The 72,089-nt window shown below is 44.2% G+C and overlaps 2 protein-coding genes and 1 long non-coding RNA gene across 6 annotated transcripts; 1 reads left to right on the top strand and 2 right to left on the bottom strand.

The window, feature by feature from the left end:
* Positions 1–18,028: 18,028 nt before the first annotated feature.
* Positions 18,029–21,554, top strand: LOC143805971 (uncharacterized). The gene is made up of 3 exons (XR_013221362.1): positions 18,029–18,107; positions 18,778–19,005; positions 19,124–21,554. It is a non-coding gene; the product is annotated as an uncharacterized LOC143805971 (long non-coding RNA).
* ALKBH6 (alkB homolog 6) lies at positions 21,525–31,951 on the bottom strand. 3 transcript variants are annotated; one of them, XM_077285762.1, is made up of 7 exons: positions 31,924–31,951; positions 30,561–30,619; positions 29,999–30,067; positions 29,721–29,781; positions 27,049–27,200; positions 26,858–26,974; positions 21,525–22,869 (listed from the first exon to the last, which is right to left on the bottom strand). In XM_077285762.1, exons 2-7 carry the CDS (start codon positions 30,609–30,611, stop codon positions 22,603–22,605), a joined length of 717 nt encoding a protein of 238 aa, XP_077141877.1. In that variant the 5' UTR covers positions 30,612–30,619; positions 31,924–31,951; the 3' UTR covers positions 21,525–22,602. The 3 variants fall into 3 exon arrangements, with proteins under 3 accessions (XP_077141877.1, XP_077141879.1, XP_077141878.1); XM_077285764.1 differs by lacking the exon at positions 31,924–31,951 and adding an exon at positions 31,884–31,902; XM_077285763.1 differs by lacking the exon at positions 31,924–31,951 and adding an exon at positions 30,700–30,972.
* A 2,127-nt stretch (positions 31,952–34,078) lies between these two features.
* Positions 34,079–71,759, bottom strand: CLIP3 (CAP-Gly domain containing linker protein 3). 2 transcript variants are annotated; one of them, XM_077285760.1, is made up of 14 exons: positions 71,574–71,759; positions 60,512–60,651; positions 60,266–60,405; positions 57,551–57,644; positions 56,840–57,001; positions 56,630–56,748; positions 56,085–56,321; positions 55,052–55,187; positions 54,418–54,546; positions 54,186–54,320; positions 53,977–54,100; positions 53,831–53,895; positions 51,192–51,264; positions 34,079–38,078 (listed from the first exon to the last, which is right to left on the bottom strand). In XM_077285760.1, exons 2-14 carry the CDS (start codon positions 60,645–60,647, stop codon positions 38,024–38,026), a joined length of 1,605 nt encoding a protein of 534 aa, XP_077141875.1. In that variant the 5' UTR covers positions 60,648–60,651; positions 71,574–71,759; the 3' UTR covers positions 34,079–38,023. The 2 variants fall into 2 exon arrangements, with proteins under 2 accessions (XP_077141875.1, XP_077141876.1); XM_077285761.1 differs by having other exon boundaries at positions 71,619–71,758.
* Positions 71,760–72,089: the final 330 nt, after the last annotated feature.

Raw genomic sequence — 72,089 nt, 5'->3', positions numbered from 1 at the left:
TCTGCCCTTCCATTGGGGGTCTTAGCGACCGGACCCCATCAATCAATGCTGCTGATATGACACCAATGCTGCTGTTCTCTACGACATTCCCAAATGTAGTAAGTCACATGGGGTAATATTATTATACTCCATCACATATCCTCATTGTCATTGTTTATAGCGTCTCACATATACAGTAAATAGGTCAGAAAATTGCTAGAAGTTTTCACACCTACAGAAAATATGTTGCAGGTCTTCGTGTGTAGCCTGTGGCTTTGTTAAATGATTGGCGGGTGTCTATTAATGAATTGGTATTAATATATACGTTTATTTTTTTTTTACTTTTACTTTATTTTCACGTGATTGCGGCAGTCGATGCACACACAGGGCTCTTATGAGATCGGGAAAGCAAAAATAGTAAAATAAATAGTTAAAATAAAAAGTTTCTGTCCTAATAGATAAGCCCCAACCCACAATCGCCCGATCTCCCATGCAGTCATTTCTCTATAGAAGGGATTAGCAACCTTCAAACTGTTCCGATACTACAAGTCCCAGCGTTTCCTAACGGCTGTCTGGCCATGTTGAGAGTTGTAGATTCAAGTCAAAAGTTGCTTACGCCCATCGCTGTAAAATAAAATCCATTATTGTCATCTCCGCATACAGTTTCTGCATTCAGCTCCATAATAACTCTGTATGCAGTGTGCTCTCAAGCTCCCTCTAGTTGTGGCTGTAGGTAGATATCATAAAGTCACTTTATTGCTGAGGATTTGGAGCTGTATATCACAAAATCAGAACTTCAATCACAAAAAAAATAATAATTAAGAAATGTATTAGGACAAACTTATGTCACTGAGGCAGCACTATCACTGGTATCCCTAAGGTACAAATGGGACATCCACACCATGTAATCATCTCTAAGAACTACACACAAGGAACACAAGGCTTATTTTAGGGTACAGTAATTATCGTATCAAGATCTTATATTTACAAAACATGATTATAATTATTACAGGGATAATTGGGTGTTATATTGTGACTATATTTGACCTTTGAAGGCACATACAGATGTTATGTATAGCCCCGGTTATCTGGCGCCCTCTGCTGGTAGGGCTTATATTATCATGATACCAGTACCACCACATCGGGGCAACAACATGCTAAAAATCCTAAATAATATGGATGAATAGAGAATACAATGGATGTATTGTAGCCCCACTACGTGTTTAGCCCCCCACACCTTCTCCATGTGCCCATCTTACACATACCCGAATTGTGGAAGTCACCCCTGCTTATGGGTGAAATACCCAGGGTGGTGCCTGTCATCCGTGCGGGAGACGAGGGATTTCCACGTGGACACTGCGGTGATGCGTTGTGAGGTTTCAGTTAGACTGCGACCAAAGTCCAGAGTAACGTTTCCCTGACACCGCACCAAAGCAAACAACATTACAACCAAACACCGCACTGCTCTGCCCGCGCCTCCTGCGCTCGCTGACCTAGAAATAGTGGACACTACTCCCAGGGAGGAGACGAGCACTCACCATGTGCACACCGACAACACATCACACAGAACACTACATCCACAGTGTCCTCAGACCATGCAGCTGACAGTTTGGATGGGGGTCAGTTTTAGGGATGGAAAAGCTGGGCAATTGCCTAGGGCCCCTCTTTTCTAAGGTGTCCCCGAGGTCTGGACACTGAAGAGCCACCTGAGAGTTGTGAATGTAAACGTTCATTGCCACAGACCACCAGGGCCTTGACCACTAGGCCTGTCACTAATTTGTCATTCTATCTTCGTATTGTTCGGAGAATTAATGGCAGTATAGTGTGAGTACTATATGGCGGTGTTATGCAGGTACTATGTACTGCATCGAGTATTGTGTAGGCACTATATGGCAGAGCTATTTGGGTACTATATGGCAGTATTATGTAGGTTCTATATGGCAGTATTATGTAGATACTATATGGCAGCATTATGCAAGTACTATATGGCAGTATTATTATTATTATACATTTTTATAGCACCATTTATTCCATGGTGCTTTACATGTGAACGGGGCAAATATAGACAAGTACAATAAACATGAGCAAAACAAGGCATACACAAGTACAGGAGGAGAGAGGACCCTGCCCGCGAGGGCTCACAGGCTACAGGGGATGGGTGAGGATACACTAGGAGAGGGTATATTATGTAGGTTCTATATGGCAGTATTATGTATGTAATATATTACACTATTATCTAGGTATTTCTTAGCAAAAATGATGTAGCTTCTATATGGCAGTATTATGTAGGTGCTGTTTGGTAGTGTCATGTAGTTATTATATGGCAGTATTATGTAGGTAATGTATGGCAGTATTTAGGTTCTATATGGCAGTATTATGTAGGAAGTGTATGACAGTATTTAGGTTTTATATGACAGTATTATGAAGGCAGTATATAGTAGTATTATTTATGTTCTATATGGCAGTGTTATGAAGACAGTATATGGCAGTATTATTTAGGTTCTATATGACAGTGTTATGTAGGTAGTATATGGGCAGTGTTAAGTAGGTTCTATATGGCAGTATCATGTAGGTAGTGTATGGCAGTATTTAGGTTTTATATGGCAGTATTATTTAGGTTCTATATGACAGTGTTATGGAGGCAGTATATAGTAGTATTATTTAGGTTCTATATGGCAGTGTTATGAAGACAGTATATGGCAGTATTATTTAGGTTCTATATGGCAGTATCATGTAGGTAGTGTATGGCAGTATTTGGGTTTTATATGGCAGCATTATTTAGGTTCTATGTGACAGTGTTATGAAGGCAGTATATAGTAGTATTATTTAGGTTCTATATGGCAGTGTTATGTAGGTAATATATGGCAGTATTATTTAGGTTCTATATGGCAGTGTTATGTAGGTTCTATATGGCAGTGTTATGTAGGTACTATACGGAAACATTATTTATGTACTATATTGCAGTATTATTTGACTGCTGTAAGTCAGTATTATGTAGGTACTATAAGGCAGAGTTATGTAGGTACTACATGGAAGTGTTATGCAGATATGACATACTACCTGGCAGTATTGTATAGCAAAGCTATCTTGGTACTATATATCAGTATTATGTAGGTTCTACATTGCAGAATTATGCATGTGATATATTGCAGTATTATGTTGTTACGACAGTATTACGTAGATACTATATAGCAATAGCAATAAAGTAGATTCTATATAACTGTTATATAGGCACTATAGGCGGTGTTATATAGATACTGTAAGGCATTGTTATGTAGGAACCATATAACAGAATTATTTATGTACTATATTGCAGTAATATTCAGATGCTGGATGGCAGTATTATATAGGTACTAAAATTGAAGTACTAAGTAACTTCTATATGTAATTGTTATGTGGGCACTATATGACAGCATTATGTATGTATTATATTGCAGCAATATATAGGTACTATACGGCAGTATTATGTCGATACGGTATGTCAGTATTATGTAGGTAGTTATATGGCAGTAGTGTGTAGGTACTACATGGCAGTGTTATGCAGGCACTATATGGTAGTATTATGCAGGTACTATATTGCAGAATTATATATGTACTATATTGCAGTATTATTTGAATGCTGTATGGCAGTATTATGTAGGTGCCATATTGCAGTTTTATGTATCTACTATATGGCAGAATTATTTATGTATGTATTATTTATTAATGGCAGTATTATGTAGATGTGGTATGGCAAAATTATGTAGACATTGTATAGCAGTATTATGTCGTCATATATGGCAGTATTATGCAAGTACTATATGCAGATACTATATAGCAGAAATGTGAATGCGGGGTGAATAATTTTGATTACTACGGTATCTATCTAAGAAAATAGTAATAACCCATGAACAGAACTGGCAATGAGAACATATCGGGACCAGATCTGATAACGTGTGGCCTAAGCTGCGCGCCAGTGCAATAAGACAGGCGATTACCATGGTACAATCCATTCATTACGTCCTATAATCCTATGATGAGAACACTAATAAGCATTATCCTATGAGCCATTATCTTTACAGCTTCACGTTCAGGGCAACGAGGAAAGCTCAAACTCCATCTATTAATCCCCGCCGCGCTCATCATGTCATTTTGATGAAGTGGTCACATATTCAGATACCTTCACCTTTCACAGTTCTTCTTCTGCACGTCATGGTTCCTGGCGACTCAGCGCCATGCGACACCGTGTGAGTGAACAGGACCTGGGGCACCTTCCGGTACAGTCAGGTGGATTGGATGTGCCGTCGCACGGGGAAACACTGTGCCGGGGACGCCACAGCAGCACATTAGTTCTCAAGTCAGTCCTTCCACGTAGTCTGACGAGAGCGCCCATTTTGCAGGACAATTTGTCATTTTCATTGGTTTCATTTTTTGGGTACATATGACTTTTTAAGCATTTTTCTTATTTTTGGGTTTGAGGAGACATGAACAAAAAAAACAAACAAACCACTATTCTGGCAATCAGTGTTCAGGTGGGAAAATGACGTGTTATGTTTATTGTATGAGTTGGGTTGTTACAGGTGTAAAAAAAAATTGTTTTTCCAAAAAGTTTGTTTTTACTTGGATTTTTATTGTCATTTATTTTTTACGCTTTTACGGTATTTAAGTAGGCGCCTTGAACATGCGATCCTCACATTGCTCATATAACATAGGCATCGCCATGTATAATTTCAGGTCAGTGTATGGCAGGGGGGGAACCTCAGGCCCCAGGGCAATTTACGGCCCCTCCATGAACTTTTATCAGAGCAGATTCTCAGGGACCGCATTCTTTGGCAGGGAAGATCATTAATTTCTTCTTGCTCTGTTAGCACACATGCAGTGTTCTCTACTGAACACTGAAGGGCATGCAATGAAAGATTACATCCTGACACCAGTGCCAAAGTCAGGATGTACTTTGTGGGCGGAGTTTGTACGGCCCCCGAAGGATGGTATTAATATCCAAATGGTTCTTCACAGAAAAAAGATTCCCCACCCCTGGTGTATGGGCTCATTCACATGCCCGATGTTCTCATACGAGTGCTATTCATAGTTTTGACAGATAGCACTTGTACCTGTGATATTCTATGGGGCTGTGCACATATCCATTTTTTCCTCAGACCGAATTGTCCAAGGAAAATATCGGAGACATGTCTGATTTTGATTCGAGAGTTGGATTGAAATCGACAATGCAAGTCAATGGGTCCGGGAAAAAAAATCGGACCGCACTGGGATGCCATCAGAGTGTGAGACAATTTTCATGGACAGTCAGAAATGAGGAGGTGGGGAAACTTTTTTTTTCTCCACGTATGTGAAAACTGATGGCACTCAAACCACATGCTGACCCAACTCCCACCCAACTCCCACCCAACTCCCACCCAACTCCCACCCAACTCCCATCCAACTCCCACCCAACTCCCACCCAACTCCCACCCAACTCCCACCCAACTCCCATCCAACTCCCATCCAACTCCCATCCAACTCCCATCCAACTCCGCTCAGAATAATTGGTGCATTTTTCTGGAAGTCTTTGTTAGACAACCAGCTGCATGTACAACCCAACATCATGCTCCCAATGGAGTGAAGAGAGACTTCCCTTTGGTTAAAATAGAGGGTCCGAGATGGACCCAGACTGTCCCAATGATTTGAGTACAATCTCGGCAATTTCAGGGCTGTCCCCAATCGAAATGGGGTGAGGTTTATCTAAGCCCCACCTAATAGTGGGTGGTCCCTCACAGGATGGGGATACTCCCTGGCGGGCCGGTCTTTCCTCTAAGAGGATGCCTGGTAGTACCTAATGTCCACATGCTACCAAGTAGAGATGATAAAATGGATTTATAGGACCACGCCAGTCCCTGGAAACTGTCTCCTACCTGCCGGCCCCCTGAGCTCCTCTTTTTATTAGCCGGTCTGGCACAATGCCGCGTATATCATGCCACCATGAATGATTATGGGATGTCGCACTGGACCTACACATCAGAAGAGAGACGAGCGATTCCTGCACGTTGGAGATGGCCTGACGTGAGGAATACCGGGGTCTCGTGACTCAGTACCACGGCGCTGATATAAGAAACTGACAATTTTATTGGATCCTTGTTGCTAATATTTGTCCTTTTCTCTGCTCAGCCGCTGCTCTTGAGAACTTTCAGAAGAGGCTCCAGACTCACGTGTGTTATTTCAAGGGCCGCTGAGAATCGCAGCTTTGTGCCAACAATGCCAAGTAACAGAGATACAACTGTGCCTCTGGGACTGGCAGGAAAACACTGGATTATGTTATGTAAGCAAAGAATCTGCATGACTCAAACCGTCTGGAAAACCACAAATAATTACCTGCCATTCCCATCACAAATAATAACGTACAGACAATGAGGGAGGAGGAGGGGGGACCGATCCTTGAAATCGTCCCACCACTCCCAGATATCACAACGAGGAGGCAGCGTATAAACACGGAGCACAGGAATTATCAGGACGTATCAATAGAAGAACTTTGGAACAAAACAAACAAAAGTCATGGATGACAGTGATCTTTGTGACCGGACACGGTTAGAATTCTTGCAGTAGTTTGCTACTTTATCGTCAATAAGGAAAAAATTTAAGTTGCACTATGTTACCTGAGAAAGAGCCATGATCGAGGGGTGACCATAATTGGTCGCCGAGACATGGAGATAATGGTGGTAATGTCTGATGTGAAGCATACTATAGCAGCGGACAGCTATGGAGGGAGCTTACCATATAAACAAGCTATTACCTCAAGAAGGAGCTTACCATATAAACAAGCTATGGTCTGTAGAGGAAGCATATCATATAATCCAAAAACTATCTGAAGAGGGAGCTTACCATTTAAACCAGCAACTGTCTCAAGAGGGAGCTTACCATATAAACCAGCAACTGTCTCAAGAAGGAGCTTACAATTTAAACCAGCAACTGTCTGTAGAGGGAGCTTACCATTTATTGTCAAACTACTTAGTTTTCTCTTTTTAAAATCATAATGACAACCAAAAACATCCAAATGACACTGATCAAAAGTTCACATACCCCATTTCTTAATACGGTGTTGCCTCCTCTAACATCAATGACAGCTTGAAGTCTTTTGTGGTAGTTGTGGATGAGGTTCTTTATTTTCTCAGATGGTAAAGCTGCCCACTCTTCTTGGCAAAAAGCCTCCAGTTCCTGTAAATTCCCGGACTGTCTAGCATGAACTGCGCCCCTTAGATCTTTCCAGAGTGGCTCAATGATATTGAGCTCAGGAGACTGAGATGGCCACTCCAGAACCTTCACTTTGTTTTGCTGTAGCCAATAACAGGTCGACTTGGCCTTGTGTTTTGGAACGGTCATGTTGGAACATCCAAGTACGTTCCATGCGCAGCTTCCAGGCTGATGAGTGTAAATTTGCCTCCAGTATTTGCTGATAACGTGCTGCATTCTTCTTTCCTTCAACTTTGACCAACTTTCCTGTGCCTTTGTAGCTCACAAATCCCAAAAACATCAGTGAACCACCTCTGTGCTTTACAGTAGGAATGGTGTTCCTTTCATCACAGGCCTTGTTGACCTCTCTCCAAATGTAAATGGTTGTGGCCAAAAAGTTGAATTTTGGTCTCATCACTCCAAATAACATTGTTCCATAAGTTTTGAGGCTTGTCTCTGTTTTGTTTTGCATATTGTAGGAGAGATACTTTATGGAATTTGCGCAGTAATGGCTTTCTTCTGGCGCCTTGACCAAGCAACCCATTTTTCTTCAAGTGCCTCTTTATTGTGCATCTTGAAACAGCCACACCGCTAGTTTTCAGAGAGTCCAGTATTTCAGCTGATGTTATTTGTTTTTCTTTGCATCCCCAACAATTTTCCTGGCAGTTGTGGGCGACATTTTTGTTGGTCTACCTGACCGTGGTTTTGTTTTTACAGAGCCCCTGATTTTCCACGTGTTAATCACAGTTTGAACGTTGCTGACTGCCATTATCAATTCCTTGGATATCTTTTTGTATCCCTTTCCTGGTTTATACTGTTCAAGTACCTTTTCCCGTGGATCCGTTGCCAATTCTTTTGCTTTCCCCATGACCCACAATCCGGAAATGTCAGTGGCTGGATGAAAGATGCAAGAGTCTGTCTGGATCCCAGTAACTCACTCAGCTTTTATACACACACTGATTACAAGCAAACAGGTCACAGGTGAGGATGTTACCTTTAGTAGCCATTCAGACCCATTTGTGTGAACGTCTGTGCATGCTATCAGGCCAAAATCACTAGGGTATGTGAACTTTTGATCAGTGTCATTTGGATGTTTTGGGTTGTCATTATGATTTAAAAAGAGAAAACACAGTTTGACAATAAATGGCTTCACCCAACCACTAACCATGAGTGGAGAAAAGTTTTGGTGTTGTCATTCATATTCTCTGAAAAAAGGCCAAGAAAGCAAAAATTCTGCCAGGGTATGTAAACTTTTGAGCAGAACTGTAAACGAGCAACTGTCTATAGAGGGAGCTTACTATATAAATCAGAACTAGAAAAAACTGTCCAGAGTCAGTTGACGGTTTAACGTTTCACACCACATTGCCAGAGGCAAACAAAAATACCTTATAAAGACCCAAAATACAACTTAACTTTTAATTATTATGATATAAATCACAGAAAAAATGAAATTTTAAAAACACATACTACTAGATTAGGTTAGTCAATCATTAGTTAGCATAGTCGAGTGTAGGTGCTACAAAAATCAATTATATTACTAAGAGCGCAACATCACTGCATATATAATCTTGACACTGCGCCTTATTGGCAAGTGACCACTATTGAGATAAGCACAAGCACTTTAATGAACTAATGATTGACTAACGTAATCTAGTAGTACGTGTTTTTAAAACATATTTTTTCTGTGATTTATGTCATAATTAAAAGTTAAGTTTTATTTTGGGTCTTTATACGGGATTTGTGTTTGCTTCTGGCAATTGGCAATTTGGTGTGATACTATATAAATCATCAACTTTCTCAAGAGGGAGTTTACCATATAAACCAATAACTGTCTCAAGAGGGAGCTTACCATATAAACCAGTAACTGTCTCAAGAGGGAGCTTACCATATAAACCAGCAACTGTTTCAAAAGGGAGTTTACCATATATAGCCAGCAACTGTTTCCAGAAAGTGCTTACTGTATAAACAAGGAACTGTCTGTATGATGAGTTTACCATATAATCCAGCAACTGCCTCAAGAGGGAGTTTACCATATAAATCAGCAACTGTCTCAAGAGGGAGCTTACCATATAAACCAATAACTGTCTCAAGAGGGAGCTTACCATATAAACCAATAACTGTCTCAAGAGGGAGTTTACCATATAAACCAGCAACTGTCTCAAGAGGGAGCTTACCATATAAACCAGTAACAGTCTCAAGAGGGAGCTTACCATATAAACCAGCAACTGTTTCAAAAGGGAGTTTACCATATAAACCAGCAACTGTTTCAAGAAAGAGCTTACTGTATAAACAAGGAACTGTCTGTATGATGAGTTTACCATATAATCCAGCAACTGTCTCAAGAGGGAGTTTACCATATAAATCAGCAACTGTCCCAAGAGGGAGCTTACCATATAAACCAGTAACTGTCTCAAGAGGGAGTTTACCATATAAACCAGTAACTGTCTCAAGAGGGAGTTTACCATATAAACCAATAACTGTCTCAAGAGGGAGCTTACCATATAAACCAGTAACTGTCTCAAGAGGGAGCTTACCATATAAACCAGTAACTGTCTCAAGAGGGAGTTTACCATATAAACCAGCAATTGTCTCGAGGGGGTTTACCATATAAACCAGCAACTGTCTGAAGAGGGAGTTTACCATACAAACCAGCAACTGTTTCCAGAAAGAGCTTACTGTATAAACAAGGAACTGTCTATATGATGAGTTTACCATACAAACCAGCAACTGTCTCAAGAGGGAGTTTACCATATAAACCAGTAACTGTCTCAAGAGGGAGCTTACCATATAAACCAGCAACTGTTTCAAAAGGGAGTTTACCATATAAGCTAGCAACTGTTTCCAGAAAAAGCTTACTATATAAACAAGGAACTGTCTGTATGATGAGTTTACCATATAATCCAGTAACTGCCTCAAGAGGGAGTTTACCATATAAATCAGCAACTGTCTCAAGAGGGAGCTTACCATATAAAACAGTAATTGTCTCAAGAGGGAGTTTACCATATAAACCAGTAACTGTCTCAAGAGGGAGTTTACCATATAAACCAATAACTGTCTCAAGAGGGAGCTTACCATATAAACCAGTAACTGTCTCAAGAGGGAGCTTACCATATAAACCAGCAACTGTTTCAAAAGGGAGTTTACCATATAAACCAGCAACTGTTTCCAGAAAGAGCTTACTGTATAAACAAGGAACTGTCTATATGATGAGTTTACCATACAAACCAGCAACTGTCTCAAGAGGGAGTTTACCATATAAACCAGCAATTGTCTCGAGGGGGTTTACCATATAAACCAGTAACTGTCTCAAGAGGGAGCTTACCATATAAGCTAGCAACTGTTTCCAGAAAAAGCTTACTATAAACAAGGAACTGTCTGTATGATGAGCTTACCATATAATCCAGCAACTGTCTCTAGAAGGAACTTGTCATATAAATCAGCAACTGTGTAAAGAGAGAGCTTACCATATTTTACCATATAAATCAGCAACTGTCTCAAGAGGGAGTTAACAATATAAACCAGCTCCTGTCTCTAGAGTGAGCTTACCATATAAACCAGCAACTGTCTCTAGAGGGACTTTACCATAAAAACCAGTAAACTGTCTCAAGAGGGAGCTTACCATATAAACCAGTAACTGTCTCAAGAGGGAGTTTACCATATAAACCAGCAACTGTTTCCAGAGAGAGCTTACTGTATAAACAAGGAACTGTCTGTATGATGAGCTTACCATATAACCCAGCAACTGTCTCTAGAAGGAACTTGTCATATAAATCAGCAACTGTGTAAAGAGAGAGTTTACCATATTTTACCATATAAACCAGCAACTGTCTCTAGAGTGTGCTTACCATATAAACCAGCAAGTGTCTGAAGAGGGAGCTTACCATATAAACCATTACCTGTTTCCAGAAGGAGCTTGTCATATAAATCAGCAACTGTGTAATTAGGGAGCTTACCATATAAATCAGCAACTGCCTCTAGCAGGAGCTTACCATATAAATCAGCAACTGTCTCAAGAGGGAGCTTACCGTATAAACCAGCTACTGTCTCTAGAAGGAGCTTACTGTATAAACCAAAAAATGTCTATACAGGGAGTTTACCGACAACCTTATGCAATGTATTCCCCCATAAACATTCAGCTAGAATATTTTCTTGTTTAAAGGGATTAATCATCTATAAACCTGTATCACCCCCTTTGGGAGTCTCATGTTCCTCATCTGAATGGAGTGGAGGTCACCTGTGCTCTTCTAAGTTTGCCAGTCTCAATTACATTTACTAGAGCGTTGGTTCATCTTTTTGACTGTCGCTACATTGAAACAGAGGACAAAGGACCCTTATTCGTGTGATTGGAGGATCATATTACAGTATACACATTATTTATGTTATTTAGCGTTGTTTCTTTTAGAATTTTTAAGCCTGTAAGTCCTGATCCATCAAATCGTTATCATCAGAATTATGGATTAAAACCGGTTAAAATGTCAGAAAAATATTTACTTTTATGACTTAATTATTTTATATTTTGATAGACAGGAAGTTTACAGATGTGGCAATGCCAATAATCTTTTCTTTTATATATATTTTTACATTTTTTAACCATTTTTAAAAACTTTTTTTTTTAAATTTTGAACTTGAACCTGCCGATCATTTGATTACTTGTCTCATATACTGCAATGGTTTAGTACTGTAGTATACAGAAAAATTAATGATCTCCTTCAACATCAGAGAACAAAGATGGTGGAAAGGGGGGTCTCTTCAATAGGCCCCCAGCTGCCTGAGCAACCGATCGATTCCCTTACAAATGCATTTTGGGGATTGGAGGTGGAAGCGATGAGCGGACAGGCTGTTCATAACCATTTAAATGCCGCAGACAAAGACTGACAACGGCGTCTAAAGGGTTGAACAGCTGAGATCGGAGCCAGCTCTGGTCGCTGCTATTAGAGGTAGGTGCTGGCTGTGTAACACAGCTGGCATCTATTCTATATGAAGCGGCTCCAGCTCCTGAACCCCCTCCATACACTTGCACCCGACATTTTTTAGGTCAAAGGGTAGCGTGAGAAAACAACTCGTGCTGTAATTTGACAACCTGTAGAGTTGTAGTCACAAACAGCCGGAGAGATGCACATTCTTCCTGTAAATACATTTAATAGCGGCCTCTAGGAGTGGCGGGCAATAAGCGAGGCGGCCATGTGCGTACGTTCCCCTCTTTAGACGCTAATGGAGGCGATGACACTTTTACCTTCTTTCATGTGCGCAGGTTTACGAGGATTGGGCACCTGCTAATTATGTTTACAGGGCGAAACGACATCCAGGACAGTGTTAATGATTACTGGCAGACATGACAATGGTGGGGTAGGAATGGCGGAGGACGGCCATAGGCTGTGCTAGGTGATAGCAGCTACCTGAAAATGACAAAATAGCCCCCTCCATTCCTCATCCAAGCCCCCACGCCCAATGTATTGAACTACTTTAACAAAACAAAAGAAAAAATTTGGTTTCCTTATATTTTCAGGGACTATAATATCCACAAACCTAAATAAAAACAGTGCCCCCTATTGACCAAATTATCATTTAAAAAAAAAAATCCTACAAAATTTAACTAGGCATTCTCTACTGATTTCACACAAATGGCCGTAAAACACAATTATTTAGCGGTATTTTTTCTCTAATAACGTTTTGTGCATCCATTTTTCTTGGTGTATTTCAATGGATCATAAAAGCGTCAGAGAAAAAAAAAATTGGCTGTAAATTGTCCCGCCCCCGAGGGTCCTCAAAGCTCATTTGCATATACTTTTTTTTTTCTCCGCAAGGGCACATCACGCTGTGGTCATACCGGTGTGTAAAAAGTTAGGGGAGTGCTCGTGTCTGGGACGTCTGGCCCGCTGCCCTGGATCTCGAACTTCGGACCTGTACACTGGCATCAACATGACGTCAATACAGTTGGATCCAAGGAGCCGTAGACCCCACTACTCTCTCCGGTACAGGAGGCCCAGTGATGTTATTGCATTGTGCCCCCTGTGCCGCCCCGGTCTGTGTTCAGGGGGAAGGACTCTGTTACTCAAATTCAGTGACTTGAAACTTGAATTTTTTGCGATTTTTTTTCTTTACTATGAAAGGGGGCACTAAGAGGGAATTATTTATTCTATGGGGGGGACTCTGAGCATTATAATTAGGCTAGGGGGCGCAATATTTGATTTCCCCTGGTGCTGACTACCCCCGCTACACCTCTGCACGGTTTAGTTGCACTTAGTGGCCTGACTGGTTTCCTTTAAAATCTGTAAAAAAATAAAATAAAAAAACCTTGGAAAATACCACTGTTTTTATGACTTTTTTTTTTTTTTATTCTAGAAAAATCCTAAATATAACTCTCCTAAGACGAAACCGCATTATTAAGGAAGTTAGGTATGACAGATTAATGTCTGTGCCTAGAGGGGCGTTACAGGGCGCCTTCTAGTAAAGAGGTTCTCTGGAAGTGACTGATAATTTCCTCGTTTCTACAGGACGTGATACGGGATAAGCCGCTTTTTGCATAGTCATAGAAAAAAATACATAATAGTCCATTGTTATCTGCGGTGTAGATTTCCAGCCGGGTGGTCAGACTCTGCTCTCTACACACCCAAAGACTCGCTCTAATGACAGCCATCAAATATACCATTATGTGGTTACACAGGATTTAGATGTCGATTTCCATAAATATGTACTTTTTCTTACTCCGTGTAAACGCCGCTGTTCTCCTGAATCCGACGATGTTTTTCTTTTCTTCCTGCGCCTCTCCGTTCCTGAGATACGGCCTCCTCTTCCTTGTATATAAATCTAGCCCTTATAGCCAAGTGGGTTCGGTTCTCAACGCTTCTGTGGGCGTTTTCTTGGTTACCACACCCACTTGACTAACAAGCCTAGAATTATACACAGGGAAGAAAGGGCCATATCTCAGGAACGGAGAGGCGCAGGAAGAAAAGAAAAACATCGCCGGATTCAGGAGAACAGCGGCATTTACACCAAGTAAATATAAATATATATTTCTGGCAAATGACGGGTCGTATTTAAGGGGAAAGTGTCAATAAAGGATTACGCCATGTATGACTGATATTCTACGTTATATCAAGGCAATGCTCAGGGATCTGAACAAAAACAAACAAATGCTGAGCACGAGGCATAGTACAATACGGTATTACAATGGCGCTAATACTTGTGCACATCCACTGCCATTATGGGACAGATTCATTGAAAAATATACATAAAATCCTGAAGGTGTGAACACACTTTAATAATGGGTAATTAATTTCTTCAGTAACCTCTGTGCACATGCACGCTCAGTTTGGTTGAGTGTACACACGTTTTCAATGGTAAGCGTTCTCTAGCCTTAAGAAAATTAAAAAAAAAGATAAGACATATTACAATCCAACATGCCCAATCATTCCTTCTTACAAAGTTGAGAGGTCAGCAACGTACACCTCAGTGTAAAAATATGAATAAGGGTTTGGCCATCGATTGTAATGTCTGCGTTCAGGCCTGGGGGGGGGGGGATGTTCACTATTGGGGTCAAAATATCCGATTGCTGCACAACAACTTGAGTGTTGCCAGGTAAGGTGGTCCGGCCCGCTGATTTGGGAAAGGCCGGCCGACTATCTTCTGTGTACAAAGGTCTCCAGACAGTACAAGCTGTCAGGATGAAGGATGGGGCTGCTTGGGTCCAACATGCCCAATCTTTTGTTCTGAAGGGAGGTGTCGCCTCTCATTGAGAACCCATGCATGCTCACATAAAGCGAGCGTGCATGTGTATGGGAGATTGGAAGGGCAGCTCACAGTGTATGGGACATCAGGGGTGACAGCTAGATAATGGGTCTGGCCGCCGGCAGCTAATCGGCTTGTGTACACGCGGGGCACACCCGTGTCGTCATTATGTACTGACAGCGGGACAATGCTGCGAGCACAAGCCCGCCATGTGATGGATAAACCGCAGAGCATTGCACAACCCTGCGCTGCAGGCCCAAGCAGGGCATCTGGTGTCATATTGGGCCAAACACACCGGGGAAATATTGGCACTTGGTATCGGCGGCTGCAGACTGGGCGGATGGGACCACCGGGGTCCGTACAGGGATCCGTTACCAGCGCTGACATGACAGGCGCCGCTCGCACCGACACAATCAAGCCTGCCGTCAGTCATCGCCGTCCCCTCACACAGGATCAGTCGCTGCGGGTCGGGTGAAGAGTGCATGGGGCGCCGCTGATCTCCGCGGGATCTATGTGATCATCACTTCTCGCGCCATCAGCGCAGCAGATAACGCAGGATTCAGAAGAGAGAAGTGGCAGGCTGGCCGCTGATCTCCGGAGGAAGAATGGGAATGGATGGGTTAAAAAATATATCAATGGCATATACTGGACGCGGCCAGTGCCCCCTATAGATATTACCGGCCTCCTATAAGCTGAATACAGGAGCAGAGGATAAGGGGCTGCCGGAAGCCAAGTGGATTTCCAGGAGGAACAAATGAGGATCAGCTGAAAAAATCCAAATATGTGAGCCGAGGTCAGCAGGTATAGGGGCAGAAGAACAAACATGATGGCAGTGACATGACGGACCCCAGCGGACCCCAATAACTATGGAGTCTATCATGGTGACCCTCAGAACGTCCCCCAATTAGCTGCCTGGTGTGGAGGTTGGGGAGAATAAGCCCCTTGTATGGAGATACCACCTATACACAGCCCCCACCATGCTTTACCCTGCAGCTGTCCCCGCCGTCCGACTATCCGCCATCTTCCATCAGCACCAGCAGGATGTGTGATGACATCTTGTAGGGTCCGACCCCCCAACCCTGGACCACCGCTTATCCCTGTCTGCTGGAGATCTGCTCTAGGCAGCAAGTGTTCAGAGAATTACATGGGACTGCAGGTGAATCTACGGCATCATCTTACTAAAGAGAGTTACATGGGACTGCAGGTGAATCTTCTGCATCATCTTATGGAGAGTTACATGGGACTGCAGGTGAATCTACTGCATCATCTTATGGAGAGTTACATGGGACTGCAGGTGAATCTACTGCATCATCTTATGAAGTGAGAGTTACATGGGACTACAAGTGCATCTACAGCATCATCTTATGGAGAGAGTTACATGGGACTGCAGGTGCATCTTACTGCATCATCTTACTAAAGAGTTACATGGGACTGCAGGTGAATCTTACTGCATCATCTTACTAAAGAGTTATATGGGATTGCAGGTGAATCTTACTGCATCATCTTACTAAAGAGTTACATGGGACTGCAGGTGAATCTGCTGCATCATCTTATGGAGAGTTACATGGGATTGCAGGTGCATCTACCGCATCAACTTACTAAAGGAAGTTACATGGGACTGCAGGTGAATCTACTGCATCATCTTACTAAAGACAGTTACATGGGACTGCAGGTGAATCTACGGCATCATCTTACTAAAGACAGTTACATGGGATTGCAGGTGAATCTATCAAAGTCATCTTATTAAAGACAGTTACATGGGACTGCAGGTGAATCTACTGCATCATCTTACTAAAGAGTTACATGGGACTGCAGGAGAACCTACCGCATCATCTTACTAAAGAGTTACATGGGGCTGCAGGTGAATCTACCGCATCATCTTACTAAAGAGTTACATGGAACTGCGGGTGAATCTACAGTCATCTTATATAGGACTGCGGATGTATCTACTGAGTCATCTTACTGCAGTTACATAGGACTGCAGGTAAATTGAACTAGTTACCTTAATTCATAGCTTTACATAGGACTCCAAGTAAATCAACTGAGTTATTTTACAAATAGTTACATGGGACTTCAAATAAATCGAATGAGTCGTCTTACTTCAGAAAATTACTTAGGACTGCTGGTAAATTTATTGAGTTACCTTACTTCAAAGCCGTTGCATAGGACTGCTCTTAAATGTGCTGCATTATCATATGGTATTGAGTTTCATAGAACTGCCAATAATCCTACCAAGTCATCTAACTTCAGGGCGTTACATAGGACTGCAGGTGAATCTATTGAATTATCTTATTGTAGTGCGTTACATGGGGCTTCAGTTAAATCTACTGAGTTATCTTACTATAGTGAGTTACGTAGGACTGCAGGTAATCCTGCCTAGTCATTGTACTTCACTGCGTTACATAGGACTGCAGGTAGTCCTACCTACTCATCCAGCTTCAGAGCATTACATAGGACTGCAGGCGAATTGACTAAATTATCTTCTTGTACTGAGTTACATAGGACTGCAGGTAATCCTGCCTAGTCATTTTACTTCAGAGTATTACATAGGACTGCAGGTGAATGTAATACATTATCTTCTTGTACTGAATGACATAGGACTGCAGGTAAATCTGCTGCCTTCTGTTACTTCAGCCATATGACTCTGCCCAGGCGCAGCGGTTACAAGCTCGGCTCTGCTACATCCGCTGCCTCCTGGGTGCAGGTCAGTGATGTCGGCAGATGGAGCAGAGCTGGGCTGTTGTATTCTAGCATCGCCTGCTCATGATAACGTGTTACCTGCAGTCCTATGTAAATCCAGTCCAGAGTGTCAGATCACATTGCGCCAGAAGACAATGTCAGCTCTGCTACGTATGAAGCCATTTCCCTACCTCACAGCCCGGCGTCCTGTAGGGCTCCTCGGCCAGGGATGCTTTCGGAGGATGGGCTTGCTGACATTTGTGGTGCTGTCGGACTCCTGGGGAGGGCGGCTACAGACACACCCCGGGGCCGTGCGCACACTCAGGTTACCTGGCCCAGGTAAGAGGAGGCTCCGCCAGGCAAACACGCGTTTAACCCATTGGGGCCAGAAAACGGGCGGGAAGGGGATCCTTCTAGTATGGCCTCACAGGGGTCCGTGCAGCCGGGGGTCCCGGATCACTCGGGTCTGCTGGAAATGGGCGCTTTGTGCGAAAGAGCCATATAAACCCAACCGTATACAGGTCTGTATTGTAAGCCGATCCCTCAGGAGGAAGTGACAATCCAACACAAAACAGCAACAAAACACAATACTCGCCCTGACCGCAATACTGCTTCTTAAAGGGGCAGTCCACCTGGGAACGATTTTTATTTTTCTAATTCATGTATTTTGGGCTAAAAATAAATTTTGCAATTAACTTTCATAAAAAAAAAGTTTTTTGGTTTTCTGCAGTCTGAGGTCATAAATAAGCTGAGAGGAGCTCAGAAAATTTACATATAAAGACTTATACACGTCATCAGAATGAGCTCACTGACAGATTCTCAGTTAACTCACTCTGCAGCAATACGATTCTCCTACAGTTCAGTTACAACGACACCAAACATGTCATTTGTGGTAGCTAAAAATCATTTTCTGAGATCCATAATGTCTTATTTTTCTGTAAATTAAGCTAAGTTTTGAGTGCTTTTTATTGTGGGTAAAAAACAGGAAATCTGATGTTTGTTTTTGTTTCTTTTTACCAATCAGGTTGATTAACTTAATCTGAACATTTAAGAATGATCATTTTTTTCTATTTCTTTATTTTTAACTGGAAAAAGGGTAAGATATATATATATATATATATATATATATATATATATATATATATATATATATTTAAACTGTTGTATTCCTTATTTTTTTTATATCTTTAGGAGACTTGAACCTGGGATTGTTGCAGTATATAGTATAAATGTTTCCAATGAAGCCTAGTCACGGGTTAAGCTTGAAGGAAGAACAAAGATGATGACAACATGGGCCTCCAATCGTCCAAAAGCTGCCATTGGCATCCCACGATTGTGTTGCAAGGGGACAACAATGGGCGCAACAACCAGTCCATTTAATTTGACAGAGGCATCTAAATGGTTAAACAGCAGTGAGAGGTGGAGCCAGTTTTATATATATATATATATATATATATATATATATATATATATATATATATATATATATATATATATATATTAAACTTTTGTATTCCTTATTTTTTTATATCTTTAGGAGACTTGAACCTGGGATTGTTGCAGTATATAGTATAAATGTTTCTAATGAAGCCTAGTCACGGGTTAAGGTTCAAGGAAGAACAAAGATGATGACAACAACATGGGCCTCCAATCATCTAAAAGCTGCCATTGGCATCCCACGATTGTGTTGCAAGGGGACAACGATGGGCGCAACAACCAGTCCATTTAATTTGCCAGAGGCATCTAAATGGTTAAATAGCAGTGAGAGGTGGAGCCAGCTCTTGTCGCTGCTGATAATGGCGGATGTTGGCTGTATGACACGGCTGAGCTCTTGAATCCGTTACATACAATGGAGGACATAATATTGCAATGAGGCATGTTAATATCAGCTACGTGTGCTTGCAACTCAAAGGTGGCAGAGACAAGTTTGATTTTGCAGGCGGAAAATCTGCAGTGAATTACAGGTTGTGGCTTGATCAATGGAGGCTTAAAAAGTAAGACTCAAGTCTTTCATTTCTATCAGTATTTTTTGGGAGAGAGAACAGGGTTTAGTGAGAACTAGTTCTCCTGATGAACGTAAAACAAAAATACTAAAAGTCTGTAATTTCTTCTTTCCCCCTGGAGATAAGCAGTATCAAATGTGCCTGGCCAACGCTTATCTTTCCCATCCCATTGAAGCAGCGTGTCTGAACCTTTAGACCGTGACTTTCCCATAAGTCCACGTCTAATAAAGGCTAGATACATATTAAAGAAGAAAAGAAAAAATTGGTGTTTAAAGGGGTCATATATATACAAAATGTTCCTCTATAGGGTCGATGCCACTTTATATGTAGTGTACCAAAAATTCTGTTTCATATTGCAGTGGTTAAAGGGGTTGTCCACATTTGGGGACTTTTTTTTAAATTAAAAGGCATGTATTTGGAGTTAAAATTATTTTTGCAATTGGGTTTCATTAAATATCTTGAAATGTTTGGCTTTTACGGGCTTTTTATTTCCTGGCACATTCTACTTTGATGTGGTCTATGGTTATAAATCAGCTGAGAGGAGCTCAGAAAAAGACAGATAACAGAGTTACAGTCTCAACCAATGGATGATGAGAATAAGCTCACTGACAGATTCTCAGTTAACTCATTCTGCAGCCGGCAATAGACAATGCGTCGCGCAGGTAACAGAAGGCAAATGTTGCATAATTTTTAATAAAACCCAATTCTAAAAGTGATATTTAACTAAAAATACATGCATTTACATAAAAAAAAGTCCATAAAACTCTATTAAGGGAGCTTAAAAAAATGTCAGCCAAGATGCACTTACCTGACAGCACTGGCCTGCAGGGGTTAACGTCAGACTAATAATCCGCTGGGTCATAAATGCAAATACAAATGGAAAATAACAGGATGGAAACTGGTAGGAGACGGATTAATCACCGTCCTTGTACTCTTGTTCTGCTCTATTGATCTGCTCACAGCTCATCTTTCATGGCTTTATCACATGAAGCACAAGTGCAAACTGCGACCTCGGGGTAAAAGTGGCTCAGGATCCGGGGGAGTAGAAGACCTCAGGCCCTGGCCGGGTGTAAAAGTGGCGCAGGATCCGGGGGAGTAGAAGACCTCAGGCCCTGGCCGGAGGTAAAAGTGGCGCAGGATCCGGGGGAGTAGAAGACCTCAGGCCCTGGCCGGGTGTAAATGTGGCGCAGGATCCGGGGGAGTAGAAGACCTCAGGCCCTGGCCCTGTGTAAAAGTGGCGCAGGATCCAGGGGAGTAGAAGACCTCAGGCCCTGGCCGGGTGTAAAAGTGGCGCAGGATCCGGGGGAGTAGAAGACCTCAGGCCCTGGCCAGGTGTAAAAGTGGCGGAGGATCCGGGGGAGTAGAAGACCTCGGGTCCCGGCCGGGGGTAAAAGTGGCGCAGGATCCGGGGGAGTAGAAGACCTCAGGCCCCGGCCTGGTGTGAAAGTGGCGGAGGATCCAGGGGAGTAGAAGACCTCAGGCCCCGGCCTGGTGTGAAAGTGGCGGAGGATCTGGGGGAGTAGAAGACCTCAGGCCCCGGCCTGGTGTGAAAGTGGCGGAGGATCTGGGGGAGGAGAAGACCTCGGGCCCCGGCCGGTTGTGAAAGTGGCGGAGGATCTAAGGGAGTAGAAGACCTCGGGCCCTGGCCGAGTGTAAAAGTGGCGGAGGATCTAGGGGAGTAGAAGACCTCAGGCCCTGGCCGGGGGTAAAAGTGGCGCAGGATCCGGGAGAGTAGAAGACCCCACAGCTCCAAAATGGGGATGTCACTGGAAATGAGCATTTTCCCTTAGACTTCTGCTGAAGGAATCGATGGGAGAGGCCTCTATTACACCTAACACCTGGAAATGTGGGAATAAAATGGCACCAGGGAATTACCGTTCTCCGACACAGACAGCACTGACTGTACCGAGAAATATCAATGCAACAACGTTTATTCATGGCAGGACATCCATATTCTTTATTATTCAATCATGTCAGAAATAGGAACATATACAATAGAGAGAAAGAGGGAAGAAAGATAGGAGAAAAAAAGACAGAAAAAGAATGGAGAGAAATAGAAAGAGGAAATGAAACAGAGAAAAGAAGAGAAATAGAAGGAGAGTGAGAAAAAGAAAAGAGAGAAATAGAGAGAAAGCAAGGGAGAGAGGGAAAGAGGGAGAAAGAAGGAAAAAGAGAGGAGAGCAATATATATATAGAGAGATAAAGATGGACAGAGATATTATAGAAAGAGAACAAGGGTGAGAGGGAAAGAAAAAAAGATAAGAAAAAAATGGAAACAGAGAAAAAGAAAGAAAGGAGGGAAAGGACGAGAAAGAGAGAAAAATGGAGGGAAAGGAAGAGAAAGAGAAAAAAAGGGAAAAGAAGAGAAAGAGAGGAAAAGGAGAAAAAAGGAGGGAAAGGAAGAGAAAGAGAGAAAAAAAGAGAGAAAGGAGGGAAAGGAAGAGAAAGACAGAAATAGAGAAAAAAAGAGAGTGCAAGAAAAATAGAGAGAAAGGAAAAAAGTCAGAGAGTGAGAGAACAAAAATAGGGGAGAGAAAGGCAGAGGCAGACAGAAAAAATACAGAAGAAAGAGAAAAAGACTGAAAGTAGAGAGAAAGAGAAAAACTAAAAAGAGAGGGATAATAGAGAAAAAAGGAGAGAAGAAAAAAAAACACAAAGAGCGAGAAAGGGAAACAAAGAAGAAATAAGAGAAACAAAAAGAAAGAAAGTTATAGAAAGAGAGAAAACAAAGTGTGAAAGACGTAGAGAGAGGAAGAGGAAGAGAGCGCAGAGTGACGGGTCCGATCCCTGCCCTAGGCCGTTGGTTCCTCACAGTCCATGGCGTGGGGCCTCGTCATCAGTCCCCACCAATCTGGGCCACGATCTGGTAATGAATCAACTGAATAATTAGAGTCAAAGGAGGATCAGTAATGTCGCCATTCAAGCCTGTGTGGAGGTCCTCATCCAGCTTTCCCGGACTCCTGAATGGCACATATAACGGTCTCTCCCGGCTTGGCGAGTAGCCGCGTTCTTCTTACTTTCTGTTCCCTAGAAAGAGCGCGGCTTTCAGCACTTTGGGGACGAGTCTGACGGTCAGTGAGACCCGTGTCCTCCGGGCCAGCGTCTCCTCCGCCCGGGCCGCGCACTGCCCCAGATTGGCGACTTTGTGGTCTAGCGTGTCCTGTGTCACCGGGCGAATCCCATGGAGGTGAGACTTATACAGGTCCTCGCGCAAAATAAAAAGACTCCGCGGCTCCAGCAGGAGGGAGAGGACGTGGCGCTGCTCTTCTGTCCTAGCGGCCTGGAACATAGAAAGGTCCTCACCCCATCTTCTCATATCACAATCAATAAAATAATTTCACAATAAACATTACTAATCTTACAATTTCCCCACTGACCTCTTAGGGGTTTTTGTTTTAGACTCCTGTATCAGGAACAGTTTTCATCAGGCTCGTTATCATCAGAGGCAGGAATACAACGACAGGTTTCACCCCTATACAGCCGATCACACAGGATCCACCAATCACAACAGGTGATTTCATACACTGGTCAATGATGGGGAGTGAAATTTTTATTTTCTCAAACACTAATTCAGCTGATTATCAGCCCATGGAAAAAAGTCTTAAGGGTCCGTAAATCCATATGGCGGTGATGCGCCCCTGCTGGATGTTCTCATGAACTGCAGCCTGGGAACTTTTTCCCACGCTCCAGGTCATATGAGGACATCCACCAGGGGGCGCACCACCGCGACTGAAGGAAATGTAGGTCAATGACCTACATTTCCTTCATTCGCCGGGGAATTACAAGCACGAGCACAGCTGCATTTGCAGGGCTCCTGCTTGTAAATTATTTTAACCCCTTCAGATGGATTACCTCGTGGGACGTGACGGGTCAGCAGAAGGTATGTATATTGTGTGTTTATTGTTTTGCCAAGCGAGGGTCTGCAAATGGATTGAGAGAGCAATAAAATATTAAAACAACCGCTGTGTTTATTTCATTAAAATAATTTTTAATAATGTGTGTGTGTGTGTTTTTTAACCCTTTCAAACAATTGTATTAATAATGGATAGGTGTCATCATTGACGCCTCTCCATTAATAATCTGGCTTAATGTCACCTTCCAATAGCAAGGTGGCATTAACCCTTCATTACCCCATATCCCACCGCTACAGGGAGTGGGAAGAGAGTGGCCAAGTGCCAGAATAGGCGCATCTTCCAGATGTGCCTTTTCTGGGGTGGCTGGGGGCAGATGTTTGTAGCCACGGGGGGGCCAATAACCATGGACCCTCTCCTGGCTATTAATATCTGCCCTCAGTCACTGGCTTTACCATTCTGGCGGAGAAAATTGCGCGGGAGCCCACGCCAATTTTTTCCTCCATTTAACCCTTTATTTGAGCAGCTACAGCGGCCAAATTTTGCACATACACACTACTAACATTAGTAGTGTGGAATATGCAAAAAAAAGGGGGATATGAGATGGTTTACTGTATGTAAACCATGTCTCATATCCTGTCAGGTTTGTGAAGGAGAAATGCAAAGCCGGCAATTGAATTACCGGCTTTTCTAGAGAACACCGCTGCGTATTTCTCGCAATGCACACACATGGTCCGTGTGTAATCCGATTTTTTCTCGCACCCATAGACTTGCATTGGCGAGTCTCGGCCGAGATACACTGACAATCGCAGCCTGCTGCGAGTTCCCTCGGATCCGAAATACGGTGGAGAAAATATCGGATGATGGGAGCTGGACCATAGGTTAACATTGGGCCGAGTGCTATGCGATTTTTTATCGCATAGCACTCGTCCGTATTACGGTCTAGTGTGACCCCGGCCTAACCCTCACAATAACCTAAGCTGCTCCCGCTCCTGTACAGAGGCTTATCTCATGTGAAAACAAAAAGATGGGGCATGCTAAAATCCAACATGCCCAATCACCTTTTTTTTTCCCTGATTTGAGGAGAGAGGCAGAACACCCACCATTCACAATAGATGGTCGGCCGGTCCTAATAAACAAGTCAGGGCTGACTGACAGATAATGGATATGGAGGTCTTAAAGGGATAGTTTATCTACACAGTCCAATATATTTTATTTTTAAAGAATATAACCTCAAAAGATTAAGATAAATACACAACCCAAAACATCATTATTTTCAGGAAAAAGAGGGTCCATTCAGAGAAAGTTGTTTTTTTAAAAAAAAACAAACAAATATTTTATTTTCAATAATTCATCAATATTAAAAATTCAAGCAGGTGTTACCAACAGTGACAAGTTCAAGCAAAAATTATATATATATAGAAACTGGCTTCATTTTTAGCTCCAAAAAAGGGGGATCTTCAAATTAGGCACACTATTGCAATGTGTATGGGTCTCCAGAATAATCCCTATGTACTGCATGTGCTAAGCAATAGAGGATTTATAATGCCAAATAAACCCTATTGGAGAAGAAAAGGACATTGCCGCTAAAGCTAAAACAGGCTAGAATGTTTTGAAGTATACTTACATAGAATGCCTCTAAGCTTACAATGCCAGAGAAGCTTGATCAAATGTCACCACCCCGACGACACCGTTTCGCCATATGCTTCTTTAAAAAGGGGCGCAGGATCCAGGGGAGTAGAAGACCTCAGGCCCCGGCCGGGTGTAAAAGTGGCGCAGGATCTAAGGGAGTAGAAGACCTCAGGCCCCGGCCGGGTGTAAAAGTGGCACAGGATCCGAGGGAGTAGAAGACCTCAGGCCCCGGCCGGGTGTAAAAGTGGTGGAGGATCTAAGGGAGTAGAAGACCTCTGGCCCCGGTCGGGTGTAAAAGTGGTGGAGGATCTAAGGGAGTAGAAGACCTCAGGCCCCGGCCGGGTGTAAAAGTGGTGGAGGATCTAAGGGAGTAGAAGACCTCAGGCCCCGGCCGGGTGTAAAAGTGGTGGAGGATCTAAGGGAGTAGAAGACCTCAGGCCCCGGCCGGGTGTAAAAGTGGCGCAGGATCCGGGGGAGTAGAAGACCTCAGGCCCCGGCCGGGTGTAAAAGTGGCGCAGGATCCGGGGGAGTAGAAGACCTCAGGCCCCGGCCGGGTGTAAAAGTGGTGGAGGATCTAAGGGAGTAGAAGACCTCAGGCCCCGGCCGGGTGTAAAAGTGGTGGAGGATCTAAGGGAGTAGAAGACCTCAGGCCCCGGCCAGGTGTAAAAGTGTCGCAGGATCCGGGGGAGTAGAAGACCTCAGGCCCCGGCCGGGTGTAAAAGTGGCGCAGGATCCGGGGGAGTAGAAGACCTCAGGCCCCGGCCGGGTGTAAAAGTGGCGGAGGATCCAGGGGAGTAGAAGACCTCAGGCCCCGGCCGGCGGTAAATGTGGCGGAGTGCCTCTAAGCTTACAATGCCAGAGAAGCTTGATCAAATGTCACCACCCCGACGCCGTTTCGCCATATGCTTCTTCAAAAAGGGGTGACATTTGATCAAGCTTCTCTGGCACTGTAAGCTTAGAGGCATTCTATGTAAGTATACTTCAAAACATTCTAGCCTGTTTAGCTTTAGCGGCAATGTCCTTTTCTGCTCCAATAGGGTTTATTTGGCATTATAAATCCTCTATTGCTTAGCACATGCAGTACATAGGGATTATTCTGGAGACCCACACACATTGCAATAGGGTGCCTAATTTGAAGATCCCCCTTTTTTGGAGCTAAAAATTAAGCTAGTTTCTATATATAAAATTTTTGCTTGAACTTGTCACTGTTGGTAACACCTGCTTGAATTTTTTATTTTTTTTAATCAAATAGATTTTTATTGATTTATAAAATGCCATAAACATTTAACAATAACACGTGTTTTTCAATTCCCCCCCCCAGCATTAACCCCCCCTTTACCCATCCCACCCCCCTTCATCCCCATCTCTCCCCCCTTTCCCACTTAGACAGCTCACGTCCTTCTTTTATCATGTCTTGTAGCATTATATACTTTAGTATAATATAATGTCCTTCACTGAGTTTATATACCATTATTTTATAGGTGACACCTCTGCTTGAATTTTTAATATTGATGAATTATTGAAAATAAAATATTTGTTATTTATTTATTTTTTAAACTTTCTCTGAATGGACCCTCTTTTTCCTGAAAATAATGATGTTTTGGGTTGTGTATTTATCTTAAAGGGATAGTGCACAGTGCTCAATTCCGCATGCACAATCGACAGGTACATGCGGGTCTCAGCACACGTGACGTCACCGGCCTCGCTCGTCTCCCATTGAGGAAGCGATTGGAGCCGGAATAACCCCTTTAAGACTGAAAGGATCAGACAAAATGGAACATTTACCTGGTTTTCTTCTTCAGAACCCGGTCCGCTGATAGGAAGATAGAAGTCCAGGAGCGTGTGGGAGCCCAGGCTGATGGTGGTGACCGTAGGATAGTACAGGGGCCCGTCCTCGTGAGGCTGGAGGGTACAGAGCACAGGGCGGTGAGCGGCATACAGCTCACCCCTATATACCCTGCGTATACTGCACTCACCATGATCCCCTCCCCAGGATTGTATTCGTTCACCAGCACGTGATTTGCACGACTCCCCCCAAACACCTCCAAAGACGAAATCTTATCAGTATAAGTCTGCAGCCAGGGTGGAAGCTTTTCAGGCACCATGCCCCGCGGGTGAGGGAGACCTCCTGTACCAAGAATACACAAAAAAAAGTTACCTATACAGGTCCCACCTAATATTTGGGCAATTATAAGTTAGGTTTATACACAATGTGGTGCCTTTTTTGCTGTAATTATCAGCAAATTGCGGCAGAATTTTTTTTTAAATATATTTTTATTGAGGTTTGGGCTTCATTTTTACTGATACAAAGCTCCAAATACACAGCACTGGCATAATAAATTAAGGATACAATTTTGGCCACCACTAGAGGGAGCTCTCGGCATACTGATTACTCATAGAACTCCATAATGTAACAGTATACACTATGCTCCCCCTAGTGGTGGCTGCATGGTACAGCATTAATATCTTATTCAGTGCCGCCTTCTCCATTCACTTCTACGGAAGTTCCCGAAAGATAATGTTCAAAGATAGAAATACCCCTTTAATTAGAATAATAAATAGTTTTACTGCCATAAAGTGAGACTCTGCTCCTATGGAATAAGGGTGGAGATCGAATCAGACATGTAAAAACCTATAGGATAAATACCATCCATAAAGATCCAATCAATAACTTAATTTTTTATTTTTTTTTAATTTTGGCGATTATGTGATTTCATATGATAATTAATTAACTGTGCGGCTGCCAAACAAAGCGTCTCCTTTCATCTCCCACAGATGTCTGGGCTGTGCCAGGCCCCGGAGGGCACGGTTGGACATGCCAGGGCTGGATATGCCGTGCATGGCAGTAATACTGTACCCCGAGCCAACAATCTGCAATCATTGCACTCTGACACGTCAGTGAGTTAGTCTACGTCCTGTCTGGATGATCACTGCAGTCCACGATTAGATAAAAATGGCTGCTTTCCTCCAGGTGGTGTGTGATATTGCAGATCAGCCTCTTTTTTTTACTAAAATAGAGCTGCAGTACCGGACATGACCCATAGTCAGGGTGGCGCTGTTTATGGAAGAAAGCAGCCATGATTTCTAAACCCCATTAACTGAAAGCAAACAAGTCTTCTGCATTTATAGAAACATTTCTGCAGGTTATCGGACACTCCGTCTTATTACAGTTAAAGGAGTTGTCAAATACTTAGACCTTCAGGATAAGCCATCAATATCAGATCAGTGAGGGTCCGACACACGACACCCCCCACCTACTATCCGTTGTTAGCAGGGCCCATAAGGGTCAGAAGAAAAAGTTATATAAAGCAGGAACAGCACAGGGTGAAATGAATGAGAGCTGAGCTGCAGTACTGAGAGTGGCCACTAAATAGTGGGTGGCGCTGTGCTGCTCTGGTTCTGTTCACATTGGAATGTAGGAGCTGAAAACAGCTGATTGGTGGGTTTCAGACAAAGCACTGATCTGATACTGACAGCTTATCATATGGGCGCAGTCAGGTAAACTGGAACAAGATCGGAACGGAGAGCACGGACTGGCCGGCGGCTCTCCCACCCAGAGCATGGCAGCTTCATGTATTTCTATGCAGCTTCCAGATGATCACATGATCAAATGACCTGCAGGTTCCCGGCAATCACATGATCAAATGACCTGCAGGTTCCTGGCAATCACATGATCAAATGACCTGCAGGTTCCTGGCAATCACGATCGGAGGACCTGCAGCTTCCCGGTGATCATGATTGGAGGACCTGCAGCTTCCTGGCAATCACATGATTGGAGGACCTGCCGCTTCCTGGTGATCACATGATTGGAGGACCTGCCGCTTCCTGGTGATCACATGATCGGAGGACCTACAGCTTCGTAACGATCACATGATCCGAGGACCTGCCGCTTCCTGATGATCACATGATCCGAGGACCTGCCGCTTCCTGATGATCACATGATCAAAGGAGCTGCAGCTTCCTGGCAATCACATGATCGGAGGATCTGCCGCTTCCTGGCGATCACATGATCAGAGGACCTGCCGCTTCCTGGCGAGCACATGATCAGAGGACCTGCTGCATCCTGGCGATTGCATGATCAGAGGACCTGTTGCTTCCTGGCGATCGCATGATCAGAGGACCTGCCGCGTCCTGGTGATCACATGATGGGAGGACCTGAAGTTTCCTGGAGATCACATGATCGGAGGACCTGCAGTTTCCTGGTGATCACATGATCGGAGGACCTGCCGCTTCCTGGCGATCACATGATCAGAGGACCTGCCACTTCCTGGCGATCACATGATCAGAGGACCTGCCGCTTCCTGGCAATCACATGATCGGAGGACCTACAGCTTCCTGGCGATCACATGATCGGAGGACCTACAGCTTCCTGGCGATCACATGATGGGAGGACCTGAAGCTTCCTGGAGATCACATGATGGGAGGACCTGCCGCTTCCTGGCGATCACATGATCGGAGGACCTGCAGCTTCCTGGCGATCACATGATCGGAGGACCTGCATGGTATATCTGGTGCCATGCATACAGCAATCATGGCGACAGTGACCGCTTCCAGTATGGGGGTCCATGGTGCCGCTGCAGAGACATCTGGAGAGAAGCGCACAATCCATAACTGGGTAAAGAATCTTTACGGCGCGATCTTCACTGACCCCAGTTCTGCAGCTTCCTCCCCGAGAGCTGCGTCCATTTTGGCTTTGGAGCATTGTAGACCTGAAGAAGAGAAGGAAATAGTAAGATAGGATGCTACATTCAGCGCCCAGCAATGATGTCATCAGTGGCTCCGCCCAGGGACCGCCCCCGCGGATCTAGCCCTGCTCACACAGCTGCCGGTGTGACACCATGTACCGCTCTGTACAGATAACACTTTTTCTGTACTTTTGTCCTTTATGCAAAGTTTTACTTATTTCCATAAACTCTGTGACACTACCTGACGCAGCAGATACTCCTCCTCCGCCGCAGTGATGTACTCCGGGATGTAATAGGCGGCACGAGGAGCCTGGGAGGAGAGAACAGATACTTATAAAGGTTTTCAGGATGGACCCTCAATATCAGATGGGTGGTGGTCCGACTCCCGGGACCCCAACCAATCAGGTGATCGAGGGGGCTGCAGTGCACTGGAAGCTCAACAGCGCCATACAGTGTATAGTGGCTGGGAGCGGTACTGCAAGCTCTATCTCCCATGCAAAAGAATAGGCGAGAACTCGCAGCACCATTCATGGCTATTAGGTTGCATTCACATGTTGCAGATTTACATGGAAAAAAAATCTGCAACGTAACCGAACCAATTTAATGTACATGTTACTGAAAACCTCTGTGCTAAAATTGACCTTAAAGGGGTTGTTCCCTATCTGGACCTCTTTAAATTCGTTCTAATGATACATTCATGGGACATAATACAGGAGACAACCCCTTTAATGCAGTATATGCAGCTGCAAAAATACAGCCACGGCTTTCTGCTACCGGGGACTGACTGGTTAATGCTCGGGTACCTTGTCTATAAGGAAGTTTTCCAGGTCGGCCGCACAGATGTTGGCTTGCATTTCCGCAGCTGTAGAGGAGAAAAAATAAGACGGGTTACAGACTGTATGGGAAGAAAAGAAGGAAACCCCGGCCAGTGGGAATCATCACCTGCCCCATTGTCACAAGGGATCAGTACGATGGATTACAGACGGTGCGGGGAAGCTGCTCCGGGGACATACGCCATTTCTTACTCTTAAAGGGGTTGTACTAAGCCGTATCCTATAGGATTGGTAATAACTTGCCGATCACTGGGGGTCTGACATGAATGGCGGCTGAGCATGTGCACCCAGCTCCATTCATTCTCCATGGGATTGATTTCAGAATACGCTGCAATACTATAGTATTAGTGCACTGCATAGGTGATTCACAGGTCCAAGCCCCCTAAAGGGGCCCAATTGTAAAAAAAAAACCACAAAAAAACACAAAAAAACAAGAAAAATACTTTTCAAATATTGTATACCCCCCAAAATATACACACACAATTATTAAACATATTTTCAACATTTTTTTTCCCATATATACACACAACATATTATTTATTTCCAACATTTTTTTTTAACCACACTGAAGTAGAAAAAAAAAGTTGAAAATATTTTTCAAAAACATAACCCCAACATACAAAATTATAATATTAAACTATAATATATACATATGATTAAATGAAAAAAAATGTCAAAAAAATAGTATATTTGTTATAATTTATATTTAATTATTTATATATATATATATATATATATATATATATATATATATATATATATATATACACACACACACACACACACACACACACACACACACACACAAAAATTAAAGAGTTATATTAAAAAAAAATAAAGCTATTTGGTCTGCAATGTACATAATTGTCTGAACTAATAAAATATGAAACTATTTATCTCATAGAGCGAGCGTCGAGACATTACAATCCAGGAAGGAGTTGCAGACTTATTCCGTGCTGCTGATTATTATTATTAAAAAAAAATGCAATAAAAAATATAAGTAACCCAGAGTGGTACCAATAAAAACTACAGCTCGTTACCCCCAAAAAAAACAAGTCCTGAGGTCTACAAAAATTGATTGATTTTGCCATTTTTAAAAACTTGTAGGCCACCAGAGATCTACAATGTGCAGCAAAACTACAACTCCCAGCATGCTATGACAGCTGCACAATGCAGAGGCACGCTGGGAGTTGTAGTTTTGCAATAGCAAGTGAGACACAGATTAGAAATCCGCTGTGATAACGCATAGTACATAGTAATAAATAATTGTATCACAGTCTCCCCGACACTGACAGACACGTCCTCCTAAAAATGTGAATGGAAATTGCATTACCTTCCCACAATCCTTTTCGTTTATTCACTTCCGGTGAGTAGGGTCTTAGAGTGAGTGACACCTGATTGAGCCAATCAGGAAGGGAAATGGACTACTCGTGGCTGAACCAATGAAATTGCTGGAACGTGTAAGGGGCGGGACTAAGAGATCGCTCGGTAATCTTCGGCATTAGTCGGGAGTCTTCGGCATTATTCCGTCCAGTGGGTTGTTGTAGGTATCAATGAGGCAGCGAACAGGCAGAGCTGAACTCGCTATTGCTCGCTGTTATCAGCCTGGAAACAGGCAGACCGTAGTCTTTTTTTTAACCCTTTCTTTCCTTTCCCTAGCTTTCTTCCAAATGCCATAACTTTTTTGTTTTTTCGGCCCACATTGGTGTACGAGGGCTCGTGTTTTTTTTTTAATGACACCGTTCACTTTATTATATAATATAGTGGAAAATGAGGGGGGAAAAACTCCGCAAGTGCTGTGAAATGATGAAAAAATGCAATTACGCCATTATTTTTATTTAATGGGTTGATTTTATGACCTTCTATGCGTGGTAAAAATGACCCGATTCTCCAGGTCGGGACGAGTGCGACAAGTTTTTTTTAAAAATAATTGTAGTTGCTAAAAAATTTTCCGAAAGTAGTATAAAAAAAAAAATCATATTTATTTTTGTATGGGGAAATAATGCAACTTCTATGTTATCTTTTTTTATTTTTAGATTTTAAATATTTTTTATTAATTATTTTTCATTTTATTTTTTAATCCCTGTTGGGAAAAATTAATCATTAGATGGCTCTCTACAATATACTAGGGGTGGAAGGATATCAATCTACTATGAAGCTCATTCCATAGCTGGTCTTTACAGGAGAACCAAAATGGCGGCGATAGGGGCTTTCAGGCATGGCATCCCATTGGCACCACTCAGTTGCAACACTGGGTGCCTGAATGGACACCCCACCAGATTACACCACTACAAGATAACCTGTCACCAGGTCAAAAGTGTTCAGTTTTTCCTCTTATTTTATCCCCCCTTGAATAGCCGTCTAGTTTTGTTTTTGTTTTTTTCAAATCTGTCATACGGTTCCAGAGATATGGGCCTTTTTTTATGCGGTGTGGCTCACAGGTTCCTCTGGGGCGTGTCTTTGGGCTGCTTTGCATAATTATCCTGTGAGCTCCACCCCTTTTTAAAGACCTTAAAAATGAACACTAAATAAAAAGGCCTATATCTCCGGAACCGTAAGGCGGATTTAAGAAAAACAAAATACTCAGGAGGGGTAGCCTGAATAAAATAAGAATAAAACTGGACACTTTTGACTTGGTGATGAGTCTTCTTGTTGCTGTTAAGAGGCAGGTGTTAGCTGAATAACAAAGCCGGCACCTGCCCCGATCGAGCATCTAGTAGTCAGTAGATGGACCGATGCCAGTAATCCAGTAATGTTGCTGCATCTTTATCTTGTATGAGTCTTGTGGCTAAATCTCCAGGGTTGATTCATTTATTTCATATTGCTTGGATAGCACCAACATATTCCATAGCGCTGTACAGACGGTTTCCCTGGCCCAACTAGGGCGAATGCTCTAAATTCTCAATTTTACCCCCCACACGAGAGTCTGTTTCATAGTAGAAAATCAATGCCCCCCAAATCCTCTTTTGCACATTATTTTATGTTTTTGGTTTCTTTCTTGTCTTTATTTTAGTGCTCTTAGATTTAGTAATCTTTCTGTATTGTTGCTGTTTTTGATTAAGAAGTTACAGGATCCCTTCAATAAGATGTAAAATGTCATGCAAACATTTTTGTAGAATTCCACTGGAGCCCATTTGCACACGGAGTTTGCAACATTTCCATGTCTCAAATGTTGAATTTGCTGTAAGCATCTAGAAAATTGAAAATACAATGCAGCTTCATTGAAGAAATCCCAAAAATGCAAAAAAAAGGACTAAAAAAAACTTGTCTAAAAGAAAAGTGCAAAAATGAATTTGGCACAAACATAAAAATACCTAAAAACTTTTTTAAAAAAAAAATCACAAAAGGAAAAAAGTTGAACAGTGACAAAACTGACAAACACTTTCTAGAACAGAAAGATATCAGGACCAATTGTCGCCTCCCATCTCCCACCTCCGAGAAGCGAAAATCATGAATATTCCACGCCACAAAGACTCGTCACAAGGGTCAGTAGTTAAATCAGTTTATTATCTGACGTACATCCATGTGTCCCGTGTACAGGGTTAGTAAGAGCACGAGTTACAGGCAGATCACAAGATTTTACTCAGGGTTACAGGAAGGGGCCCCAGAACACGATTCAAAGGTGGGGTCCGCTATACGAGAGAATTAGTGATGTCCCCCACCCACCGGGGGTCATATAATAAAACACATCCTCACAAAGGTGTCCTATAAACCTGCACATATATCTGTATACAGGTAGGCTGTAAGTATATATATCTATACAGATCACTGCTACTGTGAATGTGTTGTGTGTGTTAGTCCAGATATGTATTGTGTATATGCTGCCATCTGTATATAGGTTGTGTATGATCCCCTCCGATTCGCCCAGTGAGCCCTCGGATGGGGTTGTGCTAGCTAATATTTAGCACGATGTACAGAGATACTTACTACTCACGGCACACAGAATACCCCATGCTACTATATACAGAGGAGGGGGCTGCATGCAGTGACCAGTTATACGGGACGGGAGCGAGAAATCCAGTGGGCAACTTCTTGACCGCATACCGCTAGGAATATACAACACTGACCCAATAGCCCTCCGCCTTTTGGATGGATTGGAACGAGACACTGGAGGATGATGGGAGGAAATTGGATATAAGATGATGAGAAGAACCGACAGAGAGATAAGAAAACACGGCAATCAAAAACACAGAAGGCATAACGAGTGGTGAAGGAGAGGCAACAACCAAAGATAAGAAGCTAGGAAACATTCAACATGTCAAAACCTTGAGGCCTCCATACGCGTGAAAGTTATCCAACTCTGGTGTACTATCGTGTGTATGGGGCCAGCCGACTCTTCCCTGCCAGATCTTAGCTGTATCTAGCCATGGCTTACTCCCCTCCACTAGCACGCTGATCCAAATTATGTATGGGTATGGTAGTAGTCAGAGTAGATGCCAATCGATTTGCAGGAGCAGGACCCAGTAACCTGTGGCCACTGTACGGGATCACTGAGAATCGACTCCTACCTCCCAGTATTTGTGACTCATCTTGCCATACGTGACATGACGCCAGGCCAACTAATTAAAAGAGAAGTCGCGGGTGCCGACCAGGAAGAGGTGGTTCTCAGGGCTCAAGTACACTGGCCACAGATCACTGACATGGCCGATGGACTGGGTCCTGAGAATCCATTTGCACCAACCCTAGCGGTAGTTGTCATCTGGACAAGGTTATGGGCACCTCAGGACTCGGAGGATTATAGATCTAGGCAGCAGACCTCATACTTTGGAAGAAACTTAAGGTACTGATATAAATTGGACTAAAGTTGACAAAAATAGATGATTCCAACCATAAAGAAGCTTTGTCTGGTGGAATACAACAATGAATAATCTTTTTAGCCAACTGGTAACACACCATTATCTTTTGGAATGAGGTTGGGATACAACAGAAGAATACCAGCTACGATTAACCATTTTTTTTAATGGTTCTACCATCAACCAATTTCTGTCTAATGTCTATGGCCTCCTTGGGGTGTGATGGACTATGGGCAAACTATAGAAGGCAACTGCAAATATAATTGAAGGAGGACTAGAAGATACAGTTTCAACATGAAGTGATGGGATGAGTGAGCAAATCGCACCCTAAGAAGACAATCCTTTGACGAGAAAAATTGGACAATGTCTTCAAACCATCAGTAGTTAAATAAACATTAAGGCATCATAAAACTACCGACATACAATAGCTATCAAGGGACTACAGGACTGGAACCAACGAGAAAGAGTGAGACACTACTAATTATGGTCGCTCTTTAACTATCACAAATTTCAATTAGAGAGTTGAGTAGCGGAAGACTATGTACAGTACATGACAAAATAATGTTCAATGTGACCTGATTTCTTCCATCATCCATGGAGACCAATTGGTGTCTTTACAATAGGACACATTGGCAACGTGTGTGGTGACTTGGGAAAGTCTAGAGATACAGTGATGTATACAGAAGAGTCTATAGAAAATGGATATGGTGGAGCTTGGGCATGCTACAGTATATACATACATCAAATCTCATTTTTTAGGTTTAACTTTACATTACATTCACTGTTTACAACCAAATATCCATTAATATCATAAAACTGGTCTTTCTCAAGTACTGTGTGATGACTACGTGGGATGGATTTCCAACCATGACTATATGAAGACATGGTGACATGGTGGACCATTGTTGGTCTCACTGTCCATTCCTAGTCATGGGCTGTGACTAGTGCTTGAGAATTGGATAAGGCTTATAAAATCTTGATGGGTCACCAAGGTTCCTCCACATTCCCAGCGATATCATACAATGGTCTTGACCACATGGAATGGATTTCCACCCAAGACTACATCACTATCTTTACTTATGAAGACCTGGTGGACCATCGTTGGCCTCTGTGACATTACCATTCCTTGTCATGGGCTCTGACTGGTGCTTGAGATTTGGCCATGCTTTGTATGATCTTGATGGGTTAGTGAAGTCCAACCACTTAACCGGTGATATCAAACAATCGGTCTTGATCAAATCCTGGGTGATGACTATATGAAATGGATTTCGGACCATGACTAAATCAATATAGAGATGTCATTAATTATGAAGACATGGTAGATCATTGTTGGTCTTAAAAACCATGGGTTGCAACTAGTACTAGAGATTTGGACAGGCCCTGTGTTTTCTTGATGGGTAAGCAAGATCCAACAACATGCCCAGGTATATCATACTTGGTGTTGGTGAAGTACTGTGTCATGACTACGTGGAATGGATTTCCAACCATGGCCACATCACTATTTTTAGTCATGAAGACATGGTGGACCATCGTTGCCTTCATTGGCAGTACGAGTCCCTAGTCATGGGCTGTAACTAGTCCAAGAAGTTTGACCAAGCCTTGTTTGATGTTGATAAAGCACTTTCTCAGCAATATCACACATAGTCTTGCTCTAGCACTGTGTGATGACTACTTGGACTGGATTTCTGAGCACAACTAAATCACTGTAGAGATGAGTTTAGATTAGAAAATATGGAAAACCATCTTTGGCCTCAGTGACATTACCAAATTTTAGTCATTGGTTGCAACTAGTATTAGAGATTTGGCCAAGACTTGTGTGATCTTGCTGGGTAGGCAAGGTCCAACCACTGACCCAGCTATATCATAAAATGGTCTTTATCAAGTTTTGGGTGATGACTATTTGGAATGATGGATTTTCAAACCATGATCACATCACTATCTCTAGTTATGAGAACATGGTGGACGATCGTTGGGTTCAGAGACATTACCAGTTTCCAGTCACGAGTTCAAACTAGTCCTAGAGATTTGGTCAAGCCTTGATGGGTCAGAGAAGTCCAAGCGCTTACCCAGCGATATCACACAACGGACTTGCTTCACTATTGAGTGATGACCACGTGGAATGGATTTCTGACCACAACTATAAAGATGACTTTAGTTACAAAGACATGGAAGACCATCATTGGACTCGGTGGAATTTGGCCAAGCATTGTATGATCTTGATGGGTCAATGACCATGAATGAACCAATTATACGAAGTGACTATTAGTTTCTACAGATTACAGGCCTATGAACTATTATTGTATCTCTTCTAGAAGTTTAATAGAAAATGAATGGCAGCTAGAGAAAAGCTTGGATAGTAATGTAGGGTCCTGCACTTGGTGTCCAGTTGAAGGTTCTGTTAAGGGAAGGAAGCAAGTAAAAACCTTCACTAGTACAAAGCAGGAACATCCTTACCCCCTCCTCCGGCATTTATTTTTGCACTGAATGAGACAGTGACACACAGAGGGGCCCCTGTTTTCAGAGGAACATTAGACAAGGCACTGGGGGAGTCAAGGGATGCAGACACAGACAGAAGGAGACGGAAGTCTGTGGCTCCAAATGACAGGGCTTAGGAGATGCAGGGTTGATTGGGAGAAAGGGTTAAGATTGCATCTCAGCCCGAAGCAGCCAGGGAAACCAACAGCAAAACAGCAACCTGAAGGAGAACAGAAAGGACAGTGAGTGCAGTGCAGAAAGAAAGCAAGCGCCCCTGCAATGACACGATGAACGAGATCTGCAGAGCTGATCAATGCATACAACTGAAAATAACGAAAACGCTTAAAGGGGTTCTCCTGCTTCAGCACCATCGGAAGACTAAAATACTGAGGTCTACAATTGGCAACCCAGTGCTTGGACCCCCGTGGTGCAAAAAACCATTGGTTACAAAGCACCAACCAATGAAATCAATAACATAACATAGCTGATCAGGGCATTCTCCAATGCTTCATTAGATGTCCTGAGCTAAGAAGTCCCAGAATTAGCTTTTAAATTGTTCAATCCTGTTTTGCAATATGGGTCGCCTTGCAATACGTGGATCACATGGTGTCTCGTTTTTGAGACCTCATCGATCAGCACTAAACTGTTATAGAACCTGGTGTTCAACTATCCTACAGTGCCTCCGCAGGAGAGACAAGGTATTGCACAGTTCACCATTGAAATTAATGGGCTGAAGTGCAGGGTCCTCCAGAGCGAAAGATGTTTTTGAAGCTTCTCTCGTCTCCAGTCAATACAGAAAAATCTAAATTATTAAAGAGTTAGTCCCAACATTTAAAGTTCTCACCTATCTACTGGATAAGTGAGAAGATCGATCAGGGTCAGATCAATGGAAACCCCACTGATCCAGAGAACGGGACTCAAACAATCCCATAGAGACTGAATAGAGCAGTGCCGAGTGGAGGCGACACCACCGCTTGGTTCCCTCTTGGCATTTTGTAGCTCCACTCTCAGGATCGATGGGGGTCCTAGTGGATGGGAATAACCCTTGGTTCTTATACCCCTCAATAGCCCACCAATGTCTCTATATTATGGCAGCAGATGAAAAAGCATGTGCCAAGAGGTGTCCATCCCAGCCGCCGATGTACCCTACTGCACATGCGCTAGTAATATCCAGGACTTGTGTGTGCAAGAATTTCATTAGAGGTTGCATGGTCGCTTGTTTTATAAAATTCTATGCGCCTGGATATATCCTGGTTTAACGTATCAGGTAGAAGCGGAGGACCCCTTTAACAAGAGAGTACGGTACATTTACAACATTTGATTAAAAAATATAAATGCAGAGCAAAAAAGCAAAAAAAAAAAAAGAATAATGAACGTAGTACAGATAGACAACGCAAATGGATGGAAATAGTAAGTGCAGAGCAGATAATGCATACAGAGACAGACATACAATCCAGGGAGGGGGCTAGTGCTAAACAATCGTGGAAGGTCATGTGGACTGAAACACCAGTGGAAATGAGTACAGTGGTGTTGCCGATGGCAACTAATCAAGTTCTAGATCTTAATCTGGAAATAAAAGCTGATTGGTTGTTATGGGTAACACCGGAGTTCTTGTTTGCACTGCCAATCATATAACACATGATACAAGAAATGCATGGATATAGTATATAACAAGTGCGTACAATGCATAGTGACTGAATACAGTAGACAGATACAGTTTAGGCCGTGTATTTAGTGCAGACACATAAGAATGTTATTTCCTTTATACATGTATACAGCTCCCATTGACTTCAATACGAGCTGTATAAAACCACATACTATTAGCTCCCCCTAGTGGTGGCTATATGCAACCAGAATTCTATAATATATCATATCAGAAAAGCAGAGCTCCCACTAAACCTATACTGGAAAATTAATGAGTGTCTCTGTCACTACCAAAGGTACAGAGTCGAATCTGGAAAAACCACGAAAAGGCCGCTCTGCTCTGTACTTTTGCAGCCTTTTCATAGTTTACCATACTCATTCACCTGATTGGGGAGTCATATCCCCATTTATTTGATATTGATTACTTATCCTAAGAATAGGCCATCAATAATTAAACTTCTGGAAAAATCCCTTTAAGAAAGGTGAACTCCATTTCATGGGGTTCCCAATTGGGCCTGTTTTATGAGAACCCTATGATTTTGACGTTTGCCACTTTCAGATACTATTTAGGGGCCAAGTTATTAAAATTGTCTAAAAGGAGCAGCCTGCATCACAATAGTTACAGTGTAACCGTCATTTACATGTATATTTCTGAAATGAATAGTACACAACGTTGTGATAGATCTTATCAGGGAAATCTGCTTCTTTCTTCTCCTGGACTGATGTTTCATTCTAGGTTCTAGGGTAAAATTAATAAAATCTGCGTTCAGTGCTGACAGATTTTCAAACTACTGAGATAAGAGGTGACAGTTGGTGCTCATAAAGTTCTATGGAGGGGGAGGAGCCTGGCGGAGAGACAAACATTCCGCTGAAACGACAGTTACAATTTAAATAAAAGCTGAGCTCTGATTGGTTGATATTGTTAAACAGTTTTTCTTTTAGAGAGTTTCTAAAATTATCCCATAAATAAAATATATCACCTATCCATAGGAGATGTGATAAATGTATTATCGCTGGGGGTCCGATTACTGAGACCAATCAAGAAAACTGGGGGTACCAAAACTTCCTGTATGAACGGAGCACTGCGTGTTTATCATGCAAATTCACTGCCATTCAACACATAGGGCTTAAAGGATTTGTCCACTTTCATTTTTTTTTACTTAAATGCTTGTAATTTGGGCTAAAAATATTTGTGCAATTGGGTTTCATTAACAAATTGTCACTGTTTGTCTCCTAGTCATCTATAACCTCCATATTATACAGTCTATTACTGGCTGCAGAATGAGTTAGCTGAAAGTCTGTCAGTGAGCCCGCTAAGATAAGGAGTTTGTAACTCTGTTATCTGTCTTTTTCTGAGCTCCTCTCAGCCTATTTATGAACACAAAACGCATCAAAGATGAATGTGCCGGGAAATAAAGAGCCTGTAAAAGTGCAATATTTTTAATGAAACTCAATTGCTAAAATTATTTTTAGCCCCCAAAATATGTATTCAAGCAAAAAAAAATCCACAAAAATCAACAACCCCAGCTTCAGACCATGGACTTATCATACCGTACATTTATAATCTATCCAGAGGATAGGTGAGGGTGATAAATATTGTTTTTGGGACAACCCCTTTAAATTTTTTCTAGCTGCCACTATTCTCTTAAAAAAGATAAGCAAATCTACAGAATATAGTAGAATCAATCCAGATAAGAAACCCGCAAATCAGTTCAGCCAGCACATTGCAATGGTCGCCAAACAGCTGAAAAACCAATTGAATTTGCTCCTCTCTAGCTGTGTTTCTGTCTTGAAAATATTACTTTGGATGAAATAAAACTCTTGCACATTTTATTTCCTACCATATTCTTGAAACAAGATTTAGCTGTTTCTGAAACTATTGAGAAAAAAACATTTACTAAACTGTAACAGTACTAGTCTCACAAGTGGTGTTAGATGGCATTCAACTGAAAAGGATCTGAGAGAGAAGCATTGCGAGGAGAGATCTGGCAATCTGTAAGATTCTTCTGTTTACCATTCTCCTGTTTTTATGAAATCGGTACCTGCCATGAGAGGTTGTATAGGAAAACTGGCATCCAACTAAAAAAGGACATAAGGGAGGAGGGCTGTGAGCAATACTGGTATCCAACTAAAAAGGACATAAGGGAGAAGGGCTGTGAGCAATGCTCATATCTAACTAAAAAGGACATAAGGGAGGAGGGCTTTGAGCAATACTGGTATCTAACTAAAAAGGACATAAGGGAGGAGGGCTGTGAGCAATACTGGTATCTAACTAAAAAGGACATAAGGGAGGAGGGCTGTGAGCAATACTGGTATCTAACTAAAAAGGACATAAGGGAGGAGGGCTGTGAACAATACTGATATCTAACTAAAAGGACATAAGGGAGGAGGGCTGTGAACAATACTGGTATCTAACTAAAAGGACATAAGGGAGGAGGGCTGTGAACAATACTGATATCTAACTAAAAAGGGACATATGGGAGGAGGCCTGTGTTATGATCCGGTGACCTTGGAGCCGCATGAAACTTTCTCTGGAGTAGGTGGAAACTATACTGACCGCAGATCCTGAACTAACACCGCAACTAGAAGTAGCCGTGGGGTGTGCCTAACAAACCCTAGACACCTCGACACAGCCGGAGGACTAAATACCCCTATAGATGGAAATAGGAATACTTCCATGCCTCAGAGCAGAACCCCAAAGGAAAGGCAACCCCCACAAATATTGACTGTGAGTAGGAGAAGAAAAGACACACGCAGGCAGAAAACAAGATTTAGCAAAAGAGGCCACTCTAGCTAAATAGGAAAGGATAGGACAGAATACTAGGCGGTCAGTATTAAAACCCTTCAAAAAATATCCACAGCAGATAATACAAAAAATTCCACAATCTAACTAAAGACGTGGAATGAATATCTGCAACCCCAGAGAATCCAACAAGACTGAGAAAATACTGACACAATCTAAGCTGGACAAGAAAACACAAAAGAATAGCACTGAATCATGAAGCACGCAGCATGTGTGCCACAGAAAAAAAAACAGACACTTAACTTTGCTGATTTGGCAGAAAGGCAGGAGGAACCAGGCAGATGTCCAACACCTCCCAACAACAATTGACAACTGGCAAGGACTAATGGATCCTGCACACCTAAATACCCCAGTCAGAACTGCAATCAGCAGAAACACCTGACCAGGACTGCAACTCAGGGACAACTGCATTACCACCTACCACCACCGGAGGGAACCCAAAAGCAGAATTCACAACAGTACCCCCCCCTTGAGGAGGGGTCACCGAACCCTCACCAGCGCCCCCAGGCCGATCAGGACGAGCCAGATGAAAGGTACGGACCAAATCAGCAGCATGGACATCAGAAGCAAAAACCCAAGAATTATCCTCCTGGCCATAACCCTTCCATTTGACAAGGTACTGAAGCCTCCGCCTCGAAAAACGAGAATCCAAAATCTTCTCAACCACATACTCCAACTCCCCATCAACCAACACAGGGGCCCGAGGATCAACAGAGGGAACAACGGGCACCACATATTTCCGCAATAAAGATCTATGGAAGACATTATGGATAGCAAAAGAGGCCGGAAGCGCCAATCGAAAAGACACCGGATTAATAATCCCAGAAATCCTATAAGGACCAATAAACCGAGGCTTAAACTTAGGGGAAGAAACCTTCATAGGAACATGACGGGAAGACAACCAAACCAGATCCCCAACCCAAAGCTGGGAACCAACACACCGACGACGGTTAGCAAAACGTTGAGCCTCCTCCTGAGACAACACCAAATTGTCCACCACATGAGCCCAAATCTGCTGCAACCTGTCAACCACAGAATCCACACCAGGACAGTCAGAAGGCTCAACCTGCCCAGAAGAAAAACGAGGATGAAAACCAAAATTACAAAAGAAAGGCGAAACCAAAGTAGCTGAACTAGCCCGATTATTAAGGGCAAACTCGGCCAATGGCAAAAAGGCCTCCCAATCATCCTGATCAGCAGACACAAAGCATCTCAAATAGGTCTCCAAGGTCTGATTAGTTCGCTCGGTCTGGCCATTTGTCTGAAATGCAGAAGAAAAAGACAAATCAATGCCCAGCCTAGCACAAAAGGCCCGCCAAAACCTAGAAACAAACTGGGAACCTCTGTCGGACACAATATTCTCCGGAATACCATGCAAACAAACCACATGCTGAAAAAACAACGGAACCAAATCTGAAGAGGAAGGCAATTTAGGCAAAGGCACCAAATGAACCATCTTAGAAAACCGGTCACAAACAACCCAGATAACAGACATCCTCTGGGAAACCGGAAGATCAGAAATAAAATCCATAGAAATATGCGTCTAGGGCCTCTCAGGGACCGGCAATGGCAAAAGTAACCCACTAGCACGGGAACAACAAGGCTTGGCCCGCGCACAAGTCCCACAGGACTGCACAAAAGAACGCACATCACGCGACAAGGAAGGCCACCAAAAGGACCTACCAACCAAATCTCTGGTACCAAAAATACCAGGATGACCAGCTAATACGGAACAGTGAACCTCAGAAATCACTCTACTAGTCCATCTGTCAGGAACAAACAATTTCCCCACAGGACAGCGGTCAGGTCTGTCAGCCTGAAATTCCTGAAGAACCCGCCGTAAATCAGGGAAAATGGCAGAAAGGACCACCCCTTCTTTCAGAATGCCGACCGGTTCAAGGACCTCAGGAGAATCAGGCAAAAAACTCCTAGAAAGGGCATCAGCCTTAATATTCTTAGAACCCGGAAGATACGAAACCACAAAATCAAAACGGGAAAAAAACAAGGACCATCGAGCCTGTCTAGGACTCAGCCGTTTGGCAGACTCGAGGTAAATCAGATTCTTATGATCAGTCAGGACCACAATACGATGCTTAGCTCCCTCAAGCCAATGTCCCCACTCCTCAAACGCCCACTTCATAGCCAACAACTCCCGATTGCCGACATCATAATTGCGTTCAGCAGGCGAAAACTTGCGGGAGAAGAAGGCACACGGTTTCATCAAGGAACCCACAGAATCCCTCTGAGACAAAACGGCCCCTGCCCCAATCTCAGAGGCGTCAATCTCAACCTGAAACGGAAGGGAAACATCCGGTTGGCGCAACACCGGAGCAGAAGTAAATCGGCATTTAAGCTCCTGAAAGGCAGAGACAGCCGCAGAGGACCAATTCGCCACATCAGCGCCTTTCTTCGTCAAATCGGTCAAGGGTTTAACCACGCTGGAGAAATTAGCAATGAAACGGCGATAAAAATTTGCAAAACCACAAAATTTCTGAAGGCTCTTCACAGATGTGGGTTGAATCCAATCATAAATGGCCTGAACCTTAACCGGATCCATCTCCATAGATGAGGGAGAAAAAATGAAGCCCAAAAAAGAAACCTTCTGCACCCCAAAGAGGCACTTAGACCCCTTCACAAACAAAGCATTGTCACGAAGGATCTGAAATAACATCCTGACCTGTTCCACATGAGACTCCCAAACATCAGAAAAAAATCAAAATATCGTCCAAATATACAATCAAGAATTTATCAATATAATTCCGGAAGATATCATGCATGAAAGATTGAAAAACAGATGGAGCATTAGTGAGCCCGAACGGCATCACAAGGTATTCAAAATGGCCTTCGGGCGTATTAAACGCAGTTTTCCATTCATCACCCTGTTTAATACGAACAAGATTATATGCCCCCCGAAGGTCAATCTTAGTAAACCAACTAGCCCCCTTAATCCTAGCAAACAAATCAGAAAGCAAAGGTAAAGGGTATTGAAACTTGACCGTGATCTTATTCAAGAGGCGATAATCAATACAAGGTCTCAAGGAGCCATCCTTCTTAGCAACAAAAAAAAATCCCGCTCCCAACGGTGAAGAAGATGGCCGAAAATGACCTTTCTCCAAAGACTCCTTAACATAACTCCGCATGGCGGTATGTTCAGTGTTGTGAAATTGGATTTTGGGCTCCCCCGGTGGCCACTGGTGGAATTGAACTGGTGTGCATCATCCCCTCTGTTCACCTGTTTCCATCAGGATGTGGGAGTCGCTATTTAACCTTGCTCCTCTGTCACTTCCATGCCGGTCAACATTGTAATCAGAAGCCTTTCTGTGCATGTTCCTGCTGCTAGACAACTCCCAGCTAAGTTGGACTTTAGTCCTCGTTTGTTTTTGCATTTTGTTCCAGTTCACAGCTGTAGTTTCGTTTCTGTGTCTGGAAAGCTCTTGTGATCTGAAATTGCCACTCTGATGTTATGAGTTAATACTAGAGTCTTAAAGTAATTTCAGGATGGTATTTTGATAGGGTTTTCAGCTGACCATGAAAGTGCCCTTTCTGTCTTCCTGCTATCTAGTAAGCGGACCTCAATTTTGCTAAACCTATTTTCATACTACGTTTGTCATTTCATCTAAAATCACCGCCAATATATGTGGGGGCCTCTGTCTGCCTATCGGGGAAATTTCTCTAGAGGTGAGCCAGGACTATATTTTCCTCTGCCAGGATTAGTTAGTCCTCCGGCCGGCGCTGGGCGTCTAGGGATAAAACGCAGGCTACGCTACCCGGCTACTGTTAGTTGTGCGGCAGGTTTAGTTCATGGTCAGTTTAGTTTCCATCCTTCCAAGAGCTAGTACTTATGTTTGCTGGGCTATGTTCTCTTGCCATTGAGAACCATAACAGTTCAGGCACAGACAGGTTGAAAAGTCGGCCCTTAGGAATCTTACTGCCTGGAATCAAGTCAATCGCACAATCACAGTCCCTGTGTGGTGGAAGGGAACTGGACTTGGGCTCATCGAATACATCCTGAAAATCAGACAAAAACTCTGGAATTTCAGAAGAGGAAGAAGAGGAGATTGACATCAAAGGAACATCATTATGAACCCCCTGACAACCCCAACTAGTCACAGACATAGACTTCCAATCCAACACAGGATTATGTACCTGCAACCACGGGAAACCCAGCACGATAACATCATGCAAATTATGCAACACCAGAAATCGACAATCTTCCTGATGGGCTGGCGCCATGTGCATGGTCACCTGTGTCCAAAACTGAGGCTTATTTTTAGCCAAAGGTGTAGCATCAATCCCCCTTAAAGGAATAGGGTTCTGCAAAGGCTGCAAGGGAAAACCACAATGCCTGGCAAACTCAAAATCCATTAAGTTCAAGGCGGCGCCTGAATCCACAAACGCCATGACAGAAAATGATGACAATGAGCAGATCAAGGACACCGATAACAGAAATTTAGGTTGTACAGTACTGATGGTAAATGAACTAGCGATCCTTTTTGTCCGCTTAGGGCAGACTGAAATGACATGAGAAGCGTCGCCACAATAATAACACAACCTATTCTGACGTCTGAGTCCTTGTCGTTCTGTCCTAGACAGAATCCTATCACACTGCATTGGCTCAGGAATTGGCTCTGAGGACGACGCCACAGCGCGCACAGTTCTACGCTCCCGCAAACGCCGATCAATCTGAATGGCCAGACATAGAATCACTCAGACCGGAAGGCGTGGGAAACCCCACCATAACATCTTTAACGGATTCAGAAAGACCCTTTCTGAAAATTGCCGCCAAAGCATCATCATTCCATTTAGTCAACACAGACCATTTTCTGAATTTCTGACAATACAATTCTGCCGCCTCTTGACCCTGAGACAGGGCCAACAAGGTCTTCTCCGCTTGATCCACAGAATTCGGTTCATCATATAATAATCCTAAAGCCTGAAAAAAGGAGTCTACATTAAGCAAAGCAGGATTCCCAGATTCCAGAGAAAATGCCCAATCCTGTGGATCACCACGCAGCAGGGAGATGACGATTTTAACCTGCTGAATGGAATCACCGGAGGATCGAGGTCTAAAAGCAAAAAACAGTTTACAATTGTTTTTAAAACTCAAAAATTTGGACCTGTCACCAAAAAACAAATCAGGAGTAGGAATCTTTGGTTCTTAAACAGGAGTCTGAACAATATAATCAGAAATACCCTGTACCCTAGCAGCAAGCTGGTCTACACGAGAAGCTAATTCCTGAACATCCATGCTAGCACAAGACTCCTCAGCCACCCATAGATAAAGAGGGAAAAAAAGACAAAACAGACTGCAGAAAAAAAAAATGGCTCAACACCTTTCTTCCCTTCTTCTGAGATGCATTTAGCTCATTATTGGCCAGTTGTACTGTTATGATCCGGTGACCTTGGAGCCGCATGAAACTTTCTCTGGAGTAGGTGGGAACTATACTGACCGCAGATCCTGAACTAACACCGCAACTAGAAGTAGCTGTGGGGTGTGCCTAACAAACCCTAGACACCTCGACACAGCCGGAGGACTAAATACCCCTATAGATGGAAATAGGAATACTACCTTGCCTCAGAGCAGAACCCCAAAGGAAAGGCAGCCCCCACAAATATTGACTGTGAGTAGGAGAAGAAAATACACACGCAGGCAGAAAACAAGATTTAGCAAAAGAGGCCACTCTAGCTAAATAGGAAAGCATAGGACAGAATACTAGGCGGTCAGTATTAAAACCCTTCAAAAAATATCCACAGCAGATAATACAAAAAATTCCACAATCTAACTAAAGACGTAGAATGAATATCTGCAACCCCAGAGAATCCAACAAGACTGAGAAAATACTGACACAATCTACGCTGGACAAGAAAACACAAAAGAATAGCACTGAATCATGAAGCACACAGCATGTGTGCCACAGAAAAAAAACCCAGACACTTATCTTTGCTGATTTAGCAGAAAGGCAGGAGGAACCAGGCAGAGGTCCAACACCTCCCAACAATTGACAACTGGCAAGGGCTAATGGATCCTGCACACCTAAATACCCAAGTCAGAACTGCAATCAGCAGAAACACCTGACCAGGACTGCAACTCAGGGACAACTGCATTACCACCTACCACCACCGGAGGGAACCCAAAAGCAGAATTCACAACAGGCTGTGAGCAATACTGGTATCTAACTAAAAAGGAAGTAAGGGAGGAGGGCTGTGAGCAATACTGGTATCTAACTAAAAAGGACATAAGGGAAGAGGGCTGTGAGCAATACTGGTATCTAACTAAAAAGGACATAAGGGAGGAGGGCTGTGAGCAATACTGGCATCTAACTAAAAGGACATAAGGGAGGAGGGCTGTGTGAGCAATACTGGTATCTAACTAAAAAGGACATAGGGAGGAGGGCTGTGAGCAATACTGGTATCTAACTAAAAAGGACATAAGGGAGGAGGGCTGTGAGCAATACTGGCATCTAACTAAAAGGACATAAGGGAGGAGGGCTGTGTGAGCAATACTGGCATCTAACTAAAAGGACATAAGGGAGGAGGGCTGTGAGCAATACTGGTATCTAACTAAAAAGGACATAAGGGAGGAGGGCTGTGTGAGCAATACTGGCATCTAACTAAAAGGACATAAGGGAGGAGGGCTGTGTGAGCAATACTGGCATCTAACTAAAAGGACATAAGGGAGGAGGGCTGTGAGCAATACTGGTATCTAACTAAAAAGGACATAAGGGAGGAGGGCTGTGAGCAATACTGGTATCTAACTAAAAGGACATAAGGGAGGAGGGCTGTGAACAATACTGATATCTAACTAAAAAGGACATAAGGGAGGAGGGCTGTGAGCAATACTGGTATCTAACTAAAAAGGACATAAGGGAGAAGGGCTGTGAGCAATACTGGTATCTAACTAAAAAGGACATAAGGGAGGAGGGCTGTGAACAATACTGGTATCTAACTAAAAAGGACATAAGGGGGGAGGGCTGTGAACAATACTGGTATCTAACTAAAAAGGACATAAGGGAGGAGGGCTGTGAGCAATACTGGTATTTAATTAAAAGGGACATAAGTGAAGAGGGTTGTGAGCAATACTGGTATCTAGCTAAAAAGGACATAAGGGAGGAGGGCTGTGAGCAATACTGGTATCTACGGTAATTAAGAGGGAAGAGGGTTGTGAGCAGAGATCTGACATGTTGGAAGACTCTCTTCTACACAATGATTCTTAAATTAGTTAGTCTGACTGTCATGAGAGGTATAGGATGCTGGCATCCAACTAAAAAGGACATAAAGGAGTAGGGCTATGAGCAATACTGGCATCTAACTAAAAAGGATATAAGGGATATAAGGGAGGAGGGCTGTGAACAATACTGGCATCCAACTAAAAAGGACAGAAGAAAGGAGGGCCGTGAGCACTACTGGCATCTAACTAAAAAGGACATAAGGGAGGAGGGCTGTGAGCAATGCTGGCATCCAACTAAAAAGGACAGAAGAAAGTAGGGCTGTGAGCAATACTGGTATCTAACTAAGTTCGAAAACTCTGTAAGACTCTCTTCTTTATAATCCTTATTAAATTGGTAAGTGTGACTGTTACGAGATGTTGTATAGGAATGCTAGAATCTAACTAAAAAGGACCTGAGGGAGGAGCATAAGAGGCGGAGATCTGACAATCCATAAGACGCTTTTCTTTACAGTGCTCCTTATTCAATATGTAAGTGTGACTGTCATGAAAGGTTGTATAGGATTCTGGCAACCAACTAAAAAGGACATAAGGTAGGAGCACAGATCTTATACTCTGTAAAAAATCTCTTCTTTATAATCCTCCTCATTAAATCTGTAAGTGTGACTGTTACAAGATGATGTATAGGAAAGCTACAATCCAAAAACAACCTGAGAAAGGAGCAAAGTGGGCAGAGATCTGACAATCTGTAAAACTCTTCTTTACAATGCTCCTTATTAAATTTGTAAGTGTGGCTGCCATGAGAGGTTGTATAGGATTCTGGTATTCAACTAAAAAGGACATAAAGGAGGATAACTGTGAGCACAGATCTAATACTCTGTAAGACTCTCTTCTTTATAATCCTCCTTATCAAATCTGTGAGTGTGACTGTCATTAGATGTTGTATAAAATGTTGGCATCCAACTAAAAAGGACCTGAGCAAGGAGCATAGTGAGCAAAGATCTGACAGTCTGTCAGACCAGACTCTCTTCTATACAATTGGTAAGTCTGATTGTCATGAGAGTTTGTATAGGATGTCGCCATCCAACTGAAAAGGACATAAGGGAAGAGCACTGTGAGCACAGATCTAATACTCTGTAAGACTCTCTTCTTCATAATCCTCTTTATCAAATCTGTGAGTGACTTTTCATGAGATGTTGTATAAGATGTTGGCATCCAACTAAAAAGGACCTGAAGGAGGCGGATTGTGAGCAGAGGTCTGACAATCTGTAAGACTCTTCTATACAATTCTCCTTATTAAATCGGTGAGTCTGACTGTCATGAGAGGTTGTATAGGATGTATATGATACTAGAATTCAACTGAAAAGGACATAAGGGAGGAGCAAGTCTACTTTTACAATGCTCCTCCTTCAAGTCCTTTTCAGTTGAATTCCAGCCCACTATATAATTAGATGCCAGTGGATAGAATCTCAATGTTCGCTTCTTTATCCTGCAGACAATCAATATTTTCAGCTCATAAGAATGTGGGTCTCTGAGACGGCGGTTGTTCCATCCGTCACTGCTGCATTTGATATAATATTAGCGCACAGCTTGGTTCTACAATTGACAGTTACAAGAAAAGCTCCGCAGCCGACTGATACAAGATGCGCTGACACGAGCGGTATACAGAGGTCTCAGATACATTGCTAGGTGTGTGTGCGTCCTATGGGCAGCAGTGATACCTGGACAGAGAATTTTCCGATGCGAGTTCTTTCGGTGTCCGCACAGTGTTGAAGTTGCGTTTTGGTTGCGACACTGGAGAGAACAAAAAATCGGGAGAAAAGCAAAAGATGAAATATTCTCCGATACATATTCAGGATGGCAGTGCCCGCTGGAAAAGTATAATCCTCATTTCATGCTCCCAACTCATCCTACCTCATTGGTGACAAGTTTCTTTTATCCCGACTCTCAAGGGAATTTGTCATCAGAAAATGACCCGTGTCATGAAATCAGGTATTGCTGAACATTTTTTATGTTTTTTGATATCAATAATAAAAAAAAAATGCAGTTTTCCTACTGCTCACTAGGCCTAATACTAGACTCTGACTTCCTGTTCTTCATGTGAATATCAGCAGCAGTAGACTGACTCAGACTCTAATTGTTTATATAACAGTATAAACTAGGCATGCTCCAATCTCATAAAAGTTAATTGAGAAGGGAGAGGGAAGAGGTGAGCTGTGACATCACCTATTGTGAATGGCGGATCCTATGTTATCTACTGTATATAGAGGCGTTATCAGTCATTGTACAGGAGGAGGTGAGCTGTAATATCACCTATTGTGAATGGTGGATCCGGTGTTATCTACTGTATATAGAGGAGTTATCAGTCATTGTACAAGAGGAAGAGGAGGTGAGCTGTGATATCACCTATTGTGAATGGTGGAACCTGTGTTATCAGTCATTGTACAGGAGGAGGAGGAGGTGAGCTGTGACATCACCTATTGTGAATGGTGGATCCTGTGTTATCTACTGTATATAAAGGTGTTATCAGTCATTGTAAAGGAGGAAGAGGAGGTGAGCTGTGACATCACCTATTGTGAATGGTGGATCCTGTGTTATCTACTGTATATAGAGGTGTTATCAGTCATTGTACAGGAGAAGGAGGTGAGCTGTGACATCACCTATTGTGAATGGTGGATCCTGTGTTATCTACTGTATATATAGAGGTGTTATCAGTCATTGTACAGGAGGAGGAGGTGAGCTGTGACATCACCTATGGTGGATCCTGTGTTATCTACTGTATATAGAGGTGTTATCAGTCATTGTACAGGAGAAGGAGGTGAGCTGTGACATCACCTATTGTGAATAGTGCATCCTGTGTTATCTACTGTATATAGAGGTGTTATCAGTCATTGTACAGGAGGAAGAGGAGGTGAGCTGTGATATCACCTATTGTGAATGGTGGATCCTGTGTTATCAATCATTGTACAGGAGAAGGAGGTGAGCTGTGACATCACCTATTGTGAATGGTGGATCCTGTGTTATCTACTGTATATCGAGGTGTTATCAGTCATTGTGGAGGAGGAGGAGGTGAGCTGTGATATCACCTATTGTGAATGGTGGATCCTGTGTTAACACCTCTATATACAGTAGATATCAGTCATTGTACAGGAGGGGGAGGAGGTGAGCTGTGACATCACCTATTGTGAATGGTGGATCCTGTGTTATCTACTGTATATAGAGGTGTTATCAGTCATTGTACAGGAGGAGGAGGTGAGCTGTGACATCACCTATTGTGAACGGTGGATAGTGTTTTATCTACTGTATAGAGAGGTGTTATCAGTCATTGTACAGGAGGAGGAGGTGAGCTGTGACATCACCTATTGTGAATGGTGGATAGTGTTTTATCTACTGTATAGAGAGGTGTTATCAGTCATTGTACAGGAGGAGGAGGTGAGCTGTGACATCACCTATTGTGAATGGTGAATCCTGTGTTATCTGCTGTATATGGAGGTGTTATCAATCATTGTATAGGAGAAGGAGGTGAGCTGTGACATTATCAAGCTGCTAAAAAGTCATCTGTGCAGAGCAGCAAGTAGGAGTCTAATATTTGGCCAAGTTGCCAGCATGAAAATTTCTACATTTCTGACTGTTTCATACAGATAATGATATGGAAATTAAAAAAAATCGAGCATTTAAAATAAATACATGTAACGTAAAAACTGACATTGGTAATTTTCTGCTGACATTACAGCATTTTTGTGATGTAGACAGTAGGCATCAGAGAGGGTGGGATCTACAGACAACGTTCTATGTGCCGGGGCCGAGAGCCGCTGACATGTAGCTGTTACTCCGCGAACTACGATAAACCCCTGGAATCGTATCTCTCACCTATGGCCTTTCACTGTTATGAAACTACAACTCCTTCCTGTGACTGATGGGAGTGGTAGTTTGTTATCTGCTAGATTGCCAATGGTTAGAGATCAATGTTGTTTGTGGTAGTATATGAGATCGTGACATTCGGGTGTCAGGCCAGTCTCGTTCACATTTAATACTTTGGCCATTTCGGCCAAAATGTTCAGAACTGGCCAACGTTCATCTACTATATGGCCATTTTTAGAAGTATGAACCAAGATTTGAACTTTTTTTTCCCATTTGGACTCCATTCTATAAGTGTCTACTAGAGACGATCAAAAAGATTCGAAGGAGCATGGTCCAGCGGCCACGTTTATAGTCTGTGACTCCCAACATGGCTGCTGGACAACGGTCTTGTGAATCTTTTTGCTCTAGTCTCTGATATTCTAGTGAAATCTTCAATGAATCAGTAGGACCAGAAATCTCACAAGCACCACCCCCGAGGATCCATTCTAGGTACACTTACTAGTAACTTGATGAACCTTTTTCACACCATTGTTCTCCACTTGAGGCTCTTTTGGGCCACCAATCCTACAAAAAATATCCAGATATTTAGATTATGACTCTAAAGCCTTTCTGCAAAGTATGTGGGGTGCCTTATACCCAACTCACCTCTGAACCCTTGAGGGGGGAGCAAATACACCATGTTTTGGGGAGCAGGTAAAATACCGGACCCCGAATACTGAACCATCATGTTTTCCTGTTGGCTTTTCCAACTCCACTCCGAACCAGTACCCTGATTGAGAAGGCAAGATCATCGTACACTTGAACACCTTGGCCTCCATCACTTTTTACTGACTACAACATATAATAGACCTTACCTGGCGCAAAGTCTGTCTTGCCGTAGAAGCGTACCAATCCCTGCTTTTGTCCAGCCACCAGCACCTGGTCCCCCAGATCGATGTTGAGCCCCTCTTTGTCTAAGCTGCCCACGCTGACAGACTTTTTTTGTATCGCTGGATGGAGACAACATACATGGCATCGTTACAGTAGTAGTGGACCTTGGTGTAGCCGAACCCTCCAACCCGCTGATCACTTCCAATGCTTGCACACCTTTTTTCTCTTTTTTCCCTTTGCCGGTGACTCTGGAGAAGTCCATTCGTGGGGTCTTAGGTGTAGAGGTGACAGAGGATGGCGCCTGATCTGGAGCTTTACTGATTTTGGAGACGGAAGCAAAAAGTCCTAGGAAGCAAAGAGAGTATAGAATAAGTGTGTGGGACTACAACAGGCGTGAAAAAGCAATTAAAGGACGTTTAGTATTATGTAAGGTCCTGTAAATTTATGTACTGATATCATATATAGTGGAAATAATTAAACTGATCCAGATTAATTTATGGATCCGATAGTATAAAAGGCACAGAAATGGTTGAACCCAACAGCACAAAAATTAAAAAGGCAGAAAATAAATATCTGCTGCGCTCCCAGGCAACATGTTTCAGACCTGCATGGTCCTTCGTGAAGGCTCGACAAAGGACAATGTAGCTCTGAGACATGTTGCCTGGGAGCGCAGCAGATATTTCTTTTCTGCATTTTTCATTTTTATGCTGTTGAGTTCACCCATTTTTTGTGCCTTTTATACTACCGGATCAATAAAGCAATTATACTAAGAAAATTTGAGTGCCGCACCGCTTGCACCGTTAGTGTCCAAGTAATGTCCCCTCCTCTGTCGATACATTGGAGTACTAACCATGTTTGGGGGGACAGATGAAGTAGCGGATGCCCCCCACGCTGCCGTCATTCTTTCCATCTGGCTCGTCCAGCTCCACTCCTACCCACTGACCACTGGCAAATTCAGTTGTGCCGCAGAAACGCAGCGTGCCAGCCTGTAATAAAAGCACGCCATGTTAGGATAAGCATGGGGGCTCCCCGATCCCTGACATGAGGACCACAAGTAAGAGGATGGGAATTCGATTTTTCTCTATCACCTTTAGACTATAATTGATAGAGCAGCAATCGTGCAGTAATCATGTTTTAAGGTATCACCTTGGATAACTGTTAGATTAATATGGTTGCTTGTGGTGGGACTCTCACGATCACCAGAACGAGACCTTGCGCCCAGGAGGAGCTGAGTAGAGCCGCTAGTTGTGCATATGATAAGCCGTTCCATTTCTAACAATGGCGCAGACACCAGAGCTATGGACTATCCTGCGCTCGGCTAGCTTCAGATTTTCAGCGCCACAGACTTGCACGTACTTCCAGGTCACAGTGGTGCAAGCAGGCAAATGGGAGCCCCATCTTGAAATATGGTGCAAATATTCAACATCGGTTCAATTCTTGGTCTATGGGACTGCCGGGAAAAGCAAAGTACAGCACTATTTCCACCAGTCCCGTAGACAGTTATTAAAACATGGAAGCTCTGCTCCTCTAGAGGTAGGGCAAAGCCCTGTTTTTGGGATCGCTTAGGGTCCCAGTAGTCAGACCCACTGTGAACAATACGTTTTCCCATATCCTAGGATAGGAGATAACTTTTTTTCGCTTAAACTAGGAAACCTCTATAACTAACGTTCTCCTTTTATGTGTCCTCCATGGATTGCTAATCATGGTTTATGGGGCTTCCATAAATCTCCCATAAACATAAGATAGTTGGTGCCTAGAAAAGACAACGTGTACGGAGAGAGGGAGATAAGCGTCTGTGGGACAACCGCAGTGCCACTTATCTCAGCAAAGCAAAAAGATCTGACGGGTGGAATCCAACCCCGCTGATTTGGACAATCTTGTACCTTCTCGAGGTCCAGCAGTACCCGGTCACCGAGCCTCAGCCCAATAGACGCCAGCATCAGGTTACCAGGGATGTTGTCATAATTGGGCAGCGTGACTTTGGGCAGGTTGCAGGTCAGGGGCACGGCATCCAGAAGCAGCTGCTTCAGTTCCTTTGCAATCATGGCTGACTCGGCCTTGTCTAGTCCCATATCCATAGGGTCGGGAACCACATCTGCCGGGACCTGGCCTTTACTGTTCTGTGAAGGAGAAGCAAAAATACATTACAGTAATAGTAATGGGGCATGGAGGACACCATTTAGATTGATGTAACAGCCGAAAGGGCCAGCTTTGATGCTGTAGATGCAGGTTGGGCGTTCAGAGGGTCATCATAGTTTCTGCTCTGAAATATATCTGTTCCTAAATTTTTCGAAACCTTTTCCAAGTTAAGGCTTCCGTAAATGGAGACACACGTACGTCACCACATTGCCGCTCAATTTTGGATATTTTGGAGATCCCTCGTGCTCCATCCAGACTGGTGATCTTAAGCAGATGAGACATTACTTACCCTGACCGAGGGGTTGGCGCCATGTTCCAGGAGACATTTAACAGCCCCCAGGCACAGATTAGAAGCCGCGATGTGCAGAGCCGTCCCATGGTTGAAATCGCTGCAGGTGGAATTGAGCACTGACGGGTGAAGAGAAGAGAGGGGTTGGGTATTGAGAATCTTCAGAAGTGATCATTCCTGGATGTGGTTTTTCACATCTTTTATTCTCACCTTTAGGCTTGGAGGCTTTCAGTAAGATGCGTAACAGCTCTGGGACGTCGAAATAGGCCGCGTAGTGCAGGGCGTTCATGTTGGTCCACCGGCTGCGCAGGGTCACGTCCGCTCCCAGCTGGAGAAGCTGATTGGTCAGTCGTACGGCGGCCGCGGGGTCTCCTGAGGAAATGAACACACCCTGCGTGAAAAGTTTTGCTCCCATAGTGGCGCCATTTGCCCAACTCACCCTTTGGTGAGCACAACACTAGAGCCATTGGATGGTGCGGCCACAATGACTAATGGATGTGTAGTCACTGGTCACACGTCACCATAGTGGGTTAACAGTACCAATGGGCGACGGCACCTATGATACATTGGTAGAAACTTATAGAGGCCAACTTGAAAACCAAAATCAATGTTCTCCTTTCAAGTGGATGTCTTTGGTTCCACCATCCGATCTATCTGCAGCCTGACCTCCTCAATGACATGTGCAAAATGCCAAGGGGAAAAATGAGAGATCTCTCGGACTCCCAGTAGAGTTGGCAAATCTCCCAGTCATTGGGAAGCCTCCTGGTAGGTGGGACCCCATGGAGACTTTCCCTTTGGGTAGGGCTGGGACCTATACACCCACCCCCAATAGTAATGCCTCTGCAGCTGGATTGTGACTAGTAATATTGAGACAGTGTCCACCGTGTCGTATACAGTTTGCATTATATGACCCATACATACCTACACCATGGGCTCCGGCTTTACACGCATAGTGTAATAGCGTCATGTCCGTTAGTCCATCCCTGTCATTCACATGGCAGCCCCTTTTCAAGATCTGTAAGGGTATAAGCAAACCAATAATGTAACCCTTTGTCAATGCAACCCATGTGATCTTTATGGGGAGAGAGGAGTAAGCCTTGGAAAGACTCATCTGGCACAAGGGTCGAGTGAATAAAATGAAACCACACGATTCTTATCATGCCGGAGGAGAGTCGGGAAGATGGTCTGCCGATCCTGGAGAAATCGGCATATCCAACGTGTATGGTGGTCTTAACTGCATCCCGATATTTTATATGAAAGGATCAGAAGATCCTGAGACGGTCACCAGTGCTGGTGGTGGAGCCTGGTACTCCAGCTTCACACAAAGAAATGTCTCCAAACCCCATGGGTAACATTGAGCCATAATGTGGTTTACCGTCCTCACTTTCAAGCTCCTATTCAGAGTTTTAGCAATAAAAGTCTATGAGGTGGTTCCAATAAGTAGTATGTGAACTCTGGACACAATAATGGTGATCACTGGAATCGGTTTTCCAAATTATTCTGCACTACTAATATTTTATTGTTTCAATGCTTCAAAAATAAAATAAAAAAGCAGAAAAATACACTTTTTTGGTATACAACAACTATATAGACATAGATGTGTCTCCTTGACTACATCCATGTGTAGCCTGATTCTGCGGTCACTAGCCACCTCGCTCCAGCTACTGTAGGTAGACACACCATCACATTAAGTTTTGGAAATCATGAGACTCATATTCTGTTTTTGTTCGAGGTTCCTCTTTCGTTGAATCAAAGATAGTTAATAAGAATATTTGCTCCGGTAAAGTAACCTACACATGACTGAGGCTGTGACTTGTTCATCTTCTGAGAATCAATCATTTTTGTTTATATACTAGAATTTATTGAATGTGTGACAGTACACCAAGAGACCATGACTTTTTGACATTCTGAGAATAATGGTTCCAAATCATCAAAGTGTTTACGCCTCAAAGCTGGCTTGAAAAGTAGCAAGTTTTGCGACTTTTGGTGTCTTCATGCCAGTTTCTAAATTAATGACGAGTTGTGGTTGTGCCTGACTGGAGTAAGATTTTTGGCGAGGCACACACCACTTTTAAGTCATTCATAGAATCACAGAAGTTAGAGATGGAAGGGACCATCAGGGTCATCGTGTCCGTAAACCATCGCAGACAGCCTCTGTTTGAAGACTTCCATTGAAGGAGAACTCACCACCTCTCATAGGAGCCTGTTCCACTCATTGATCACCCTCGCTATCAAAAAGTTTTTTCTAATATCTAATCTGTATCTTCTCCCTTTCAGTTTCATCCCATTGCTTCTCGTGTTTCCATGTGCAAATGAGAATAATGATGATCCCTCTACACTGTGACAGCCCTTCAGATATTTGTAGACAGCTATTAAGTGTTCTCTTAGTTTTTTTTTTGCAAGCTAAACATTCCCAGATCCTTCAAACGTTCCTCGTATGACATACTTTGCAGTCTGCTCACCATCCTGGTAGCTCTTCTCTGAACTTGCTCCAATTTGTTGATGTCTTTTTTTAAATGTGGTGCCCAGAACTGGACACAGTATTCCAGATGAGGCCTGACCAAGGAGAGGGGTGATAATTACTTGACGAGATTTAGACTCTGTGCTTCTCTTAATACATCCTAGGACTGTGTTTGCCTTTTTTTTTTGCTGCTGCTGCATCACACAGTTGACTCATGTGCAGCCTGTGATCTATTAGTATACCCAAGTCTTTTTCACACATGCTGTTGCTTAGTTCTATTCCTCCCATTCTATAAATGTAATTTTTGTTTTTGTTGCCCAGATGTAGAATCTTGCATTTCTCCCTGTTAAATACCATTCTATTAGTTATTGCCTATTGTTCAAGCTTATCTAGATCCTTCTGAATATGTTTTCTGTTTTTCCTTTCTCTGTCATTTGCCTCTTTATGAATCAGGAGCGTCTGACTCTGACATGCCATCTCATCACGACTGGCGTGAGCAACGCCAGTTTTAATGAATCAGTGCTAATGATTTTTGTTTATTTACCAAAATTTACTATGGCATGTGTGACAGTACTCCAAGAGACAGTGACTTTTGTCCTTCCGAGAAACAATGAGTCTTGTATATTCACTAGAACCTACTATCGCATGTGTATCACTATGTTAACAGGCCCAAGGTTTGAACTGCTTGGCATAAATAAATGCTGATTCTAGGACTTCCCTCAAAGCAATACTGACCTGATCCTTAAGTGTGTTGTCTGTGTGGAAGCCCAGCTGCACCTAGTGAACCTGAGCTGAAGAGTTGACCCTTTATAGAGTAGGTCTGGCTACTCTAAACAATGGAAACACCTTGAGTTTCAAAGGTGATGCCAATAAGCAACGGTAGAAGATTTTTTAAGGCTGAATTACGATGAAGTTCCTTCATTTTTCATTTTAGATACCTTGGAGCAAAATAAATGTAATGGCCATAAAACAGACCCCGTGTCATCACCTTGTGAAGTATATTTTATAGCAGAACTATATGACACTGATGGAAACCCACGGCACATGTCACAATATTCCTGGCAAGCTAGGACGCAGGATGGGTGAAGAGGACCTCTGCTTTCATGGCACCATAGGGTGATGCCAACTTGAAAGCACATTCTCTATAATCACTCGTTCATTCACCAGGAACTTACCTCACTGCCAATAACGTCTATCTTGTGCTGGACCTGGGGCACCCACTGCCGGATGATGGCAAAGAGTTCCGGAATACTAGTTTGGGGGTCAAACAATATTTCCTGGCACGCAGGGTCGTTGGGATCAAAGAAGGTGAAAGCTGAAGTAGAACATGAGGACAAGAAAGAAAAATTCAGTCAACCCCACTAAAAATATACTAAAACCAGTCAAACCAGTTTTGGGTATGGAATGGTATCAGTAGTTACCATAATCCTTAGGAAGAGGAGCCGGGGCTGAGGAGTGAACCACTGGTCTTTTCCGTTTCTCCAGAATAGGACTCTGGAAATCGATAGGACGCTGGTTCTCCTCCGACGCACAATCTAGAGGGTCCTCTCTAGTCATAATTCTGTGGGAACCGGTGGGATTGAATTGAATAAAACACAAGGAAGACCGTTAATCCTGTCCTGTGGCTGTCACTGTTATAGGGGGTCCTGTGGCTGTCACTGTTATGGAGGTCCTGTGGCTGTCACTGTTATAGGGGGTCCTGTGGCTGTCACTGTTATAGGGGGTCCTGTGACTGTCACTGTTATAGGGGGTCCTGTGGCTGTCACTGTTATAGGGGGTCCTGTGGCTGTCACTGTTATAGGGGGTCCTGTGGCTGTCACTGTTATAGGGGTCCTGTGGCTGTCACTGTTATAGGGGGTCCTGTCACTGTCATAGGGGTCCTGTGGCTGCACTGTTATAGGGATTCCTGTTATTGTCACTGTTATAGGGGGTCCTGTGGCTGTCACTGTTATAGGGGTCCTGTGGCTGTCACTGTTATAGGGGGTCCTGTCACTGTTATAGGGGGTCCTGTGGATGTCACTGTTATAGGGGTCCTGTCGCTGTCACTGTTATAGGGGTCCTGTTGCTGTCACTGTTATAGGGGGTCCTGTCGCTGTCACTTTTATAGGGGTTCCTGTCGCTGTCACTGTTATAGGGGTCCTGTTGCTGTCACTGTTATAGGGGGTCCTGTTTCTGTCACTTTTATACGGGTTCCTGTCGCTGTCACTGTTATAGGGGTCCTGTCACTGTCACTGTTATAGAGGTTCTGTGGCTGTCACTGTTATAGGGGGTCCTGTGGCTGTCACTGTTATAGGGGTCCTGTGGGTGTCACTGTTATAGGGGTCCTGTGTCTGTCACTGTTATAGGGGGTCCTGTAGCTGTCACTGTTATAGGGGGTCCTGTCACTGTTATAGGGGTCCTGTGACTGCACTGTTATAGAGGTTCCTGTTATTGTCACTGTTATAGGGGGTCCTGTTGCTGTCACTTTTATAGGGGTTCCTGTCGCTGTCACTGTTATAGGGGTCCTGTGGCTGTCACTGTTATAGGAGGTCCTGTGGATGTCACTGTTATAGAGGTCCTGTCGCTGTCACTGTTATAGAGGTCCTGTGGCTGTCACTGTTATAGGGGCTCCTGTGGCTGTCACTGTTATAGGGGGTCCTGTGGCTGTCACTGTTATAGGGGGTCCTGTTGCTGTCACTGTTTTGGAGGTCCTGTCGTTGTCACTTTTATAGGGGTTTCTGCCGCTGTTACTGTTATAGGGGTCCTGTGGCTGTCACTGTTATAGGGGTCCTGTCGATGTCACTGTTATAGGGGTCCTGTGGCTGTCACTGTTATAGGGGGTCCTGTGGCTGTCACTGTTATAATAGGGGGTCCTGTGGCTGTCACTGTTATAGGGGTCCTGTTGCTGTCACTGTTATAGGGGGTCCTGTGGCTGTCACTGTTTTGGAGGTCCTGACGTCACTGTTATAGGGGTCCTGTGGATGTCACTGTTATAGGGATCCTGTGGCTGTCACTGTTATGGAGGTCCTGTCGCTGTCACTGTTATAGGAGTCCTGTGGCTGTCACTGTTATAGGGGGTCCTGTGGATGTCACTGTTATAGAGGTCTTGTCACTGTCACTGTTATAGTGGTCCTGTCACTGTCACTGTTATGGGGGGTCCTGTCGCTGTCACTGTTATAGGGGGTCCTGTCGCTGTCAGTCACAGTATCGGCCCATTTGTGGCCAAATATTTTCTACCTGGGGAATTCTAAATGCGGCCATGAAAATAAGGCATGGTGGGAGGAGTAGTTTAGTAGTTACATCAGTGCGGGAGGAAGTAGCTAAATTCCCATCCTACGTGATCTTAATAAATCAATATTTATTAGATAACAAAATTTACTGTATTTTATAGGGCCCGTAGTGACAAAAAGTGCGGGTAATTTTAAGTTTCAGTCTGCAATCTTCATTTCTTCATTGCAGTTTCCAATAAGATACCAGATTTTAGATTTTTCTCATGCGGGAGTCCCCTCTCAGTAATGTAGGCTGGATGTGAGGTTTGTGTGTGTTTGAGGTGTTACTGCGTTCACGTCTAAACTATCATCAGAGATCCATAATTTTACTAATTTCCTCTCCGTGTTCTTTCCACCTTGTCTATAGTCTATTTTCTCTGCCCTCCCTGAGACTGTACATGCTTTCTTTTTCATATGGTTTAGTGTACAACAGGTGCAAAGAGATGTAGCTTAACAACAGCTGCAGAACCATAGGTTGGAGTCTTGGAGATCATTGTTCTGTTACGTCCTGAAAAAAGATCCTGTCAAATATTTTTATTTAATTATTAGCCTTAGCAAAGTTCTGGTTTTTTTTTGTAAAATACTCCATTATCTTATTTTGCTTCCTTTTCTCGCCTTATTTTACTTCCTAAAGTAAGAATGTATGTTACAAAGATTCCTAACTTTGCAAAGGATAATCAATGATTAAATAAAAAGACAAAGTTTAGTTATTCTTCAACATTCCCGTAAGTCCCCATTTACCAAACAAAGAATAAAAGAGTGTCCATTTGGCCTACGTCTAGTCGGTATGCATCTGCATACTTTTTCATTAAAAATGTGGCATTATTTGCCCTTTATAGCCTCTGTTCTGCACTTGTTTTTATTGCTGGCTGCAGAATGAGTAAACTGAGAATCCGTCAGTGAGCTTGTTCTCACAGGAGAGTTTTCATAATGTCATTGGCTACAACAGAACAAAGTGAAGGTTCTGCAGTGGCCATCTCAGTCTCCTGACCTCAATATCATTGAGCCACTCTGGGGAGATCTCAAGAGCGCAGTTCATGCTAGACAGCCCAGGAATTTACAGGAACTGGAGGCTTTTTGCCAAGAAGAGTGCGCAGATTTACCATCTGACAAAATAAAGAACCTCATCCACAACTACCACAAAACACTTCAAGCTGTCATTGATGTTAGAGGGGGCAACACCGTATTAAGAAATGGGGTGTGTGAACTTTTGATCAGGGTCATTTGGGTGTTTTGGGTTGTCATTATGATTTAAAAAGAGAAAACACAGAAGTTTGACAATAAATGGCTTCACCCAACCACTAACCGTGAGTGGAGAAAAGTTTTGGTGTTATCATTCATATTCTCTGAAAAAAGGCCAAGAAAGCTAAAATTCTGCCGGGGTATGTAAACTTTTGAGCACAATTGTATATGACAGACCAGCACTGTAATAACAATGTAATCATGCAATTCCGATGGTCCCTTTAATAAACGTCTGGCGTTTACAATTCTGCAGCTATAATGTGACCACAAGACGCTGATTGTGTCGCACACAATGGTCCCGTCTGTAGCCACAGAGAGGTGGGACAGAGCCAGGCTCGCGGCCAGGGACCATCATGGACTGTTCTCAGGATGCTAGATTATTCCATGGGAAGGAAGGCCATGTCTGAAAATGTCCGCAGGCACCGAGCCAGGGCTCCTAGGGGAGGGCTGGGACAGAGCCGGCTCAGCACTCACAAAGAACAAAGAGTCGCACGGCTACAGGATAGGAAAGGGACCGAAAATCAGAGCTAAGGAGCAAGCCAACAGAAACGTCCGGGGAAGCGAGAATATGGGGAAGCGAGAATATGGGGAAGCGAGAATACGGGGAAGCGAGAATACGGGAAAGCGAGAATACGGGAAAGCGAGAATACAGGGAAGTGAGAATATGGGAAAGCGAGAATATGGGAAAGCAAGAATATGGGAAAGCGAGAATATGGGAAAGCGAGACTATGCGAAAGCGAGATTATGGGAAAGCGAGACTATGCGAAAGCGAGATTATGGGAAAGCGAGACTATGCGAAAGCGAGATTATGGGAAAGCGAGACTATGCAAAAGCGAGATTATGCGAAAGCGAGAATATGGGAAAGCAAGAATATGGGAAAGCGAGAATATGGGAAAGCGAGACTATGCGAAAGCGAGATTATGGGAAAGCGAGACTATGCGAAAGCGAGATTATGGGAAAGCGAGACTATGCGAAAGCGAGATTATGGGAAAGCGAGACTATGCAAAAGCGAGATTATGCGAAAGCGAGAATATGGGAAAGCAAGAATATGGGAAAGCGAGAATATGGGAAAGCAAGAATATGGGAAAGCGAGAATATGGGAAAGCGAGACTATGCGGAAGCGAGATTATGGGAAAGCGAGACTATGCGAAAGCGAGATTATGGGAAAGCGAGACTATGCGAAAGCGAGATTATGGGAAAGCGAGACTATGCGAAAGCGAGATTATGGGAAAGCGAGACTATACGAAAGCGAGATTATGGGAAAGAAAGATTATGCGAAAGCGAGATTATGGGAAAGCGAGACTATGCGAAAGCAAGAATATGGGAAAACGAGAATATGGGAAAGCAAGAATATGGGAAAGCGAGACTATGGGAAAGCGAGACTATGCAAAAGCGAGATTATGCGAAAGCGAGAATATGGGAAAGCAAGAATATGGGAAAGCGAGAATATGGGAAAGCAAGAATATGGGAAAGCGAGAATATGGGAAAGCGAGACTATGCGAAAGCGAGATTATGGGAAAGCGAGACTATGCGAAAGCGAGATTATGGGAAAGCGAGACTATGCGAAAGCGAGATTATGGGAAAGCGAGACTATGCGAAAGCGAGATTATGGGAAAGCGAGACTATGCGAAAGCGAGATTATGGGAAAGCGAGACTATGCGAAAGCGAGATTATGGGAAAGCGAGACTATGCGAAAGCGAGATTATGGGAAAGAAAGATTATGCGAAAGCGAGATTATGGGAAAGCGAGACTATGCGAAAGCAAGAATATGGGAAAACGAGAATATGGGAAAGCAAGAATATGGGAAAGCGAGACTATGGGAAAGCGAGACTATGCAAAAGCGAGATTATGCGAGAGCGAGAATATGGGAAAGCGAGAATATGGGAAAGCGAGACTATGGGAAAGCGAGACTATGCAAAAGCGAGATTATGCGAGAGCGAGAATATGGGAAAGCGAGAATATGGGAAAGCGAGACTATGCGAAAGCGAGATTATGGGAAAGCGAGACTATGCGAAAGCGAGATTATGGGAAAGCGAGACTATGCGAAAGCGAGATTATGGGAAAGCGAGACTATGCGAAAGCGAGATTATGGGAAAGTGAGACTATGCGAAAGCGAGATTATGGGAAAGCAAGAATATGGGAAAACGAGATTATGGGAAAGCGAGACTATGCAAAGCGAAAATATGATAAAATGAGAATTTGGGAAAGTGAGAATATGGGAAAGAAAAATATGGGAACAAAAAATATGGGAAAGCGAGAATATGGGAAAGCTTGTAATCAGAATGATGGAAATAGAGAAGAAGCAGAAAAAGGATTGGGAAAGAGGCGAGACCAACAAGGATATTGAAAAACACAAGGGGAAGGGTAATTATATAGGATGAGATGGGGATGCTTGTGCATCGGCCGTGCGGGAGAAAACAGGAAAAAGAAAGGGGAGACAAACAGTAAAAGCGAGCAAAGGAAATAAGAGAAGGAGGGAAATAAGAGGAGGAGAGGAGTGATGGCTTCCTCTACATGGCTGGAGGGGGAGGGTTTGGATGTGAAGTAATTTGGAAAGTGCTAGTCACTAAATCATAGTCACTATTGCTATTGACCGTGCGCTGTATCATCAATCAATACACCTGTCATCATCTACCACCACGTGTTACTGCCATATATAGGTCAGTCTCACCAGGCCTTGCTCTGACAAGTGTATGGTCAGTCTCACCAGGCCTTGCTCTGGCAGGTGTGTGGTCAGTCTCACCAGGCCTTGCTCTGGCAAGTGTGTGGTCAGTCTCACCAGGCCTTGCTCTGGAAGGTGTGTGGTCAGTCCTACCAGGCCTTGCTCTGGCGTGTCTGTTTTCAGTCTCACCAGGCCTTGCTCTGGCAGGTGTATGGTCAGACTCACCAGGCCTTGCTCTGGCAGGTGTATGGTCAGTCTCACCAGGCCTTGCTCTGGCAGGTGTATGGTCAGTCTCACCAGACCTTGCTCTGGCAGGTGTATGGTCAGTCTCATCAGGCCTTGCTCTGGCAGGTGTATGGTCAGTCTCACCAGGCCTTGCTCTGGCAGGTGTATGGTTAGTCTCACCAGGCCTTGCTCTGGCAGGTGTATGGTCAGTATCACCAGGCCTTGCTCTGGCAGGTGTTTGGTCAGTATCACCAGGCCTTGCTCTGGCAGGTGTATGGTCAGTCTCTCCAGGCCTTGCTCTGGCAGGTGTATGGTCAGTCTCACCAGGCCTTGCTCTGGCAGGTGTATGGTCAGTCTCACCAGGCCTTACTCTGGCAGGTGTATGGTCAGTATCACCAGGCCTTGCTCTGGCAGGTGTTTGGTCAGTATCACCAGGCCTTGCTCTGGCAGGTGTATGGACAGTCTCTCCAGGCCTTGCTCTGGCAGGTGTATGGTCAGTATCACCAGGCCTTGCTCTGGCAGGTCTATGGTCAGTCTCACCAGGCCTGGCTCTGGCATTTGCATGGTCAGTCACACCAGGCCTTGCTCTGGCAGGTGTATGGTCAGTCTCAACAGGTCTTGCTCTGGCAGGTGTATGGTCAGTCTCACCAGGCCTTGCTCTGGCAGGTGTATGGTCAGTCTCACCAGACCTTGCTCTGGCAGGTGTATGGTCAGTCTCACCAGGCCTTGCTCTGGCAGGTGTATGGTCAGTCTCACCAGGCCTTGCTCTGGCAGGTGTATGGTTAGTCTCACCAGGCCTTGCTCTGGCAGGTGTATGGTCAGTATCACCAGGCCTTGCTCTGGCAGGTGTTTGGTCAGTATCACCAGGCCTTGCTCTGGCAGATGTATGGTCAGTCTCTCCAGGCCTTGCTCTGGCAGGTGTATGGTCAGTCTCACCAGGCCTTACTCTGGCAGGTGTATGGTCAGTATCACCAGGCCTTGCTCTGGCAGGTGTTTGGTCAGTATCACCAGGCCTTGCTCTGGCAGGTGTATGGTCAGTCTCTCCAGGCCTTGCTCTGGCAGGTGTATGGTCAGTATCACCAGGCCTTGCTCTGGCAGGTGTATGGTCAGTCTCACCAGGCCTGGCTCTGGCATTTGCATGGTCAGTCACACCAGGCCTTGCTCTGGCAGGTGTATGGTCAATCTCAACAGGTCTTGCTCTGGCAGGTGTATGGTCAGTCTCTCCAGGCCTTGCTCTGGCAGGTGTATGGTCAGTCTCACCAGGCCTTGCTCTGACAGGTGTATGGTCAGTCTCACCAGGCCTTGCTCTGGCAGGTGTATGGTCAGTCTCACCAGGCCTTACTCTGGCAGGTGTATGGTCAGTCTCACCTAGTTTTGCTCTGGCAGGTGTATGGTCAGTCTCACCAGGCCTTGCTCTGGCAGGTGTATAGTAAGTCTTCCCAGGCCTTGCTCTGAAAGGTGTATGGTCAGTCTCCCAGGCCTTGCTCTGACAGGTGTATGGTCAGTCTCACCAGGCCTGGCTCTGGTAGGTGTAAGGTCAGTCACACCAGGCCTTGCTCTGGCAGGTGTATGGTCAGTCTCACCAGGCCTTGCTCTGACAGGTGTATTGTCAGTCACACCAGGCCTTGCTCTGACAGGTGTATGGTCAGTCACACCAGGCCTTGCTCTGGCAGGTGTATGGTCAGTCTCACCAGGCCTTGCTCTGGCAGGTGTATGGTCAGTATCACTAGGTCTTGCTCTTGCAGGTGTATGGTCAGTCTCACCAGGCCATACTCTGGCAGGTGTATGGTCAGTCTCACCAGGCCTTGCTCTGGCAGGTGTATGGTCAGTCTCACCAGGCCTTGCTCTGGTAGGTGTATGATCAGTCTCACCAGTCCTTGCTCTGACAGGTGTATGGTCAGACTCACCAGGCTTTGCTCTGGCAGGTGTATGGTCAGTCTCACCAGGTCTTGCTCTGGCAGGTGTATGGTCAGTCTCACCAGGCCTTGCTATGGTAGGTGTATGGTCAGTCACACCAGGCCTTGCTCTGGCAGGTGTATGGTCAGTCTCACCAGGCCTTGCTCTGGCAGGTGTATGGTCAGTATCACCAGGTCTGGCTCTGGCAGGTGTATGGTCAGTCTCACCAGGCCATACTCTGGCAGGTGTATGGTCAGTCTCACCAGGCCTTGCTCTGGTAGGTGTATGATCAGTCTTACCAGGCCTTGCTCTGACAGGTGTATGGTCAGACTCACCAGGCTTTGCTCTGGCAGGTGTAAGGTCAGTCACACCAGGCCTTGCTCTGGCAGGTGTATGGTCAGTCTCACCAGGCCTTGCTCCGACAGGTGTATGGTCAGTCACACCAGGCCTTGCTCTGACAGGTGTATGGTTAGTCACACCAGGCCTTGCTCTGACAGGTGTATGGTCAGACTCACCAGGCCTTGCTCTGGCAGGTGTTTGGTCAGTATCACTAGGTCTTGCTCTTGCAGGTGTATGGTCAGTCTCATCAGGCCATACTCTGGCAGGTGTATGGTCAGTCTCACCAGGCCTTGCTCTGGCAGGTGTATGGTCAGTCTCACCAGGCCTTGCTCTGGTAGGTGTATGGTCAGTCTCACCAGGCCTTGCTCTGACAGGTGTATGGTCAGACTCACCAGGCTTTGCTCTGGCAGGTGTATGGTCAGTCTCACCAGGTCTTGCTCTGGCAGGTGTATGGTCAGTCTCGCCAGGCCTTGCTATGATAGGTGTTTGGTCATTCACACCAGGCCTTGCTCTGGCAGGTGTATGGTCAGTGTCACGAGGTCTTGCTCTGGCAGGTGTATGGTCAGTCTCACCAGGCCATACTCTGGCAGGTGTATGGTCAGTCTCACCAGGCCTTGCTCTGGCAGGTGTATAGTCAGTCTCACCAGGCCTTGCTCTGGTAGGTGTATGGTCAGTCTCACCAGGTCTTGTTCTGACAGGTGTATGGTCAGACTCACCAGGCTTTGCTCTGGCAGGTGTATGGTCAGTCTCACCAGGTCTTGCTCTGGCAGGTGTATGGTCAGTCTCACCAGGCCTTGCTTTGGTAGGTGTATGGTCAGTCACATAGGCCTTGCTCTGGCAGGTGTATGGTCAGTCTCACCAGGCCTTGCTCTGGCAGGTGTATGGTCAGTATCACCAGGTCTTGCTCTGGCAGGTATATGGTCAGTCTCACCAGGCCATACTCTGGCAGGTGTATGGTCAGTCTCACCAGGCCTTGTTCTGGCAGGTGTATGGTCAGTCTCCCCAGGCCTTGCTCTGACAGGTGTATGGTCAGACTCACCAGGCCTTGCTATGGTAGGTGTATGGTCAGTCTCACCAGGCCTTGCTCTGGTAGGTGTATGGTCAGTCTACCAGGCCTTGCTCTGGTAGGTGTATGGTCAGTCTCACCAGGCCTTGCTCTGACAGGTGTATGGTCAGACTCACCAGGCTTTGCTCTGGTAGGTGTATGGTCAGACTAACCAGGCTTTGCTCTGGCAGGTGTATGGTCAGTCTACCAGGTCTTGCTCTTGCAGGTGTATGGTCAGTCTCACCAGGCCTTGCTATGGTAGGTGTATGGTCAGTCACACCAGGCCTTGCTCTGGCAGGTGTATGGTCAGTCACACCAGGCCTTGCGCTGACAGGTGTATGGTCAGTCTCACCAGGCCTTGCTATGGTAGGTGTATGGTCAGTCACATAGGCCTTGCTCTGGCAGGTGTAAGGTCAGTCTCACCAGGTCTTGCTCTGGCAGGTATATTGTCAGTCTCACCAGGCCATACTCTGGCAGGTGTATGGTCAGTCCCACCAGGCCTTGTTCTGGCAGGTGTATGGTCAGTCTCCCCAGGCCTTGCTCTGACAGGTGTATGGTCAGACTCACCAGGCCTTGCTATGGTAGGTGTATGGTCAGTCTCACCAGGCCTTGCTCTGGTAGGTGTATGGTCAGTCTCACCAGGCCTTGCTCTGGTAGGTGTATGGTCAGTCTCACCAGGCCTTGCTCTGGTAGGTGTATGGTCAGTCTCACCAGGCCTTGCTCTGACAGGTGTATGGTCAGACTCACCAGGCTTTGCTCTGGTAGGTGTATGGTCAGACTAACCAGGCTTTGCTCTGGCAGGTGTATGGTCAGTCTACCAGGTCTTGCTCTTGCAGGTGTATGGTCAGTCTCTCCAGGCCTTGCTATGGTAGGTGTATGGTCAGTCACACCAGGCCTTGCTCTGGCAGGTGTATGGTCAGTCACACCAGGCCTTGCGCTGACAGGTGTATGGTCAGTCTCACCAGGCCTTGCGCTGACAGGTGTATGGTCAGTCTCACCAGGCCATACTCTGGCAGGTGTATGGTCAGTCCCCCCAGGCCTTGCTCTGGTAGGTGTACGGTCAGTCTCACCAGGCCTTGCTCTGACAGGTGTATGGTCAGACTCACCAGGCTTTGCTCTGGCAGGTGTATGGTCAGTCTCACCAGGCCTTGCTCTGACAGGTGTATGGTTAGTCTCACCAGGTCTTGCTCTGGCAGGTGTATGGTCAGTCTCACCAGGCCTTGCTCTGGCAGGTGTATGGTCAGTCTCACCAGGCCATACTCTGGCAGGTGTATGGTCAGTCTCACCAGGCCTTGTACTGGCAGGTGTATGGTCAGTCTCCCCAGGCCTTGCTCTGACAGGTGTATGGTCAGTCTCACCAGGCCTTGTACTGGCAGGTGTATGGTCAGTCTCACCAGGCCTTGCTCTGGCAGGTGTATGGTCAGTCTCACCAGGCCATACTCTGGCAGGTGTATGGTCAGTCTCACCAGGCCTTGTACTGGCAGGTGTATGGTCAGTCTCACCAGGCCATACTCTGGCAGGTGTATGGTCAGTCTCACCAGGCCTTGTACTGGCAGGTGTATGGTCAGTCTCCCCAGGCCTTGCTCTGACAGGTGTATGGTCAGACTCACCAGGTCTTGCTATGGTAGGTGTATGGTCAGTCTCACCAGGCCTTGCTCTGGTAGGGGTATGGTCAGTCTCCCCAGGCCTTTCTCTGGCAGGTGTATGGTCAGTCTCACCAGGCCTTGCTCTGGTAGGTGTATGGTCAGTCTCCCCAGGCCTTGCTCTGGCAGGTGTATGGTCAGTCTCACCAGGCCTTTCTCTGGCAGGTGTATGGTCAGACTCACCAGGCCTGGCTCTTGCAGGGGCTGCTGTCCTTGGTCCTGATGCACCTGATGCTGGTGCAGATGGTCCCTGCAGAATCAGGTGTGCTGTCCTCCTGATGCTGACTCCTGGATCCTCTGGATTTGGGGGGATTATTCTCCTGATGCTGCTGCTCCTGTGATGCTTTTTTCTATCATTCCTGCGTCACTGGGATGCTGGGGAGCTGTGCAGATAATGAGGGAGGAGAGGAGGGAGGAGGAGAGAGCTGGGAAGGGAGCAGACAGGGGAGGAGGAGGAGGGAGGTGCAGCTTCTGGAGAAAACACAACAGGCACAGTAAGCAATGGAGGCAGACACATAAAGACCTGAAAACAAGCAATACCTCCCTACGGGGAGACAAGGTGACATATGCAGAGAGGTGAAAAATACAGCATGCAATAGAGGAAAACATAGGGGACAGATTAACAAGTAATAAATGGCTCATATACGGACAGCAAAATACAGATAAAGAAGTGATGGCAGGTTTATATGTAATGAGGAG

This window comes from Ranitomeya variabilis, chromosome 2, assembly GCF_051348905.1.
Source record: "Ranitomeya variabilis isolate aRanVar5 chromosome 2, aRanVar5.hap1, whole genome shotgun sequence".
Lineage (NCBI taxonomy): Eukaryota > Metazoa > Chordata > Amphibia > Anura > Dendrobatidae > Ranitomeya > Ranitomeya variabilis.
The sequence above is the reverse complement of the archived record's forward strand: the minus strand, read 5'-3'. Positions and strand labels throughout refer to the sequence as shown.

Bases quoted from the DNA above. Each gene is read 5' to 3' on its own strand.
- ALKBH6 (XM_077285762.1), bottom strand. From the start codon at position 30,611: ATGCAAGCCAACATCTGTGCGGCCGACCTGGAAAACTTCCTTATAGAC. The intron at 26,975-27,048 runs GTGAGTGCAGTA...TGTACCCTCCAG, and splicing joins ATCCTGGGGAGGGGATCATG to CCTCACGAGGACGGGCCCCT. The intron at 22,870-26,857 runs GTAAATGTTCCA...TCTATGTTCCAG, and splicing joins GTTCTGAAGAAGAAAACCAG to GCCGCTAGGACAGAAGAGCA.
- CLIP3 (XM_077285760.1), bottom strand. From the start codon at position 60,647: ATGACTAGAGAGGACCCTCTAGATTGTGCGTCGGAGGAGAACCAGCGT. The intron at 56,749-56,839 runs GTGAGAATAAAA...TTCACCCGTCAG, and splicing joins GAAAGCCTCCAAGCCTAAAG to TGCTCAATTCCACCTGCAGC. The intron at 38,079-51,191 runs GTATCACTGCTG...GTTCTCCTTCAG, and splicing joins TCGGAAAATTCTCTGTCCAG to GTTGCTGTTTTGCTGTTGGT.